This window comes from Salmo trutta, chromosome 25 (assembly GCF_901001165.1).
Source record: "Salmo trutta chromosome 25, fSalTru1.1, whole genome shotgun sequence".
NCBI lineage: Eukaryota > Metazoa > Chordata > Actinopteri > Salmoniformes > Salmonidae > Salmo > Salmo trutta.
The window spans coordinates 32355329-32427417 of record NC_042981.1 but is presented as its reverse complement, the minus strand read 5'-3'; the positions used below and the strand labels follow the sequence as shown (position 1 = coordinate 32427417).

Genomic DNA, 72089 nt, shown 5'->3' with positions numbered 1-72089 from the left:
ATCTCTCCCCGTAACTGGGAGGGGGCCAGAGACAATTACTCGATGCCGACACATCTTTCTAGCTGATTTACACGCTGAAGCTATGTTGCGCTTGGTGACCTCTGACTGTTTCATCCTAACATCGTTGGTGCCGACGTGGATAACAATATCCCTATACTCTCTACACTCGCCAGTTTTAGCCTCAGCCAGCACCATCTTCAGATTAGCCTTAACGTCGGTAGCCCTGCCCCCTGGTAAACAGTATATGATCGCTGGATGATTCGTTTTAAGTTTAATACTACGGGAATTAATTAAGAGATCAGGGAAAATGTAATGTGTATTATTGTTGACTAACAAACATTTCACAAGATGAATTCAAACGATTTCATAGCTTATTTCTTGCAGGACTAATGTGATGTCCTTTTAACCTTAGCCTAGTACTTTGATGCATTTCAGGAAAAAACACATATACACTACCGGTCAAAAGTTTTAGAACACTTACTCATGTTGCTTACAGTATCAGGCTACCTACCTTGCAACTGCACTTGAAGAAACTATCAAAGTTCTTGAAATGTTCTGTATAGACTGACCTTCATGTCTTAAAGTAATGATGGACTGTCATTTCTCTTTGCTTATCTGAGCTGTTCTTGCCATAATATGGACTTGGTCTTTTACCAAATAGGGCTATTTTCTGCACAACCCCCCTACCTTGTCACAAAACAACTGATTGGCTCAAATGCATTAAGAAGGAAAGAAATTCCACAAATTAACTTTTAAGAAGGCACACCTGTTAATTGAAATGCATTTGAGGTGACTACCTCATGAAGCTGGTTGAGAGAATGCCAAGAGTGTGCAAAGCTGTCATCAAGGCAAAGGGTGGCTATTTGAAGAATCTCAAATACAAAATATATTTTGATTTGTTTAACACTTTTTTGGTTACTACATGATTCCATATGTTATTTCATAGGTTTGATGTCTTCACTATTATTCTACAATGTAGAAAATATTAAAAATAATGAGTAGGTTTTCTAAAACTTTTGACCGGTAGTGTATCTTATTGTTTTTGTTAATAAATCGTTTCTGTATTCTGATTTGGTTGGTTGATGTGTGTTTCTGTGGGGTTTTAAAGACAGGAATCAGAAGTCCTCTCCACAGCATTTGACTTATACACAACACGCTAAACCTGAGGTGACATATATTACATCAAACTGTAGTAAGTAGCATAATGCTTGTTGTCACTTGTCAAATGTATTTTGATCTCTTCTCTGACTCTGAAGTAAGCCTCTACGCTCCAGTCCTGCTCAAACCAAACTCAGCTAAACATTTCTACACAATACAAATCCACTGTGAGCAGCTAGTCAGCATGTTTGCCCACATGTATTGCCTTGCAGGCTGGATATTGTAGTCCTTTACAATTGAGTCACGCCCTCTTGCGCTCTTACATCACAACAAGGAAAACCACATATCCCAGCATGACTTTCTTCAGCCGTTTATCTAGCTTTACCCAATGGATGCTTGGTGCGCTTAATCCATGACCAATCGGAGGGTAATCTTTTAATTCTAAGAGTTAACTACCATGAAAACCGTTTTACAAGCGCAATTTTCATAAATTCGTTTTGTAACATAGCGTGAAATGCGATTGTGTGATCTGTAAAGTCTTCAGTTTGGGCAATAAGTGGTTGGCACGAACAGAGACTGACTGCAGGTTTTTGTCAGCACACAGGTAACATGTTGTTTTGTATTCATTCTACTTCTGAAAGATAACGCGTTGTGTTTCAGTCAATATGAACTGTATAAAGTTTATGTTTTAAAATAGGCTAAACAACAATGTTACATAACTTACCTATACCCTATCACAGTCAACTAACCTCTTCATTGTTGTACGTATGTGTAACTGAAAAACAGCTTCTATTATCTCAAGGCCGACTGTTAAATAGCCATCACTAGCTGGCCTCCATCCAGTACCCTGCCCTGAACTTAGTCGCTGTTACGAGCAGGATACCACCCGGTTACACCCCTGCACCTTCGAGGCTGCTGCCATATGTACATAGACATGGAAAACTCGTCACTTTAATAATGTTTACATACGGTTTTACATACTTCATATGTATATACTGTATTCTAGTCAAGGCCATCCTATTGAACTATTGCTGTACATATACTATTCTATCCACGTATTATTCAGATATACTACATATTCTATCCACACACGGCCCATAGTGTCTATACAACCCATCACACACACACACACACACACACACACACACACACACACACACACACACACACACACACACACACACACACACACACACACACATATATATATATATATATATATATATATATTTATATGCTACTCGCTGTATATTATATCTGTACAAATAACCTCAACTAACCTGTACTCCCGCACACTGACTCGGTACCGGTTCCCCCTGTATATAGTCTCGTTAATTTTTATTTTAGTCTACTTGGTAAATATTTTCTTAACTCTTCTTAAACTGCACTGTTGGGTTAAGGGCGTGTAAGTAAGCAATTCGCGGTAAAGTCTACACTTGTTCTATTCGTCGCATGTGACAAATACAGTTTGATTTTATATATATAGTATATATATACTCTGGACTCCTACATTGCTCGTCCTAATATTTCTATATTTCTTAATTCCATTCTTTTACTTTTAGATTCGTGTGTATTGTTGTGTATTGTTAGATATTACTGCACTGTTGGAGCTAGGAACAGAAGCCTTTCGCTACAACCGCAATAACATCTGCTAACGTTACATATGCGTATTCGACCAATAAAATTTGATTTGATTTTTCCATTGCACTGTTCAAATTGTAATTTTTGAATTAATCCATAGAATGAACCGTGCCTATGGCCTAAATGGTGTCATTCCTACTGAGTGAGATTGATTTGCCGGATGAAATAGATAACATAGCCTATTGTCTTTGATCCAACTTTTTCCACAGGGGCAACAGCTCCACATGCTACCGGGTATGCGGTGCTGTATGTCCTCCGCGGCAGCTGTATTCGGATCGTTGTGCCATGGCTGTCGCAGCCGGGCGCGTAGTTTGTCATTCCAGGGCTTTAGTTGGTCGCTCCGACAGAACAGCTGGTGGAACAGTCAGGATTCAAATGACCTACCTACTGCGGAGAACCCACGAATTCTCATCACAGGTTAACTATTTTTTATTATCTCAAGTAGCAAATAACACTTTATGGCCCATAGTCTATAGATAGGCCCCATAGGATGTATATGTGTTTATGAAATTGAGTAAAATCTGTTTATATAAGCATAGGCATGTTGTCATTCTAGTTTTTGTCATTTCGAGTTGTTTTCACTGTTCAGTAAGTGGCAATCCTCTTTTAGTACAATCCTCCCTTAGTACAATAGGCTGTGAGTAGACTGGGGACAAAAAGGCCCCAGCAAGTGACCACCGGCAGAATAATAGCCTGAGGCCAGTTTTTGTCTGTACATAAAGCTTTGGTGAAAACAAAAAAGGTCGCAGCCTGGTTGAAGTGGAATATGACAAAACATCCAGCCCTACTTTTTTCTGAAATTGTACATAAGAAACACATTTTCACCATATATTCTCTGAGACCTTTTAGCAAATACAAATGAACAATTGAGATGGTGTTGTTTCATCAATGCTTATGAATTCTGCATTGTATTATTTTTCTCTTCATGGTTAAGGTGGCCTTGGCCAGTTAGGTGTGGGGCTTGCAGAAATCCTGAGGTAAGAAAAAAACTAAAGAGCAATCTTTTCTTCAATGCTGATTTATTCGATGGTGATAGCCTGAATATTCCCCAGATTGTAGAATTCTCACTTAACATCTAGTTTACTTTCTGGGGTTGGGCTCCTATCCAATTCAATTCTGTAAATTCCAGGAATTAACTGAAATGTCATATATTAATTGAATATCAATGTGTAGGAAACAGTACGGAACAGAAAACGTTATCCTATCGGATATTAAAAAGGCTCCACCAGAAGTGTACAGAAGTGGTAAGTTTTCTTAGTTGGACCGATCAGCAATTCTCTCTTGATCTCAATGTCCATGCACATCTCCATACTGCGCTTCTCAAATCCTCTTCTTTTCTGCAGAAAATAACATGTCCCCTGCCTTGAAGGGGCAATCTGTAGTTTGTCAATCTCTTCTCCTCTCCCTCAGGCCCATTTGTGTATGCTGACGTGTTGGACTATAAGAACCTCAGAGAGTTGGTGGTGAATAACCGCATCACCTGGCTGGTGCATTACAGCGCTCTACTCAGTGCTGTGGGAGAGGCCAATGTGGCCCTGGCACGCAAGATCAATATCACAGGTCAGCTCCAAATTCACACACACACGCTACCACAGTATCCAGGGCAGTATCACAGTATCCCTTTTTGCAAGGTTTGTATGTTTTTGTCTAAAGCTTCACTCCTTGCTGTTCTTTCTAAGGCCTTCATAATGTGCTGGACCTGGCTCTGGAGAGCTGCTTACGTCTCTTTGTCCCCAGCACCATCGGAGCTTTTGGCCCTTCTTCTCCCCGTGACCCCGCACCTGACCTGTGTGTCCAGAGGCCTCGCACCATTTATGGGGTGTCCAAAGTGCACGGCGAACTGATGGGGGAGGTGTGACCTGTTATGTTCACACATACAAACACACACACATCAACACACAAACAGTCCTAGATGCAGTCACAATGCGACCACATTGCTGTCAAATGCACACTCTTGCGCACACACAACCTGCCGGTCCTCTCTTAAAGCGAGAGAGTTTTCACATGTATATTTTTCAGAGAGAGTAAGTCAATGAATTAACATAGTGCAGATTAAGTGAAATATGCTTTTTCTGGTTATTTGCTTTGATTGTGTTAAATCTCTCTCTGTTAGTATCTTCATCACAGGTATGGACTGGACTTCCGCTGCCTACGCTATCCTGGCATCATTTCAGCTAACACACAGCCTGGGGGGGGAACAACAGGTAACCCATATTTACCCATACCCATAAGTATTAATGCCATAGGGATATATTCCAATACATTCTGTGTACTTTTTTGCTCTCCTTTCCCATAGACTATGCTGTCCAGATTTTTCACGATGCACTCAGCACAGGTCACCACGAGTGCTATTTACGAGCTGACACACGTCTGCCCATGATGCACATTGGTGACTGCCACCGTGCGACTGTGGAGTTCATGCAGGCCCCGGAATGCCAACTGTCGCTGCGCACGTACAACATCGCTGCCATGAGCTTCACCCCTGAGGAAGTTGCCACGGAAATCCGCAAGCAACTGCCCCACCTCAAGGTCACCTATAACCCTGACTCTGTCCGCCAGACCATTGGTGTGTTCATTGTTCACCTTATTGTTGTGTGTTGTGACTGTCTGTGGAGTGTTTCTAATTGTTATTGAACCTCAAGATGTGTGATTTGAATTAAGCCATAGCAGAAGTATATGGAACATTTTCTCCTTCATAGTGTATAGGCTAGAGTAGATATACATTGTATTTTTGTAGTAGTATTAAATATTGTAAGCCTTACATGTCAGCCTTTCTCTCATCCTTGACCTCCTACATCATTGCTATTTCAAATCGAATCAAATCAAATTTTTGTTTATTTTATTTGCTCTGGGTTTGCTTCACACGGTCCCCAGTCATGAATGATGTCATCATTGGGTCTTATGAAAGTTGTGATGTGTAAAATAACTCTTGACCATGATTGTTCCCTGGTGTGTAGCAGACAGCTGGCCAGTGAGGTTTGATGACTCCAATGCACAGAGAGACTGGGGCTGGAAGTCGACCTATGGGCTTGAGGAGCTCGTCTCAGACATGCTAAGCTCCATCCGTGACAAGAAGACCAACGCCGGACTGCCAGTCAGCTAGCAGGCCCCACTCACAGAGACTGACCTACCAATCACTATTCCCTTAAGTCCACTTCATTCTGGGGCTGCCTATCACAACAGACCCTCTTTAACCTTAGCATCATTTCCAAACCAGGAACCTTTTGTATGTCAGGAATATTCTACCAATAAACCAGGGACTATTTTCAAACCAGGAATATTCAGCCAGAACCACTCAACTTGCCACGACAGTGGACACTGAAACCACACACACACACACACACACACACACACACACACACACACACACACACACACACACACACACACACACACACACACACACACACACACACACACACACACACACACACACACAGTAGGCAACAAGCACACGCTCTCATAATAGGAGCCTTACTCATTTCAGGGAACCATACTGTCAATCATTCTCTTCTGATGCGACTTTCTTCAGTTTCTGTTTAATTGTGATAGAGATCATTTAAGTATCATAGCAGGTTTAACATAAGCCTCAAACCTCTGGGGGAATTAGGCTTCAGGCAAATTATTTTACATATAGTTAAGTCAAATCAAATCAAATTATATTTGTCACATGCGCCGAATACAACAACCGTACAGTGAAATGCTTACTTACAGGCCCTTAACCAACAATGCAGTTTTAAGAAAAATAAGTGTTAAGTAAAAAATAGATCAGTACATTTTTTTTTAAAATAAAAGTTACAAATAATTAAACAGCAGCAGTAAAATAACAATAGCGAGCCTATATACAGGGGGTACCGGTACAGAGTCAATGTGTGGGGGCACCAGTTAGTCAAGGTAATTGAGGTAATATGTACATGTAGGTAGAGTACCCCTACCATCAGTTTACAGTATCTCAAGGGGTTGGCTTTCATTTCCCTCTTGGCATTAGGGTAGTATAGAGGGCACAGTGAAATGACACAGGAGCAGTGAGAGATATAGGGAAACCTATCAGGCATAATGGATGCAGAAGAAACAGAAAATCCACAATGTTTATAAAAAGGCCTTTACAACACAACTTCAGAAAATGTTCAAATATCTTCATATTTCTTTACAGGCACAGTGTTATTTTGGGTACAAATGGGTACCAAATAAATTCTGAATTGAAGCCTTATTTTTAATTAAAGACTTATTAGAAATATATTTGTGGGTAATGAACAAAATTGCAGTGTACTTTTGATCAGAAATTGAATAAATCTCTTAATTTCCTCATTCTGTTTTGTTATTTGCTGTTGGGGGACTGATTTATTATGGTAGTATTCTAGGCTACTAATCGGTAGGCCTACTGTGTGTTGATGAACAGACCTTGGCCTACAAGCATTTCGCTACATCTGCAATAACATCTGCTGAATATGTGTATTTGATTTGATCATTCAATAATTTTCAATTTCATCATAGGGTTTCATAACTCCAGCAATATTTTGAGCTACAATCCAAAGAGAACGTTGGTGGAAAATATATCACATTTCATTAGGTTTGATTGATACATAACATACAGTTGATTGTTAGAATGTAACATTGAGATAGAATGTTGCTTACAGTATCAGGCTACCTACAACACATACAGTACCAGTCAAAAGTGTGGACACACCTATTCATTCAAGGGTTTTTTCTTTATTTTTTACTATTTTCTACATTGTAGAATAATAGTGAAGACATCAAAACTATGAAATAACACATATGGAATTATGTAGTAACCAAAAAAGTGCTAAACAAATCAAAATATCTATATTATATTTGAGATTCTTCAAAGCAGCCAGCCTTTGCCTTGATGACAGCTTTGCACACTCTTGGCATTCTTTCAACCAGCATTGGGGAAGGTATTAGTATGTGTTAATTGTAGGGATGCCCATGGGGCTGGGGATCAGAAATGTCCTGTGCGAGAGAGGCAGTTTGAGGTTTCCAGGGTAAGAGTAGTGCACAAGTTGTCATATGCTGAGGCAGTGAAGAAAGTAGAGGAAGATGGGTTAAGGGGGAGGGATCCTGAGAGGATTGGTGTGAGTTGGTCTGTACCAGTACAGAGGGATAGGCCAACAAGCGATATGTTTCAGTAAGATTAGATTTTTTGCATTTATAGCAATGGTTATCAACTGTACTGCAAGGATGGAACGTAAGTCGCAGAAAATTGAGGTTGTGGTGGCAGCTGCAGAGAGGTATTTGGGTGTGCGAGATTTGGCGTCAGAAGAGTTGCAGGGTGTGTTAAGTGGTGGTGTTCCATCCTTTCAGGCTGTTGGCCTGAAGTAGGACTAAATAGATTCAAATAGTGGAGTAGGGTAGTGTTTATTTTTTTTATTTTATTATTATTATATATTTTTTTTGTGAGTGTAGTTAGATGGTAGGGAATTTGTTTATTTATTTATTTTTCAAGCAATGTATAAGGGAGTTATACTCCAGTCTAGTAGGTGGCGGTAATGCAACATTTATTGGATGTCAATAGCCGTTAAACCTCGTCAAAGAAGAATAACCTGTTTTTATTATTCTTATTATAATTAACAACTAATCAATACACAAAGTACATGGAACACAAGTATATATAAAGAATATACAAAGGACAATTGGGCTAGGGGGTACAATATTACATTGCACAAGGACTTTAAGGGACATATACAAACATTTATAATTCTAACAGCTTTTCTGTTGTAAGAGTATTTAATTGTCTTAAAATATAGTTCCATTTTTTTTGTAAGGTAATAAATCGTGGTGTTTTGTTTGTAAATTTACATTTGTGAATATGAAATTTGGCCAAAAGAAGAATGAAATTAATTACATAAAATTGTTTCAACTTATTTCTATTATAGGTAAAGAATACAAACAGTGCATCTCTCCATAATAGTGTAAAATCTTCATAAACGTGTTCAATTATAAATCTACTGATGTCTTGCCACAGTTTCTTTACATGAATACAATGCCCAAAAATATTCAACACTGTTTCTGGGTGGTCATTACAAAAGGTACAGTGTGAATTGATGTTTTTCTTAAACTTCTTCATATAGTGGTTGACAGGATAATATTTATGAATAATTTTAAAATAAATGTCCTTAATTTTGTTAATAAGTAGGTATGTGTGTGGCAACATCCAAACTTTTTTTCAACAGATATTATCAATAAAAACCTTCCAGTAAGGCATGACATAAGGTATAGATACAACATCCTGTTGAAACAAGGCTCATAGCTCTATTGTTGTTGAATGGACCAACAAAAAAAATATCTTTGCTACTGATGAGTCAACAGGGTTAATCGTAGGCAGGTCCTGAGGGTCAGGTCTTGACACGTTCCTGAATAATAAAGAAATACCTGAGGGAATGGCATCTAAAACAATTGCAAAATCTTTAGATGTTACAGGGATCTCGTAAAGTGATAAGTATTTCTTATAATTCAGTAAAAGACCCTCTGCATTTACCAGTTGGCTCACCAATAGGATATTATTTCGGAACCAATATTCTAAAAGCAAAGAAGTATTTTTATACAATATATCCCGATTATTCCATATATCAAATCAAATAAAATTTATTTGTCACATACACATGGTTAGCTGGTGTTAATGCAAGTGTAGCGAAATGCTTATGCTTCTAGTTCCGACAATGCAGTAATATCTAACAAGTAATCTACCAATTCCACAACAACTACCTTATACACACAAGTGTAAAGGAATGAATACGAATATGTACATAAAAATATATAAATGAGTGATGGCTGAACGGCATAGGCAAGATGTAAGAGATGGTATGGAGTACAGTATATACATATGAGATGAGTAATGTAGGGTATGAAAACATATAAAGCAGCATTGTTTAAGGTGGCTTGTGATACATTACATCAGGATGGCAAGATGCAGTAGATGGTATAGAGTACAGTATATACATATGAGATGAGTAATGTAGATTATGATAACATTATATAAAGTGGCATTGTTTAAAGTGGCTAGTGATACATCTAATTACATCAAGATGGCAAGATGCAGTAGATGGTATGGCGTACAGTATATACATATGAGATGAATAATGTAGGTTATGTAAACATTATCTAATATAAATAATATAAAGTGGCAAGTGATAAATTGATTACATCAATTTCCCCATTATTAAAGTGGCTTGAGTTGAGTCAGTATGTTGGCAGCAGCCACTCAATGTTAGTGATGGCTGTTTAACAGTCTGATGGCCTTGAGATAGAAGCTGTTTTTCAGTCTCTCGGTCCCAGCTTTGATGCACCTGTACTGACCTCGCCTTCTGGATGTTAGGGGGGTGAACAGGCAGTGGCTCGTGGGGTTGCTGTCCTTGATTATCTTTTTGGCCTTCCTGTGACATCGGGTGGTGTAGGTGTCCTGGAGGGCAGGTAGTTAGCACCCGGTGATGCGTTGTGCAGACCTCACTACCCTCTGGAGAGCCTTCCGGTTATGGGCGGAGCAGCTGCCATACCAGGCGGTGATACAGCCCGACAGGATGCTCTCGATTGTGCATCTGTAAAAGTTTGTGAGTGTTTTTGGTGACAAGCCACATTTCTTCAGCCTCCTGAGGTTGAAGAGGCGCTGCTGCGCCTTCTTCACCACGCTGTCTGTGTGGGTGGACCATTTCAGTTTGTCCGTGATGTGTATGCCGAGGAACTTAAAACTCTCCAACCTCTCCACTACTGTCCTGTCAATGTAGATAGGGGACTGCTCCCTCTGCTGTTTCCTGAAGTCCACGATCATCTCTTTTGTTTTGTTGACAGAGAAGATTATGGAGAAAGATTATGCTTAGAAATGAAGGACCATGACAAGAAAACCTTCCGATGAAAAACAGAGTTTCACTGGAACTTTGTCAATATCATAACTGCAAATCAACATGAAGTAAAGGCCACCAAAAGTAGAGAAGACATGATGAGGATTAAAGTGTCTACTTACGAATTGTTTTATCCAATTGATCTTAAAGGTATTATATAATGTAGTAAAGTCCAGAAAATTCACCATACCATACTCTACCTACCATACTCATAAGTGTTCATTACAACACTTTTCCTAATGTAATGTGTACGGTTTCTCCACAGAAAGTTGAAAAGCATCTGGTCTATCTCTTTGCTTATTTTACCGTCAAGATATAAAGATAGAGCGGCATATGCTAGCCTACAGATACCCTCAGCCTTGGTTATTAGGACTCTTCCTTTTAAAGATAAGTCCCTCTGTAGCCATTGATTAATTAAGCTTCTTCTGGGGTTTTTTAATAAGAGGCTTAACATTTTGTAAGCCTCTAGACTTCTGGTCCCTAATAATGGTTATGCCTAAATATGTAAGTTCTTCTTTCACTGTAATACCATAATATTTATTTATTTCACCTTTATTTAACAAGGCAAGTCAGTTCAGAACAAATTCTTATTTACAATGACGGCCTATCCCGGCCAAACCCTCCCCTAACCCGGACGACGTTGGGCAAATTGTGCGCCACCCTATGGGACTCCCGATCACGGCCGGTTGTGATATAGCCGGGGATCGAACCCAGGTCTGTAGTGACGCCTCTAGCACTGTGATGCAGACCAGATGCATTGGAAAGGGATTCTATCACATTAATCGTTATGAGAATCTGACTAGCGTCTTTCAGAAAAAGTGTAGAAGAACCTGTTGTTCTCGTCATCGCTGCTTCCGTTCTGTTGAGAAGGAGGAGTCCTGTCGCGCGCTGTATCTTGGGGTTTTGTTAGCAGGTCGTGGACAACACTGTGAGCACGTCTTTCTCCAGACTCCGACAACACCCACTTTTACATCTTTCTCAACTTATAACATGGACGCGGGGTTCTTCCGCGTAAGATATTTAAAGTTGTAATATTACTCGTTAAATGGTGTTCCAAATGTATTATATATTCGTTTGTATTTCAAAGTATGTGCCATTGTAGACGGACGAGCTCGTGCGCCATTCCGCTGCAATGAGGAGCTAATGTAAAGATGGCGGCTGCATTAGCTAGCAAGTTATCCAGCTAACTGTTGGCTAACTAGCTTAGCTATAGATATGTTGGATTGAAGCTAGCTGATAAATTGTGCGTATGTTGTGTTCCCATTTTCAAATGATTGTCATTACTGATGTAGTTAAGGGTGATAACTAGAATAATGTGTTACCTAGTATAAGACTTGGTTGCAAAATGGGTTTGTATAATTCTAGCCATACTACTGTAACGTTAGTCGGGCTGAGCATGTTACAGTACTCGTACTCGGGCCTTATGGCACATCGAGATTAACACTAACGTTAGCTAGCAACAAACTGACGTTTATTCTCCATAATAAGTGATCATATTAGGGACTTAATTTCAACATAATTTACATGTATATGTGTCACATTGTTTCTAAAGTCGGCTATCTAACGCTATGTTTAACTATGTTGTGACGTAGCTAACATTAGCTGACGTTCTCTTACATCGAGGCGGAATTGAGTGTTGCTGGTGGCGCGATTTAACGTTACTGCAAAAAACATCGAGTCACCATCGGTAGATAATTGTAAGAATGTCAATTCTGAAAACGCTTACCTGTAAATGTTTGTCTAGTGCAACTGCTGTCCTTCCGCGCGATGGTGAAAGTCATACTTTTAATAAAACGTTTCTAAAATACAATTACCGACTTTTCCCTAATTTAACACAAATTAGGAAAAAGTCCGTTGTATTAAATAAAAGTTTATATTAAAATTATGAATTTCAGAACCCCGCTTATGGACCACAGTTGTACAGGACAAACAGATACAGGAAAGCCTGTTGACGATGGTGACTCAATGAGTACGGTTACATGCACACAATAATGCGATTATTGTGGATAGTCAGATTAATGTAATATATATATTTTTTTACGTTACCATACTTTACAAGAAGAACGGATTCCCTAACAATCCTCTTTACATGGACACTTCTGAAATCAAGCTACCTGATGACACACTGTTAAATGCAGAAAATTCCCAATCAAAATAAATGTTATACCACAGCGACCAGGTTATTTTTGGGAAGTATATATGATTGAGTTTGGACATAGAAATAGTCTCCACATACAAACTTTATAAGAGTCATCCATTTTTCTGCTCCCTAAACTTGTGCAGCTGGTGCTGGGCACATGCACAGATCAAATACACCGCTGGAGCGCTGATTTTATGGTGTTTTACATGTCCTAATATTTTGAGTGTTCAGAAAACCAGTTTAAATTGGTGTATGCTTACTTCGATTTTGACCGTACGCCAATTTAAGATGAGCAAAGTATGTTTACGTGACTTGCATAATCTGCCTACTGCCATAATCAGTTTGATATAGAATTATTTCTGTGCATGTACATGTAGCGCAATGTTGTTGCTAGCAAAGCGCGCGACCAGTTATCAATACTCTACTCTGCCTCGATATAAGAAAACAGAGTTTAGCGTTCCTCAGCTAAGTGTCTGCGGAATGGACAAGAATAAACATTTATTGTAATGATTGATACAGATGTTTTGTGCTTGTTTCTTACAGGGCACAAGTGCAGAACAGGACAATCGCTTCAGCAACAAGCAGAAGAAACTTCTAAAGCAACTGAAATTTGCAGAATGTCTGGAAAAGAAGGTATAAACAACACTCATCAAAGCACATCTTTTAATTGAATTGAAATGCCCCCACAAGTAAAATGGTAATAGCCACAACTTCTATATTGCTTAATTTGGTTTAAAGGGATGCTGTTTACCTACTTCCCCAGATTCAGATGAACTGGTGGATGCCATTTTTAAGTCTGCGTGCAGTTTGAATGAAGTTGCTAAATAGCGCTGGCGCAATGACTGGAAGTCTATGGGTATCCATGCTAACAGATATCCATAGACTTCCAGTCATTGCACTATTGCTAGTTAGCATTGGCTCATGAAACTACCTCAAACTTACTTCGTACTAGACTCTGAGACACAAAAATGGTATCCACAAGTTCATCTGACTCCGGAGAAGTAGATAAAGGGCCTCATTGCCAAAATCTCTACATATCCCTTTAAGTGTGCAATGGGTTGATGTTTGGAATGTGTTTGAACTTCTTCCTGATTCTTCCTCCCCTAGGTGGATATGACCAAGGTGAACCTGGAGGTCGTCAAACCTTGGATCACTCAGCGAGTGACGGAGATCCTGGGGTTCGAGGATGACGTCGTCATAGAATTTATATTTAACCAGCTGGAAGAAAAGGTAATACTATTGACTCCAATTCCTCCCTGTTCTTGTATGTGCATCAGATGTAATTTATATTAACTTAATACAAGGCAAAGATAGGTTGATTTTAATAAAGTGTATTGATAAGACACAATATAAATGCAGATGGGGGAAAGAGCGACCACCGGTGTCCAATATACATCATTTGAATGACCCAAAGTTTTTGCTGTGATATGTGACAAAGTGCCTTTGTGCCACAGTTTTCTAATGATGATGTGATTTATGATTCAAAAGGCCTGAACCAATATGGATGTTATACCTTGCATCAGAAGTATAGCACCAACACCTTATTAGCTCTCTGCTGAGCCCAAAGTGTCACTGAGCCCAACTCTCCCTGATGCAGTGTGTGGTTTGAGGTGAGTTATGTTCAGGGATCAACATGCTAGTGATAGAAACACTTGGACAATGCCATGCCATTTTCTCCATATACTTTTGAATCGCACCGCTAGTTTTTCTTTATCTCCTCTAGCCTGTCTTTGGATGGTGATTTTTTTTTTTTTTTTACTGAGAATACAGTTGAACTGTTAAACTAATTGAGAATCAATAGCCTATATTAAAATTACATCCGTAGTATCTTCAATCTGGGCTGTGGCAAAACGGTGCTTTAAACATTATTACCTAGCCCACTAAGTGATTTTTGAATACTACGATGCACATGGACCCTGTTCTGCATAAATAAATCAGTGCACTAGATGTCCAAGTTTTCCTTCCAGTTTGTTACATTTCATTGCCCCTCCTTGAAATTGCCCTCAAGTTGGGAAATCTAATCGCATGGTTAAATTATACTTGTGCATTCTACCACCTTTTTCCCCCTGCTTAACTAGCATTTGGCCTATAAAACACGACTTCAAGGGGAAATTACATATAATTAACTGGATGAAACCCCAGACATAGAAAAAGGAAATGTTCAAGGGTATTGATAGCCTTCTAGTTAATCCACAACTGTTTTTTTTAATGAACAAATGACTCCCAACAACCCTAGGATGCTTTATATTCATACAAAGGTGTTGCTGGAATCCTGTAAGTTCTCTTACTCTCTGTTTTAGTGAACCTAGCCTAATACTGGGAGGGTAAATGCATTCAGCTACCTCTTACCGGTTTGATTTCGTTTCTGTGCTGTTATCTTTTGGGGGTGGGCTTTTTAAGCTAAATGCTTTAACAGCACAGTAATGATAAGAAAAGTCCTTAATCGTCATTGTTAGTGAGCTAAAGGGGTATCTAACTTTAATTCTTGACCTACATGTTGAAATAAAACCCCTTTCAAATGTCTTGTGCACTCATTATTGCTTGTTCGTCTCTTGCAATTTAGATAAATGATATAACAATAAACTCAAGGTGGTTGAGTCTCAAGCACTAGGGAGTCGGAAGCAAGCCAAGGGAGCGTCTCTTTCTGCAGGAGACTCGGGCGCTCCATACCTACTGATCCTGCGGGACACGCTGAGGACACCGGGACTGTACTCGCAGTGTTGGGTTTTGATGCACTCTGTTTTGTGGATATCTGTTCATCTCTCAGAGTAGACTGGGGAGACCGAGAACAACAGGGCAGGGAAACTAGTGGGAAGACTGGCAGGGAAAGATATCTGGTCTGTTATTTTCTATCATAATTGATGAAAATGTTAGTGATGGATGGGGGATTTATTTTTCAGAATATTTTAAGGGTAACTCTGCCTTAATGCATGCAGTGGGGGTGCTTATACATGGATGATCTAGTTTTGTCTCCCCTCAGCTATTCTCAGTTTCAGGTTTCAATTACCTAACTAATGGGGTGGCGATAAAGATTTGAATTGCACAATTTTATCACAGCCTCAAGTCAACAGAACAAAGTTTGTTGCAATGAAGCAGTCTGTGTTGGGGCACAGGGTTCATACTGTAGCTATTGTTTTGTTATGAAGATGGCTGCTATTATTTAGCAGGCAGGTGTAGCTTAGTGAGGAAACAAAGGGGGGGCAGTCGCCTGAACGAGCCCCCCCCCCCCCCTCCTTTCACTCTTGTGAGTTCTCCCTCCATGTTAAATTGGTGTGTTGTCTTTCTCTCCCCCTTGGTGTGTGTGTTGCAGCACCCGGACAGTAAGATGATGCAGATCAACCTGACGGGCTTCCTGAATGGGAAGAATGCCAGAGAGTTCATGAGGGACCTGTGGCCTCTGCTGCTCAGCGCTCAGGACAACATCGCCGGTATCCCCTCCGCCTTCCTAGAGCAGAAGAAAGAGGAGATCAAACAGAGACAGGTAGGCAACCAGACACAATCTCACAATCACAACCTTGTCAGGCACGTGTATTTGTACTAGGGCTGAACGATTTGGACACGTGATCATTTTTTGCAAGATATTGGCATTTTCTAACACTTGTGATACTTCATTCATGGTTAACATGGTTAAAACAAGTGTCGGGGTAGAGAACATTACTTCTAAAATGAGATCATATGAATGAATACATACTGTGCTAACTAAACACAAAACTAAATGAGACAAATATTTTCCAACATTGTACTTAGGTGTAATGATCCTATCTATTATCATAAGGAGTGGCGGTTCCTGATAATGTACACCTATGTAGATATTCCATTAAAAGTCTGCCGTTTCCAGCTACAATAGTCATTTAGAACATTAACAATGTCTACACTGTATTTCTGATCAATTTGATATTTTATTGGTCAAAAAATGTGCTTTTCTTTCAAAAACAAGAATTTCTAAGTGACCCCAAACTTTTGAACGGTAGTGTACATATTAACATTTTTAACATGAGCCTCAAAATAGTGTGCTATAAGCGCAACACTTATTAATTAATTAACATGAGTTCCTATTTTACCGTTAAATAAATAATGAACTTAAATAACCTAAGTTAATTATTTATACAGGCAGCCATAGGCTGCATATTGAATTGTAAGGAAGCTTATGATTGTGTAATTATGTATAAGTAGGATTAATCATTATTTTAATTGAAATTATAAGTCCAAGTGCCTTAACATATAGCCTACCGATTGCAATTGGCTGTGTCCAAAACATTGGAGTCTGGTTGTCATTCAATGCGATGGCCTTGACAATGTGTGTGCACCATTATCGTTGTGCACACTTGCTGCTCCTCATTCAGGCAGCTAAAGCTTCTCGCAACCCCAGAGCAATGTTTTGTCCTGTGTGATCTATGGGATGTAGCCTGATGTTTTCAAGCAAAGACCTTTTAAGTTGAAACTCCTCATCAATAAAGTGTACTGTCAAACAAATCTAGGGGGTCGGTTGTTCTACTACCAAAGGTCTGCTGTAGTCACATAATAATCATGTGTGCGCTCTGTTTCAACTTATTCATTTTGTTATACAGTGTTGGGATGGAGACTTGGGAGAAATATGTGCGAGATGGAATCTTGTATCTCCTGTCTAGCTTGTTAGTCATTTTGAAGCAGTCTTTGCTGACTGTAAATCGGAATCATGTCTTTGTCTGAGAGCCTCAGTGATTTCTATCACATATGTGGCTGCGGCATGGTTTCCGTTAACTTCTTGGGGCTATGTGGGACGTTAGGGTGCGCCACGGGTGGCACGCTATCAACAGCAGGTGCATTTCAAGAGCGGCAAATTTGAAACCAAATAAATGTCAAATTTCTCAAACATACAACTAACTTACAGCCTTTGAAAGATAAACATCTTCTTAATCTAACCACGTTTCCGATTTCAAAAAGGTTTTACGGGGAAAGCATAAAGTTAGGTTATTTACGGGGAAAGCATAAAGTTAGGTTATGTTAGGAGAGTACATTGACAATAGCTGTGTGTAGTGTATTGTCGATTCAAAGACAGGCGTCACCAAAACCATAAAATCAGCTAAAATTATGCACTAACCTTTTACAATCTCCATCAGATGACACTCCTAGGACATTATGTTAGACAATGCATGCATTTTTAGTTCTATCAAGTTCATATTTATATCTAAAAACAGCGTTTTACTATGGCGTTGATGTTCAGGAAATCGTTTCCCTCCAATACCGGCAGTCAAGTCATGACAACAAAATAATTAATTAATATTAGAAAACATTGGTAAAATATTATATTGTCATTCAAAGAATTATAGATTTACATCTCTTGAACGCAATGGACTTGCCAGATTTAAAATTAACCTTACTGGGAAATCACACTTTGCAATAATCTGAGCACTGCACCAGAAAAATACGCATTGCGATACAGACTAACCGCCATGTTGGAGAGATCTAAAATCGAAAATACTATGTAAATAATCCATTACCTTTGATTCTCTTAATCAGATGTCACTTCCAAAGAATCCCAGGTCCATAACGAATGTAGTTTTGTTCAAAAAAGCTCATCATTTATGTCCAAAAACCTCCGTGTTGTAGCACATGATCTAAGCCAGCCGGACTTCACTTCACTTCAAGAACGGAAAAAATATATTTTCGTTCGTTCAAACATGTCAAACGTTGTATCGCATAAATCATTAGGGCCTTTTTTAACCAGAACATGAATAAAATTCAAGGCGGACCATTGGGTTCTCTTTTAAAACGTTTCGGAATGAGAGTACCCACCATCAAATTGCGCGCCAGGTGTCTAATGGGCCATCGCCGTTCCAACGCTCTTCTTCAGTCAGATCTCACTGTAGAACACTCAAAACACTTTGTAAAGGCTGGGGACATCTTGTGGAAGCAATAGGAAGTGCCAAAATATTCCTCCTTCCCTTTGTTTTTCAATGGTATAGGCTTAAAGTCAATTCAACACATCAGGTATCCACTTCCTGTCAGAATCTGTCTCAGGGTTTTGCCTGCCAAATGAGTTCTGTTATACTCAAAGACCCCATTCAAACAGTTTTTGAAACTTTAGGGTGTTTTCTATCCAAACCTGAACAATAATATGCATATTCTAGCTTCTGAGTTGGTGTAATAGGCAGTTAAAAATGGGCACATATTTTTTCAAAAATTCTCAATACTGCCCCCTATACCCTAACAGGTTAACTGGTTAAGGCCAGCCTATGGCCTATTTAAAATAATAAATAAATAAAAAATTGTTTCTGGCCAAATTGTCTGGGAGAAAGAAAAAATCCATTGCAAAATAAGGCTTTTTATTGATGGAAATGCCAGTCGATGTGCTCCAACTTCAAAGGCAGATATACTTGAGGCTAATAAATCCTCAAGCTGCTTGGAAATTTGTGTGTTTCTATTATTACTCACGCAAAAGACGCAAGGTTTTCATGAGGGACTTCAGCTAAGTGTACCCTGAAAAATTGGCAAAGATTGTGTTGATTATCTCTGTTTCCGGTGTGCCCGCCTAGAGGGGATTCTTTCTCCAAAACAGTACAGACGTCCTCAAGAAGTAAGTGTTTGTCAGGCCTGGTCCGAGAAGTTCTGCTGCTGCCCTAGGCAAAATCAACACATGCTGCCTTTGTCGTGTATAGTATGAAGATTTGTAATGGATTGACAGAGTAATGATGTGTATCATGTATCATTCAGTTGCACTTGGAAATGAAACATGGTTGCCAACTATTCACATCGGAGTTGCAATCACTAGGCAGCCAACTGCCTATAGTCGGAAACAGAGTTGTCAATAAGCCACGTATATCACACACAACACGAGCCATGACCCCCACGATAGTTCAAATTACAATAAACATAACATTTGTTAACGTCATCCAGTAGAACTAAGAGAGAAAATTTCAGCTTTCGAAATGAGTACTTTTATAAATGCATGGCGTGGGCCTTGTTTCAGCCTTATGTAAATTAACATTTGTTATGGAATTTGCTTGTCCAACATCAGTTTTCTAGTTTCTTCAGTTTGTGGCTGCCTCGAGTGTCCTCTTTCCACTGCTGTGGAGCTGAATCGCAGCAGTAGTGAGGCGGGCCGGCCCGGTCATGGCTAGACGAGATCCATCTTTGTCAAAATAATGGCAAAAGGTAGATTTCTTTTGCATTTTAGCTAAACCCAACCGTAACCTAATTCTCCTAACCTGCTACATTCAGCTAACCTGCTACGAAAAGTCAAGTCTGAAGTTAATTAGACAAATGTTGGATCTCTTCTAGCCATGACCGGCCGGCCCTGATATTCGTAGACAGCCATGTTTTTATTTTATTAGGCCAATTTAAACATTCATACCTAGGCTGAATTAAATTAAGAGGCCTAGATTGTATTTGAAAACAGCTGTTTTATTTAATAACATTTTCATACAAATAGCCTATAGGACAGGTCACTCGCAAATTATATTATATAAATATATTTTGAGTTTGTGTTTACTGTAGGTGACTTGTTCTTCTAGGCTAAATTATTTTTTATATTCATTAATGATAGCTGTTGCGTCTTCATCCCTGCTATGTTTTGCTTTTCAATTAAAACCTGTTATGGTGACATCGTTCTACTTTATTTTATTACCACTTTACAGGATAATTTCTATTCGGTTAACATGAATTACAATAATCTAAATATGCTTTTAAGCACCGTGGGTGGATGCCCTAATGCTTTAGACACGCAATGCACATGGCTGTCCGGTAAGTTAAAATCTTGCCGGTCGCCAAATTTTCCTAACAAAAACCCTGGTCTACGGGGATGTTTTCTTTTCGTTAGCACTAGCAGCACTCATGTTTCCAACACACTTTGGAGAGAAGCCCTTTCTCCTCACCAGCATCTAACTGCGCGCTTTAATCTCTCTGGGGTAGGTGGGACGATTTCGTCCCACCTACGTAACAGCCACTTCAATCCAGTGGCGCGATTTTTGAATCGTTAGAAATGCTATAACTTCAATTTCTCAAACATATGACTATTTCACAGCTATTTAAAGACAAGAATCTCGTTAATCTAACCCCACTGTCCGATTTCAAAAAGGCTTTACAACAAAAGCAAAACATTAGATTATGTCAGCAGAGTACCCAGCCAGAAAAAATCTGACACCCATTTTTCAAGCTAGCATATCATGTCACATAAACCCAAACCACAGCTAAATGCAGCACTAACCTTTTATAATCTTCATCAGATGACACACCTAGGACATTGTGTTATACAATACATGCATGTCTGTTCAATCAAGTTCATATTTATATCAAAAACCAGCTTTTTACATTAGCATGTGACGTTCAGAAAAAGCATAACCACCGCAAACTTCCGGTGAATTTACTAACAGTTTGCTAAATTACTCACGATAAACGTTCACAAAAAGCATAACAATTATTTTAAGAATTATAGATACATTACCCCTCTATGCACTCGATATGTCCGATTTTAAAATAGCTTTTCGGATGAAGCACATTTTGCAATAATCTAAGTACATAGCCCGGCATTACAGGGCTAGCTATTTAGATACCCACCCAGTTCAGCCTCCACCAAAATCACATTTCCTATAAGAAAAATGTTCTTACCTTGCTTGTTCTTCATCAGAATACACTGCCAGGACTTCTACTTCAATAACAAATGTTGGTTTGGTCCCAAATAATCCATCGTTATATCCAAACAGCGACGTTTTGTTCGTGAGTTCTAGACACTATCAGAATGCTTCCTCACGGTCCCGCGCATGGCGCGTTGGCTTGTCAAAAATGTCTAAATATTCCATTACCGTACTTCGAAGCATGTCAACCGCTGTTTAAAACCAATTTTTATGCCATTTATGTCGTAGAGAAGTGATAATATTCCGACCGGGAGTATGCATTGAGCCTAAACAGCCGAATAAAATTTATCCTCAGAAGCGACTCATGCACGCGCATCATTGAAAGGTCCTCCGAGCATCCACTTACAAAAGGCGATAATATGTTTCAACCTGAGGTTCCCTCGTAAACCTTCAGTTATTTCGCGGGCTCTGAGAGCCTATTGGAGCCCTGGGAATTGTCACGTTACAGCTAAGATCCTTACTTTTCAATAAAAAGAGGTAAGACGCACGACTCCTTGTCAGACAGGGTACTTCCTGCTTGAAGCCTTGTCAGGTTTTTGCCTGCCATAGGAGTTCTGTTATACTCACAGACACCATTCAAACAGTTTTAGAAAATTCAGAGTGTTTTCTATCCAAACCTGAACAATAATATGCATATTCTAGCTTCTGAGTTGGTGTAGGAGGCAGTTAAAAATGGGAACATATTTTTTCCAAAATTCTCAATACTGCCCCCTATACCAAACAGGTTAAGGGGACGCTTGTGATTGGTCAGCATCCTCTCCGTGTAAATCGTAAACGGAGTCTAGTGCATCTCATTGGAGGAGGCACCATAGTCTAGTTTTTGTTGTATCAAAGAATCTCAGCTTCATGCGAGATAATGTTGCACATGTCAATATTGCAATTTTGAATCGAATACTATTTAATCGTGCAGCCCTAATTTGTACAGTGTTTTACTGCTTTGGCCTCGCATGCTGTTGTCTGTTGCAGATTGAGCAAGAGAAGCTCGCCTCTCTGAAGAAGATTGATGATGAGAAGAAGGAAAAGGAAAACAAAGAAAACAGAGAAAGGGAGAGCCCCAGAAGGTGAGAATCGCATTAAATAAAAGCACTTGAAAGTCAACCTCAATCAAAATGTAAAAGATAGTTCATATGGCATTGGCTCTTCTGTTGTTGTGGTACAGGAGGAAGTCAAGGTCACAGTCTCCACGGCGACGATCTCCAGTGAAGAGGGAGAGGAAGCGCAGTCACTCCCGCTCCCCGAGGCGTAAGCCTAGTCCCAGCAGCTCCCCTCCACCACCAGCCCCAGCTGTCACCCTGGTCAGTGTTACCCTGCCCCAGAGCACTGAGGAGCCCCAGCCTGAGCCAGACACCTCAGAGAGCACCATACCTGAGCCAGTCATTCAGGAGGCCTCCTCCACCAGGTAAGGGAAAGGTTTGGGCACCGACTGTATCTGGAAATATGCAGGGATGGGATTTGTCCGGATTGTTGATTCCATTCTTGACATCAAAATGTAATCTAATTTGTAGTATGTTCTAATTTTCCAGTGATGTGGTGAAGCCGGACACTGTGGTTGTGGTACCTGACTCAGTCACAGAGGTCAAAGAACCCTCCCCAGATAAGGCTCCTAAAAAGGAGAGGCCCAAGCCCAGGGAAAGGGAGAAGGACAGCAGGAGAGAAAGGCCCCACCACCGCTCTCGCTCCCATTCCCGCTCCCGCAGACGACCCAGATCACGCTCCAGATCTTACTCCCCCCGGCGGAGGCCGAGCCCCAGGAGACGGTTGTCCCCTCGTCGTAGGAGCCCCCCCAGACGTGGCCCCCCAGGCCCCAGACACAGGCGCAGTCGCTCCCCTGTCCGCAGGCGAGTGGAGGGCCGCAGAAGTGCTTGTCACTGAAGCTGTCATTAACAGCCTTTCGAAATTACCTTACCAAACAGCAGTTGTGGTTGATTTGTTCTGTTTGTCTCCCATAGACGGCGCTCTCGCTCCCCATCATCCTCTGGGAGCAGCTCCACGTCTCATTCACCTCATAAGAAGGCAATGAAGAGAACGTCAACCACACCACCCAGGAAACAGCCCCGCGGCCATGCAGCTGACCCCTCCCTCAGCCCCTCCAGGAGAAGAGCCCCCAATGGCAGTCCCTCTGGGAAGACACAACGCTCTGCCTCCCCGCGGGCCAGAAAGGGCCGGGCCTCAGCCTCCCCATCCAGATCAGCTGGTATGTTAGCTCTACTTACTTTTCTCCATTCCATAATGAACTAAATTATAATTGCAACATATGAAGTTGTTGGTCCCATGTTTCATGGGCTGGAATAAAAGATACCAGAATTTTTCCATATGCACAAAAAGCTTATTGAAAATGTTGTGTACAAATTAGTTTACATCCCTGTTAGTGAGCATTTCTCCTTTGCCAAGATAATCCATCCACCTGACAGCTGTGGCATATCAGGAAGATGATTAAACAGCATGGTCATTACACAATAAAAGGCCACACTTCAATGTGCAGGTTTGTCACATTACACAATGCCACAGATGTCTCAAGTTTAGAGGGAGCCTGCAATTGGCATGCTGACTGACACAATCTCCACCAGAGTTGTTGCTATAGAATTTAATGTTAATTTCTCTACCATAAGCCACCTCCAATGTTGTTTTAGAGAATTTAGCAGTACGTCCTCACAACTGCAGCCCACGTAACCACGCCAGCCTAGGACCTCCACATTCGCTTTCTTCACATGCTGGATTGTCTGAGACCAGCTGATGAAACTATGGCTTTGCACAACCAAAGAATTTCTGCACAAACTGTCAAAACGTCTCACGGAAGCTCATCTGCATAATTGTCGTCCTCACCAGGGTCTTGAACTGACTACAGTTCAGCGTCGTAACTGACTTCAGTGGGCAAATGCTCACCTTCGATGGCCACTGGCACGCTGGAGAAGTGTGCTCTTCATGGATGAATCCTGGTTTCACCTGTACAAGGACAAATGGCAGACAGCGTGTATGGCTTTGCCGAGGCTAGTGGTTTGCTAATGTCAACATTGTCAACAGAGTGCCCCATGGTGGGGTTATGGTATGGGCAGGCATAAGCTACGGGTAAAGAACAGTTGCTCTTTATCGATGGCAATTTGAATGCACAGAGATACCCGTGACGAGATCCTGAGGCCCATTATCGTGCTATTCATCCACCGCCATCACCTCATGTTTCAGCAAAATAATGCACGGCCTCATGTCGCAAGTGTCTGTACACAATTCCTGGAACCACCCATACGTAAAACGTATGCATGCATGACTGTAAGGTGTTATGGATAAAAGCGTCTGCTAAATGGCATTATTATATTCATCTCCCAGTTCTTTCATGGCCTGTATACTCACCAGACATGTCACCCATTGAGCATGTTTGGGATGCTCTGGATTGACGTGTACGACAGCATGTTCCAGTTCCGCCAATATCCAGCAACTTGGCACAGCCATTGAAGAGCAGTGGGACAGCATTTAACTGGACACAATTAACAGCATGATCTACTCTATGCGAAGGAGATGTTGCACTGCATAAAGCAAATGGTGGTCTTTTTAAGGTATGCATATCTGAATTCTCAGTCATGTGAAATCCATAGATTAGGGCCTAATTAATTTAAACCCAGCAAAAAAAGAAAGGTCTTCTCACTGTCAAATGTGTTTATTTTCAGCAAACTTAACATGTGTAAATATTTGTATGACCATAACAAGATTCAACAACTGAGACATAAACTGAACAAGTTCCACAGACATGTGACTAACAGAAATGGAATAATGTGTCCCTGAACAAAGGAGGGTCAAAATCAAAAGTAACAGTCAGTATCTGGTGTGGCCACCAGCTGCATTAAGTACTGCAGTGCATCTCCTCCTCATGGACTGCACCAGCTTTGGCAGTTATTGCTGTGAGATGTTACCCCACTCTTCCACCAAGGCACCTGCTAGTTCCCGGACATTTCTGGGGGGGAATGGCCCTAGCCTCACCCTCCGATCCAACAGGTCCCAGATGTGCTCAATGGGATTGAGATCTGGGCTCTTCGCTGGACATGGCAGAACACTGACATTCCTGTCTTGTAGGAAATCACGAACAAAACGAGCAGTATGGCTGGAGGCATTGTCATGCTGGAGGGTCATATCAGGATGAGCCTGCGGGAAGGAAGGGTACCACATAAGGGAGGAGGATGTCTTCCCTGTAACGCACAGCGTTGAGATTCCCTGCAATGACAACAAGCTCAGTCCGATGATGCTGTGACACACCACGACAGACCCTCCACCTGCAAAACGGTCCCACTCCAGAGTACAGGCCTCTGTGTAACGCTCATTCCTTTGACCATAAACACAAATCTGACCATCACCCCTGGTGAGACAAAACCGCGACTAGTCAGTGAAGAGCTCTTTTTGCCAGTCCCATCTGGTCCAGCGACGGTGGGTTTGTTACCATAGGCGACGTTGTTGCCGGTGATGTCTGGTGAGGACCTGCAAGTCCTCAGTCCAGCCTCTCTCAGCCTATTGCGGACAGTCTGAGCACTGATGGAGGGATTGTGCGTTCCTGGTGTAACTCAGGCAGTTGTTGCCATCCTGTACCGCAGGTGTGATGTTCGGATGTACCGATCCTGTGCAAGTGTTACACATGGTCTGCCACTGCGAGGACGATCAGCTGTCCGTCCTGTCTCCCTGTAGCACTTTCTTAGGCGTCTCACAGTACAGACATTGCAATTTATTGCCCTGGCCACATCTGCAGTTCTCATGCCTCCTTGCAGCATGCCTAAGGCATATTCACACAGCTGAGCACAGACGCTGGGCGTCTTTCTTTTGGTGTTTTTCAGTGTTAGTAGAAAGGCCTCTTTAGTGTCCTACGTTTTCATAACTGTCCCCTTATTTGCCTACCGTCTGTAAGCTGTTAGCGTCTTAACGACCGTTCCACAAATTAATGTTCATTAATTGCTAATGGTTCATTGAACAAGCATGGGAAATGGTGTTTAACCCCTTTACAATGAAGATCTGTGAAGTTATTTGGATTTTTACGAATTATCTTTGAAAGACTGTCCTGAAAAAGGGACATGTCTTTTTTTGCTGAGTTTATTTAGACAGATTTACTTATGAACTAACTTCAAGTCTTTGAAATTGTTGCGTGTTCTGTTTTTTTTTTTTTCAGTGTAAATGTAGCTACAGTGCCTGCAGAAAGTATTCATACCCCATGACTTATTCCACATTTTGTTATAGCCTGAATTCTAAATAGATTTAAATGTTTTTCACCCGTCTACACACAATAACCCATAGTGACTAAGTGAAAACATGTTTTTAGCAAATTATTAAATTATAATACAGATATCACACCCCTGAGTCCATACTTTGTATAAACACATTTGGCAGCGATTAAAGCAGAGTCTTTTTGGCTAAGTCTCAGAACTTTGCACACCTGGATTGTACAATATTTTCTAATTCATTTTGTAAATTTTTCAAGCTCTGTCAAGTTGATTATCTTTGCTAGACAGCCGTTTTCAAGTCTTTGCCATAGATTTTCAAGCTGATTTTTTTTTTTTTTTTTTTTTTTTTTTTTTAAGTCCGAACTATAACTTTGCCGCTCAGGAACTTTCAATGTCTTGATAATCAACTCCAGTGTCGATTTGGGCATGTGGTTTAGGTTATTGTTCTGCTGAAAGGTGAATTTGTCTCGCAGTGTCTGTTAGAAAGCAGACAAACTGTTTCTATTCTAGGATTTTGCCTCTGCGTATAGCTGTGTTCTGTTTTTGAAACCCTTAAAAATAGTTATTGCTGATTTAATAAGCATACCCTGACATAATGCAGCCACCACCATGCTTGAAAATATGAAGTGGTACTCAGTGATGTGTTAGATTTGCCCCAAACATAACGCCACATTTTTTTGCAGTATTACTTAACCTCTGGGCTACGTAACAGCCAGTTGAATCCTGTGGCGCGATTTTCAAAACCTTTGAGAAATTGAAGTAATAGCATTTCAAACATATGACTATTTTACAGCTATTTAAAGACAAGAATCTCGTTAATCTAACCACACTGTCCGATTTCAAAAAGGCTTTACAACGAAAGCAAAACATTAGATTATGTCAGCAGAGTACCCAGCCAGAAATAATCAGACACCCATTTTTCAAGCTAACATATGTCACAAAAACCCAAACCACAGCTACATGCAGCACTAACCTTTGATGATCTTCATCAGATGACACACCTAGGACATTATGTTATACAATACATGCATGTCTGTTCAATCAAGTTCATATTTATATCAAAAAACAGCTTTTTACATTAGCATGTGACGTTCAGAAAAAGCATACCCCCCGCAAACTTCCGGGGAATTTACTAACAATTTACTAAATTACTCACGATAAACGTTCACAAAAAGCATAACAATTATTTTAAGAATTATAGATACAGAACTCCTCTATGCACTCGATATGTCCGATTTTAAAATAGCTTTTCGGATGAAGCACATTTTGCAATATTCTAAGTACATAGCCCAGCCATCACGGGCTAGCTATTTAGACACCCGGCAAGTTTAGCCTTCATCAAAATCATATTTCCTATAAGAAAAATGGTCTTACCTTTCCTGTTCTTCGTCAGAATGCACTCCCAGGACTTCTACTTCAATAACAAATGTAGGTTTGGTCCCAAATAATCCGTCGTCATGTTCCATCAGCGACGTTTTGTTAGTGCGTTCTAGACACTATCCGAATGGTAAATCATGGTCGTGCGCATGGCGCATAACGTGACAAAAAAATTCTAAATATTCCATTACCGTACTTCGAAGCATGTCAACCGCTGTTTAAAATAAATTTTTATGCAATTTATCTCGTAGAAAAGCGATAATATTCCGACCGGGAATCTGCCTGTCTGTAAATAGAGGGAAAAACAGAAAGGTGGGGGCGGGCAGGTCACGCGCTTAAGTCTTTTGTCTGCTGATAGACCACTTAGCAAAAGCTCTCGTGTGTTTCAGCCAGGGCTTTGAATTACGTCATTCAGGTTTTTCCCGGGCTCTGAGAGCCCATTGGAGACGTGGGAAGTGTCACGTAACAGCAGAGATCCTCCGTTTTTGGAAGAGATGTCAAATAAAGCAAATAAATGGTCAGACAGGCCACTTCCTGTAAAGGAATCTCTCAGGTTTTTGCCTGCCAAATGAGTTCTGTTATACACAGACACCATTCAAACAGTTTTAGAAACTTTAGGGTGTTTTCTATCCGTATATAATAAGTATATGCATATTCTAGTTACTGTGTGGGATTAGTAACCAGATTAAATCGGGTACGTTTTTTATCCGGCCGTGTAAATACTGCCCCCTAGCCCCAACAGGTTAAGTGCCTTGTTGCAAACAGGATGCATGTTTTGGAATATTTCTATTATGTACAGGCTTTCTCCTTTTCACTTTGTCATTTTAGGTTAGTATTGTGGAGTAACTACAATGTTGTTCATCCATCTTCAGATCACAGCCATTAAACTGTAACTGTTTAAAAATGGTGAAATCCCTGAGCAGTTTCCTTCCTCTCCGGCAACTGAGTTAGGAAGGACAGCTGTATATATTTGTAATGACTAGGTGTGTTGCTACACCACCCAAAGCCTAATTAATAACTTCACCATGCTCAACGGGATATTCTGCTTTTTTATTTTTACACATCTACCACTCGGTGCCCTTTGCAAGGCATTGAAAAACCTCCCAGGTCTTTGTTTGAGTCTGTGCTTGAAATTCACTACTTGATTGAGGGATGTGTAGGATACAGAGATTGGGTAGTCATTCAAAAATAATGTTAACCGGTTATTGAACATGTAATGAGTCCATGTAACTTATTATGCGTTTTGTTAAGCACATTTTTACTCATGAACATTAGGCTTGCCATAACAAAGGGATTGAATACTTGACATAATGGGTTGTTCATAGATCAGTGTCTACATTTTAATCAATTTTAAATTGTCTGCAGCACAGCATTTGGAAAAAGTAAAGTTTTTTTTTTAATACCTTAAGAAAGGCACCGTATGCCTCCGTCTCTTTGATCATGGCCCTAATGTGTATTAAATCTGCAATATGTGACTTTTGGTGACCAGACCAAATTCACATAGAAATGTGAGTTATAGCCAGTGGGGGAAAAAGTACCTATTTGTCATACTTGAGTAAAGATATAGATACCTTAATAGAAAATGATTCAAGTAAAAGTAACCCAGTAAAATACTACTTGAGTAAATCTAAAAGTTTTTGGTTTTAAATATACTTAAGTATCAAAAGTATAAATAATTGTCTCGTTTTTAAAATGTACAGATTGCCAGGGGCACACTCACACACGACATTATTTACAAAAGATGCATTTGTGTTTGTGTCCACCAGATCAGAGGCAGTAGGGATGACCACGTGTTCTCTTGATAAGTGTGTGTGAATTGGACCATTTTCCTGTCTTGCTAAGCATTCAATATGTAATGAGTACTTTTGGGTGTCAGGGAAATGTATGTAGTAAAACGTACATTTCTTTTGGAATGTGGTGAAGTTAGTTGTGAAAAATGTAAAGTACAGATACCCCCAAAAATGACTTAAGTAAATTACTCCACTGGTTATAGCTATGTCATTCTCATTGAAAGCAAGTCTAAATGGCGCACATGTTCTATGTGCGCCATTTCTCTGTAAAGTTTGAGTCTTTACTTTCAGTTTTGTACACCAGCTGAAAATGCTTTTTTTTGTTTATGGAAAATATATTTTACAGCAGTTTAGATGGTTCAATAATTCTCTACACTATACGTGCTTGTTTTGTCACACAAACTGAAATTTGGCGAACTATTCAAATTTTAGCAACCAGGAAATGACGGTGCGATTTCTGCATAGTGCAGCTTTAAACAGAATAGCCACCCAGAAACTGTCTTAGTCTTTATTTCATTAGTCCACTGTTGATACAGTCCCAGTGTTGTGCATGTCAGCAGTCAAGTTTTCAAGATATTGACATTGCATTAACATGATGATGTGGCCGGTGACACTTTTTTTAAATATAATTTTTTTTAAGTCTATCTTGACTGCAGACATGCAAAAAACATTTTGGGACTGTATCAACGATGGTCTGTAATGAACTCAGCCCTATACAACTTCCTCACCTTTCAAACATGGGACTCCCTCACCTCATATTGACTGTCTTGTCACATGATCAGTTAGTGGGAGTGTGATACACATAACCATTCCTGGATGCTCTTTTAGCGGAAGGATTTATGTCTATACAATCAGTGACCTGGAAACTGTTTACATTACTTCATCTCAAATCCCTGGATAACTTTATTTCTAGGCAGGCCTGGTTATAGAAGTGGGACAGTTTGAGGCCTTACTGGCAGGCCTTGACTAATGGAAACTGCTGAATCATAAACCTCTTTTCAGGCTGCAGCAAGCATCCTCTTCAAGCATGATGCGTCACTCCTACTACTAGTGTTATACAAGCGTTTGTATTTGTGAATGAGTGTTCTTGCTGGAAAGATTCTGGCAACTAAAACAGTTTTGATTTTCAGGTTCAAAGAAGAAACCAGGAACGAGGAACGATTCACCGTCTCCTGTTCCGAAACCCAGGCAGTCTGAGGCATCAGAGTCAGGTGTGTTTGCCTTCTAGTGCCTGTGTCTCGGTTTGGTGTGATGCACCGTGGGTGGATGTTTGTGTTTTTAGCGGTTTTCTGTAGCTCTGAATGGAGACTCACTGCTTTGCGTTTCAGAGGGGGCTACAGCCGATTCTGTGCAGCAGCGACGTCAGTATCGCAGGCAGAATCGGGAAACGTCTTCAGGTTACAAGCGTTTTTATTTTGTGTTCCCCTTTTTTCTTTTTTTTTTCCACTGTGTCCGTCTCGTCTTGCACCCTCGTCTTGTGGGTCTTGAAGCTGTTCCCTTTTTCCCCCCCTTTGAAACATCCACATGTTGCTACTGGGAAATGACGTGTGCTGTTTTCTTTCGGATTGGTAACAGAGGCTGGATCATCATCATCATCAGAGGGTGAGGGGTCCAAGAGGCCGGGCGGGGGGCCAGTGGCGAGGAACGGGGATGTCAGGAGGCGGCGTAGTCACTCGCCCTCCTCCCCCAGGAGACGACACCGGGACGGCTCCCCCAGGTCAGCTACGGACAGTTCTCTCATGCAGTCATGATTATAGATTTTGGACGTTTTTCCTATACCAACAAGACACACACACTGTCTGTCCCACATGCATTCCTCGTGTAAGTCTTTGTTTTCCCTCTACAGAAAAAGGCGCTCTCCTTCCCCCGGAGGACGCAGATCTCCCCCAAGACGTCGCAGATCTCCCTCTCCTCCTCCTAGGCGCAGGTAAAAGACTTAACGCCTTCTTGTTTTAGGTTCCCTCATTACTGAGAATTCTCCAGAATTCAGTGCACCACACCTGAGATTCAAAGAATAACTTGTCTCATGTCCTCTGTTTCCCCAGGTCTCCCTCTCCACCACCTCGCAGACGCTCGCCCTCCCCAAGAAGGTACTCTCCCCCCATCCAGCGCCGATACAGCCCCACTCCCCTGGGCCCACAGAAAAGAAGGCTATCAGGGTCTCCCTCTCCCAAACGCCTATCCCCGGTGCCCAAGCGCCGTCCCTCAAGGTCCCCTAAGCGCAGGAGTCCCCCTCCCCAAAAGAGACGCACACCTCCCTCATCCACCTCTCCCCCCAGACACAGGAGAAGCCCCATGCTCCCATCCAACCGACCAGGCCGGGACACTCGCTCCCCCCCTCCTGCTCACAGTAACCGCCTGTCCCCTTCCCCTGCCAACCGTGGCCGAGCCAGTCCTCAGGGGCGCTTTGACACCTCTCCACCTGGCCAGAGGCGCCAGGTGTCCCCCTCACACGGCAACAGGGCAATCCGCAGGGTGTCCCGGACACCAGAGCCCCGCAAGAACCAGAGGTAAGCAGCCTCTAATTGGTCTTATTAACGCAATAGCTTCTGCTGCACAACAACTCCCACCACTATTTTTAGATGTACGCTGAGTGTACAAAACATTATGAACACCTTTCTGGTATTGAGCTGCACCCCCTTTTGTCCTCAACAGCCTCAATTCATTGGGGCATGGACTCTACAAGGTGTCGAAAGCGTTCCACAGGGATGCTGGCCCATGTTGACTCCAATGCTTTTCCATAGTTGTCAAGTTGGCTGGATGTCCTTTGGTTCATGGACCATTCTTGATACACACGTGAAACTGTTGAGCATGAAAAACCCAGCAGCGTTGAAGTTCTTGACACACTCAAAACTGGTGCACCTCACACCCACCATACCCCGTTCAAAGGCACTTAGGTAGTTTGTCTTGCTCAGTTACCATCAATGGCACACACATACAATTCATGTCTCAAATGTCTTGAGGCTTAAAAATGCTTTAACTTGTCTCCTCCCCTTCATCTACACTGATTTATTTTAAGTGGATTTAACAAGTGACATCAAAAAGGGATCATAGCTTTCACCTGGTCAGTTTGTCATGGAAAGCGCAGTTGTTCCTAATGTTTTGTACATTCAGTGTACGCTCCAGAAATCACACATTTTCTCTCCGGTTTCTCCTTATCAGAGCCTCTCAGAGCCCCCAGCCGATGAGGAGAGTGTCATCAATGTCACCGTCTGGTTCCCCTAAACCAGGAGCCCTGAAGCGGCCAGCTTCAGGCTCCCCCTCTCCAGGCCGCTCAGCGAGTGGATCCCCACCTGCACCCCCGGCTAAAAAGGCCAGCAGCGGCTCTGGCAGCCCTTCTCCAAACAAGGTGAGTTTTTAAAGCTGCTGTCTGTTAATAGTACGACGTGAGATTAAACATTTTGTTTGACTCAAATAATTGCCTAGATAGAGGGGAGTTCTCCTGTGTGTGAAAGCTGGTGTGTGTGTTTCTGGGCACCAATACCATAACTTGTTGGAAGACTGTGAAGAGGTTTAAACAATGAAGGTCATCATGCACTGTGCTTGGCCCAGCTCACTAAATGCCAATGAAATACTTAGTCACTCGTGGTATTGCTTTGTAATCCCCATCTCAGAATTCTGACACCGAGCCTGGAGGAAAGAAAAACAAGAAGAAGAAGAAGGAAAAGAAACACAAGAAGGAGAAGAAGCACAAGAAACACAAGAAACACAAGAAGGAGAAGTGTGATGTGCCGGTTGCTGCTGGGGATGACCAGGAGAACCAGGGGATGGAGGGGGATGCAGACTCCAACCCAAAAAAGGTGAAGTCTACTCTTCTGATTTACTGAGGGGTTTTAGCATGCTTCACATATCATCTGCGCCTTGCACCTAAGCATTGCATCTAAGCATTTCATTCAAGATTAACAAAGTCAGACAAGGTTGTAGAAATTGACTTGTTGACTCAGCTAATGTATTCCTTTATTCTATTACTATGATGAAGCATGCTGCAGCATCATACCACCTACCTTGCAACGTAACCGAAATATGATATAATTAATGCTACCTTTCCTTAAGGAATCAGACAGTGAAGTAGAAGAGTGTCTGGACGACCTGGAGAAGCACCTGAGAGAGAAGGCACTGCGTTCCATGAGGAAAGCTGGAAAGCTGTCCCCTCCACTGTCCTGAGAAGCCCGGTCACTCCCCTCCCTCTTTCTCCTCCCTTTTTCTCCTTTCCTAATTTTCCATTCCCTTTGTTTAGAATTTTTCGTTAACCTTGTTCAGCTTTAGAATGTACAAATTGTTTATTCTTTAGTTTTTGTTTTCTTTTTACGGGTTTGGTAATCTATTGAAATATATTTTTTATCAAGAGCTTGATATGTCACGCGAGATCTCCCAATTAATATTATTTTCTAATATTTTACCCAAAGTGTGTTATTGCTTATATCCAAACTGTAAAACTATCTTTGTTGGACCCCTTAATTTTCAAGATAAGATCAGGGATGGGAACGGTTTAATTATGAAGCTTGCATTGTACAAGTTTCTCATACTACGACATGCAAAAGATTTGACTTTGGGAATTTAGGGTTGCATGTGCAGCTAGCGTGTCTCTGCTCTGATGTGCATGAAATGGACTGTAAACAAAAGCAAATACACAGATCAAAGCTGTCACTTTGCCCTTTTGTCAGCAGGCATTGTATGGTATTGCTATGCTGTTTGCTCTCTAAAATGGGGAATGAATCCAAACAGTCCTTTTCCCTCTTTTGTCATGTAATAGAGGTGTTTGGCCTTCCAGAAAATTCTGGCTTTGAAAAAGTCTACACAAGTTTAAAAAGAACTAGATTTTTCATGAGGATTCTGACCTCACCAGAGCGAGCCGGGGTTTGATTTCCCACATGGGTTGATATGCAGTCATACTTTGAGTTCACACTGGTCCACTCTTTTGCTTTGAGCTATTCATTTTTGTGGGACTGCTATTTGACTTGTATTTAAACTCCTGCTCTTGTCATCCTTTCAGAATTAAAAGATTTTATATTAAAACTCTAAAGTGATTATGTTGTATATTCTAAATTCACGGTTAAAGGCCTGTCCCAGAAAACAGGGTTGGCCACTTAAAAGAAATCTCTTAGATATAAAGCCCCCTTTTTTTAGAGGACCTGCGTGGGTCTGGTACAAGTTCCCACTGACATCTTCGCTTATAAATTGATCTGTGGACACCGTAGATCAAAATGGCTTGCATTGAGTGATAGACCTGGTTCCCACTGACACGCTAGTCTTTTTTTTTTTTTTTGCGTAAGATGCGAAATCTGAAACCAGCTAGGATGTCCACAGATCGATGGAATGTCCCTACCTATCATTTTCATTCGCTCTTCCGACTGTCCAACTCCTGGCTGAACTCTACGTCACAGCCACTGACAAAGCACATGCCTGCAATCCTTACATTGTAGCGCAGCAGGAGAGCATTTCATCACTATAGCGCATTCAGAGATTGATTAATAGCCATTCATCTAAATCTTTTTTTTTTAGCAGAAACACTTTCATAGATGGACAAGATTTGTATGAGATTGAAGGTGAGTTCCTAATGAGTTCAGGAAGCCAAGCTAGAGCTCAGATGTTAACAGCTGTGCGGGCAGATGTTTTGATCAAGAGAGCCCTTTAGAAAATATACACATTTTCTCTAAAACTAAACATACATGTATTTTACAGTTATAAGGAACGTAAACTCTTATAGTTAGTGGTTTTATAATTTGATTATGCTATATTTAAAAAGCGCATGTCATTTTAAGCCTTATAGTTTTGTTGAATATGAAATGCGTCTTTTTTTTATACAGTTGAAGTCGGAAGTTTACATCCACTTACGTTGGAGTCATTAAAACTCGTTTTTCAACCACTCCACAAACTTCTTGTTAACAAACTATAGTTTTGGCAAGTTGGTTAGGACATCGACTTTGTGCATGACACAAGTAATAAAAAATAAAAACATTTGTTTACAGACAGATTATTTCACTTAGAATTCACTATCACAATTCCAGTGGGTCAGAAGTTTACATACACTAAGTTGACTGCCTTTAGACAGGTTGTAAAATTCCAGAAAATTATGTCATGGCTTTAGAAGCTTCTGATAGGCTAATTGACATCATTTGAGTCAATTGGAGGTGTACCTGTGGATGTATTTCAAGGCCTACCTTCAAATTCAGTGCCTCTTTGACATCATGGGAAAATCAAAAGAAATCAGCCAAGACCTCAGGAAAAAAAAATTGTAGACTTCCACAAGTCTGGTTCATCCTTGGGATGAATTTACAAATGCCTGAAGGTACCACGTTCATCTGTACAAACAATAGTACGCAAGTATAAACACTATGGGACCACGCAGCCGTCATACCGCTCAGGAAGGAGAAGCGTTCTGTCTCCTAGAGATGAACGTACTTTGGTGCAAATCAATAACAGAACAACAACAGCAAAGGACCTTGTGAAGATGCTGGAGGAAACAGGTACAGAAGTATCTAAATCCATAGTAAAACAAGTCCTATATCGACATAACCTGAAAGGCCGCTCAGCAAGGAAGAAGCCACTGCTCCAAAACCGCCATTAAAAAAAGCCAGATTACCGTTTGCAACTGCACATGGGGACAAAGATCGTACTTTTTGGAGAAATGTCCTCTCGTCTGATGAAACAAAAATAGAACTGTTTGGCCATAATGACCATCGTTATGTTTGGAGGAAAAAGGGGGATGCTTGCATGCCGAAGAACACCATCCTTTCCGTGAAGCACGGGGGTGGCAGCATCATGTTGTGGGGGTGCTTTGCTGCAGGAGGGACTGGTGCACTTCACAAAGTAGATGGCATCATGAGGGAGGAAAATTATGTGGATATATTGAAGCAACATCTCAAGACATCAGTCAGGAAGTTAAAGCTTGGTCGCAAATGGGTCTTCCAAATGGACAATGACCCCAAGCATACTTCCAAAGTTGTGGCAAAATGGCTTAAAGACAACAAAGTCAAGGTATTGGAGTGGCCATCACAAAGCCCTGACCTCAATCCTATAGAAAATGTGTGGGCAGAACTGAAAACACGTGTGCGAGCAAGGAGGCCTACAAACCTGACTCAGTTACACCAGCTCTGTAAGGAGAAATGGGCCAAAATTCACCCAACTTATTGTGGGAAGCTTATGGAAGGCTACCGAAAACGTTTGACCCAAGTTAAACAATTTAAAGGCAATACTACCAAATACTAATTGAGTGTATGTAAACTTCTGACCCACTGGGAATGTAATTAAAGAAATAAAAGCTGAAATAAATAATTCTCTGCTGTTATTCTGACATTTCACATTCTTAAAATAAAGTGGTGATCCTAAGACAGGGAATGTTTACTCTGATTAAATGTCAGCAATTGTGAAAAACTGAGTTTAAATGTATTTGGCTAAGGTGTATGTAAACTTCCGACTTCAACTGTATGTACTGTGTACTTGAGCTCGTGTCCTCAAGTGACTACACATCAGCATTTTAGAACTATTTTTACCAGAAAGGTGAGATTTTAACCTTTCTTGGAGTATGCCACATTACTAGTTAATGTTTATGGTACCCTCGTGATAATTACTTTCGGGGATTGCATAGATTACATTTTAGATTAAGAGGATAAAATTATGTATTTTATATGTAAATTTGAATTGTGCAGCATGAAATTATAGTGGGGGTACTGAGTGGTGTACATGACTAATAATCCTCCACCACACTAAGGCCATAGTGTGTATTGGTAAAGACCGCCAGGGCCGTGACTGCTGTTCCCTTGGCTTGTTCATTTTTGTCACGTTGGGATGCTTGATGGGTCTGTGAGCAGCTGCTCTAGATTATTGGGGAGTTCTAGTTAGAAAGCACCTTCAAGCATGCTGGGGGCAGATACATTGAATGGCTACATATCAGTGCTGATTGTAAAACCAAACGGGATAGGCACACCATGTCACAGTAGACCTATTAGGCATCTTGGCCAAACTGCTTGTCCTGTCCAGTACATTTTTATAAATGGTACAGTACTTCTATTACAGTTTTACAATGCCATGCTGTACTAGTTCAACTCGAGATTAAAAGCTATCCACTGTAGAGCGCCTGATTACCTGATAGTGCCATTTTCTCTCATCTCTCAGGGCTATGACTCATATGACCTTAATACAAATGTAAAAAAATATACAGTAAGTGGACAAAAGTCTATTCTGATGTTGTTGATATAATGTACTAGATGTGAGTCTTGTAAGGGTTTTACAGTAACTAAACACACTTCTCTGTTGTGGTTAACGCTTTTGTTGTAACACCTGCTCCAGAGGCGGCCGACACAGGCAGTGTGAGGACATTGAGCAAGCTGCTGCTACACCAGCATTGCTGCCAGGGGGAGTTGAGCCAGCTACCCAGTCTCTTATAGGTTATCAATAAAATGTCACGTCACTGGCCATTTCTGAGAGGATTCTAACTGGAGATATATCTCAGGTCCTTCTATACTGCCACCTACTGGTTGGATGAGTTTAGACGTCTCAGGCCCATCATCTCTCAGGCAGGCTCCTCCAATGCCAGGGCCGTCACTTCCAGGCTAACCTAATGTACCAGGCCTAACAAAACGCCAGAGCGGCGTGTCCTTATTTCTGATCATGAAAAGAGAACCTCCGGCCAGTTTATCTTCTGCACTGTTCAACCAATCCAGTACATGTGGAGGAGTTAAGATCGACTGTCGCCTCTCTTCCACTTCCCCTGAAAAACGGTTTCGTTCAACCCCGCAGAGGGCGCGTCCGGCCTAACACAAGGAGCAGATAATTTTTTATTCTTCTGTTTACCACAGAGAGGATAGCGTCCAAACGGACAACTCACGATATGACCCGTACATAGTGTCGCTTGGCGAGCACTGTTTTCCCACGGTCCTGTTAAAGTTACGGCGAAGGAAGTGGCTAGCTAGGACCCTAGCTCTGCGGTTCTGTTCGTGTTACATCTGCTATCCAACACAACAGATTACATATACATGTCAAGCTAAAACGTTGCACATGAATTATACTACAATGATAGTTTAAATGAAAAATAAATACTTTGATTTCCCTTTTGACCCACATTTTAATCGCATAGACAATCAGGGGAAATCCAGAATATTAAAGTGTCAGTTAAACACAAGCATGACGATCCCTGCAAAAGTGTAATACCACAGATAGAACGAGATTTAAAAAATATTTTAAAAAATCTTTGGTAATACTATGCTACACATTCATTCAACGCTGACAACTCGTCCCACCAGTAGGTGGTAGTATAATCAAATCATTGAGGGGTCCTGGTATTGGAGATGGGCCTGCCTGAGAGATGATCGGCATGAGAGATTCTCTGCAGTTAGACTGTACTATGTCTGCAATAGCACTATGTCTATTGCGATGACCTCCAGCCTAATCTCAAGACCTGGAGGTTATTAGGTAATGTGTTCTGTTTGAAGGGAAAGTGTGCATATATCCAACCAATTCTCAGACCATGCGTACACAGTACGCACAACTTCGAGTTGATCAACTGTATTTCAAAAAATAGTGGGGACATGGAGGTGTTTGATGAACTGGAATTATAATAATAGTAGGCTAATAAAACACCGTAGGCCTAATGATTAAACAGATGCCTTTGCCATTGGTAAGGAGATCACATAGCGGCATATCGCCTATATATATTTTTTATTTTACTATACAATGTGTACAAAATATGAGTAACACCTTTCTAATATTGAGTTGCACCTCCCCTTTTTGCACTCAAAACAGCCACAATTTGTCGGAGCATGGACTCCACAAGGTGTTGAAAGCGTTCCACTGGAATGCTGGCCCATGTTGACTCTAATGCTTCCTTCCCACAGTTTTCATTTGTTTTATTGATGTAGTTCTGTCCTTGAGCTGTTCTTGTCTATTAATGTTCTGTAGTATGTCATGTTTTGTGTGGACCCCAGGAAGAGTAGCTGCTGCTTTAACAGCTAATGGGGACCCTAATAAAATACCCCAAAAATACCAATACCAAAAAAATACCAATACCAAAATGTGCGGCCAGTGTTTGGAACTGGCTATATGCATGCACTTTTTTTTAAGTCACTGAAAAGGTTTTATACATTCTGCCCACACCTCTACAGAAAAGTAAAACATTTTGCTATTGTGCTTTCTTTTAGAAACGATCATGGCCCAGTTCCAACATCTACAAATCCTACAGGAAATGAGGGCGTTTTTGTTACCATAAAAGGTGACTGGAGGGCGTTTTCCAGGCGGGGTTGTAACGGTCATTCACGAGGGCAGAAATATAGTGCGCCTCTGATTTAGCAATGATTATGTTGCGTGCAACAGTTTGATAAACGACAATCATTTGTTGTGCACGGAAATCCCGTGGAGATACCGAAGAGTCAAAGGGAGCTGTTCTGCAACATCTAGTTTTGTGGACGGGCTGCACCAATAGCACACTGCTCTTGCCATCTTTGTGCTTGATTTTCTCCTCCCACTACTCTTGTGTGACAATTGCATCGAGGCACCAGCCTAGGAAAATCGGTTATCCGAATACTCCGTGGAAAGGGGGTGGCAAAGAAGAGCGATTAGGCTGAAGATACCCATTTGGTGGGGAAAGACTATTTCGTTTGGAAAAGTTTATAAAGTTTAGTTCATAATGTCTTTGTCGGTACCCCAGAATGGAATCAAGGCGGATAACGAGCCCATTATCGAGCTCTTTGTGAAGGTACGTTCCAGAATAGATTCTCCAGCAGGCTGTCTGTCGCATTGGGAAAAGTTTGTTCTTGACTGTATTTGTCTAAATAATAATTTAACGTAGATATTAGGCCTAAATTAACAAATGCATGTAGGTGGGCATGTTTTTTGAGAGGTACCGGTATAAAGTAAACATATAAGCTACTTTTCTTTCTTGGAGTGCATAGGACAGTGAATACGTGTGCTGTCGTTATTGCTGTATTATATTGTTGCCATTTGCTTTCAAAAACTGTTTCTTGAAGTACTGCGCATACAGAAGTCAACTCGTCTTTCAAATTGCGTAGGTGATCAGTTTTCCCAAACGTTTAACGATTTTAACAATTCGAGTATAGGTTAGTTTTTGAGACCCTCCCAAAGTGTGGCCATGTGGGTTTATGTCAGACGTGTAGGGCGGATACCGCGGCTCTGTGCTCTTCCCATCATCTTGAGGAGAAAGAGCATCCATCCTCCTTTTTTAAGTGTGACTCGATTTTTATGTAAAGAAACTAAGCGTGAATTATCCATGTAAAGATTAACAATAGCTTATTAGCCAGGGCAACATTGTGGCATTCACTCTATCGAAACGGTACAGGGTAGCACCGCCACTGGGTGGTCGCACGCTGGTCGAAACAATGTAGCCGCCCGATTGAAATACAATATTTCCAGCCTGTCAAAAAGGGGATATCTGTAAGGTTTGGAAGGAGATGGAAGAAACACTTTTGATATTTGTCAATTGGAGAGAGTTGGAATATATTTACAATTACTGGCCTTTTTGTCCTGTTTAGGCTGATAATGGTAGGGGTGTGGTGCAAATAACTGCAATGAAACCTCAAGTTTATAAGAAATCGGTGACTCAATAGCTTGGCAATTTCACAGAAAAGACTCAGAAGTATTTGGCTTCCAGACTTAAATGTTTCCTTTTTCTCCCTCTCCAAGTCTGCCAAAATGAGCATCCCTCCCCTTTATTTGGCATGTATTGGGGATGAGGTAATACAGCTTTGTTGTAGTGATGGTGTCTGTAAGGAAGCTATAGCTAGCTCTTTGACCTTGCATTTCAATATTGTAAAGTTACTCAATTGAAAAAGGTATATTATGCACCAGAAAGTTTGCGATATCACAGGCTGATATCTGACCTGGAATGGGACTTTAATGTTTTATAGGGTGTTTCTCAATGTGCATACTACTGTGCTCCATACTCTCATGCTCCAAGTGCATTCTCCAAGGATGTTCTCTTGAGTACGTTTTTTAAAAATATATTTTTATTTGACCTTTATTTAACCAGGTAGGCAAGTTGAGAACAAGTTCTCATTTACAATTGCGACCTGGCCAAGATGAAGCAAAGCAGTTCGACAACATACAACAACACATAGTTACACATGGAGTAAAACAAATATACAGTCAATAATACAGTAGAAAAATAAGTCTATGTACGATGTGAGCAAATGAGGTGAGATAAGGGAGGTAAAGGCAAAAAAGGCCATGGTGGCAAAGTAAATAAAATATAGCAAGTAAAACACTGGAATGGTAGATTTGTAGTAGAAGAAAGTGCAAAGTAGAAATAGAGATAATGGGGTGCAAAGGAACAAAATAAATAAATACAGTTGGGGAAGAGGTAGTAGTTTGGGCTAAATTATAGATGGGCTATGTACAGGTGTTGTGAGCTGCTCTGACAGCTGGTGCTTAAAGCTAGTGAGGGAGATAAGTGTTTCCAGTTTCAGAGATTTTTGTACTTTGTTCCAGTCATTGGCAGCAGAGAACTGGAAAGAGAGACGGCCAAAGGAGTAATTGGCTTTGGGGGTGACCAGAGAGAGATACCTGCTGGAGCGCGTGCTACAGGTGGGTGCTGCCATGGTGACCAGTGAGCGGAGATAAGGGGGGACTTTACCTAGCAGGGTCTTGTAGATAACCTGGAGCCAGTGGGTTTGGCGCCGATTATGAAGCGAAGGCCAGCCAACGAGAGCGTACAGGTCGCAGTGGTGGGTAGTATATGGGGCTTTGGTGACAAAACGGATGGCACTGTGATAGACTGCATCCAGTTTGTTGAGTAGGGTATTGGAGGCTATTTTGTAAATGACATCGCCGAAGTCGAGGATCGGTAGGATGGTCAGTTTTACTAGGGTATATTTGGCAGCATGAGTGAAGGATGCTTTGTTGCGAAATAGGAAGCCAATTCTTGATTTGAGATTTGATGTGAGTCTGGAAGGAGAGTTTACAGTCTAACCAGACACCTAGGTATTTGTAGTTGTCCACATATTCTAAGTCAGAACCGCCCAGAGTAGTGATGCAGGACAGGCGGGCAGGTGCAGGCAGCGATCGGTTGAAGAGCATGCATTTAGTTTTACTTGTATTTAGGAGCAGTTGGAGGCCACGGAAGGAGAGATGTATGGCATTGAAGCTCGTCTGGAGGGTTGTTAAGTGTCCAAAGAAGGGCCAGAAGTATACAGAATGGTGTCGTCTGCGTAGAGGTGGATCAGAGACTCACCAGCAGCAAGAGCGACATCATTGATGTATACAGAGAAAAGAGTTGGCCCAAGAATTGAACCCTGTGGCACCCCCATAGAGACTGCCAGAGGTCCGGACAACAGGCCCTCCGATTTGACACACTGAACTCTATCAGAGAAGTAGTTGGTGAACCAGACGATGCAATCATTAGAGAAACCAAGGCTATTGAGTCTGCTGATGAGGATGTGGTGATTGACAGTCGAAAGCTTTGGCCAGGTCAATGAAAACGGCAGCACAGTATTGTTTCTTATCGATGGCGGTTACGATATTGTTTAGGACCTTGAGCGTGGCTGAGGTGCACCCATGACCAGCTCTGAAACCAGATTGCATAGCGGAGAAGGTGCGGTGGTATTCGAAATGGTCGGTAATCTGTTTGTTGACTTGGCATTTGAAGACCTTAGAAAGGCAGGGTAGGATGGATATAGGTCTATAGCAATTTGGGTCAAGAGTGTCCCCTCCTTTGAAGAAGGGGGTGACAGCAGCTGCTTTCCAATCTATGGGAATCTCAGACGACACGAAAGAGAGGTTGAACAGGCTAGTAATAGGGGTTGCAATAATTTCGGCAGATAATTTTAGAAAGAAAGGGTCCAGATTTTGTAGGGGTCCAGATTTTGCCACTCTTTCAGAACATCAGCTGAATGGATTTGGGAGAAGGAGAAATGGGGAAGGCTTGGGCGAGTAGCTGTGGGGGGTGCAGTGCTGTTGACTGCAGTAGGGGTAGCCAGGTGGAAAGCATGGCCAGCCGTAGAAAAATGCTTATTGAAATTCTCAATTATAGTGGGTTTATCGGTGGTGACAGTTTCCTATCCTCAGTGCAGTGGGCAGTTGGGAGGAGGTGTTCTTATTCTCCATGGACTTTACGATGTCCCAGAACTTTTTTGAATTTGTGTTGCAGGAAGCAAATTTCTGCTTGAAAAAGCTAGCCTTAGCTTTTCTAACTGCCTGTGTATATTGGTTTCTAACTTCCCTGAAAAGTTGCATATCACGGGTTGGCAGAGTGTGGGTTGGCATAATCCGGGTTGGCAGAGTGTGCTAAAGCAGTGAATAAAACAAACTTAGGGAGGAGGCTTCTAATGTTAACATGCATGAAACCAAGGCTATTACGGTTACAGAAGTCATCAAAAGAGAGCGCCTGGGGAGTAGGAGTGGAGCTAGGCACTGCAGGGCCTGGATTCACCTCTACATCACCAGAGGAACAGAAGTATGAGGCTAAGGGTACGGCTAAAAGCTATAAGAATTGGTCGTCTGTGACGTCCGGAATAGAGAGAAAAAGGAGCAGGTTTCTGGGGGCAATAAAATAGCTTCATGGTATAATGTGCAGACAAAGGTATGGTAGGATATGAGTACAGTGGAGGTAAACCTAGGCATTTAGTGATGATGAGAGAGGTATTGTCTCTAGAAACATAATTGAAACCAGAAGATGTCATAGCATGTGTGGGTGGAGGAACTGGGAGGTTGGATAAGGTATAATGAGCAGGGCTAGAGGCTCTACAGTGAAATAAGCCAATAAACACTAACCAGAACAGCAATGGACAAGGCATATTGACATTAAGGAGAGGCATGCTTAGCCGAGTGATCAAAGGGTCCAGTGAGAGTTAGATAGGTAGCAAGCTGGTAGAAGATGGAGGGAGGTCTGTTTTTAGCCGCCACGTGCGATTCCGTCTGTAGATTAGTGGGGTTCCCTGTGGTAGGGGGGACCAGTCCAATTGGCAAAATAGTTATAGTGGCCCAAGAAAATTGTCCGATAGACCTATTCAGATAGCTGTCTCATCGGCTGCTAACGATTAGCGGGCCGCAGATGGGCATTCGGGTTACGTCGCGACGGAGGGGCCAGTTGGATAACTCCCTCGGGCAGATAACGTCGCTGGTCCAGTCGTGAAGGCCCGATGGTGCTCCATTTCGCATACTTTGATTTGGACTCTCCCGTGCTCCAATTTGGGTGCTTGGAGCACAGTAGTATGCATTTTGAGCCACCTATTGACTCCCATCAATGCTGTTTGTGATCCAGAAATCTTTTTATTTTCTTCTGCCTGTTGCTTGGCAGAGTAGGAGAGGGAAAACAGGGTGAGGTGGTGGAACCCCAGTGGGGTGAGGAGGGTTGGGGGCCTGAATTAAATTAGGAAAAAAACTTACATGATGCCTTGATCCTGAAACCAAGCTTTATTGGTGATGTAAACTCACTGCCCCCCTCTGAGCAGTATTTCACTGGTGATTATGATCATCACTGGTTATGATGCTGACAGTGTGATCTAGACACATGTGGCTCTGTTCTGCCATAGGCCCATTTGAAGTCCCTGTCCCGTGACTGTCGAATTTGTTTAATCTGTTATCTGTATTTTCAACTTATTTTGCAGCTTTTCTCTTATTGAATTAAACTTTGACATTGTCCTTTTTGCCAGTGGATCTTTTTGTGTCAGTGGATAGACATGAACTTTATCTGCCCATTCCCAAAAGCATTTGGCGATTGACCCTAAGCCAGCCCGCTTCGAGGACATAACCATGGGGTACTGCGTGTTATGAGTCAACCTGCGCATCACTAACAGGGAGGTGTTAGTGCTAGCTAGCTACCTCAGTCAGCCATCCCTCGCTGCATACAGGAGCAGTTACATCATCCCAGGTGACTTTATGTTGCTACAACCGCTTCCCAGCCCAACCCTCTCTTGTGCTATGTGTGCTCTCTCTGTAGTGCTAGTGTACACAAGATCGTCCCCCATTGTCCATGTTTGTTTCTGTCAGCGTGTGCACACAGCAAGGGAGACTTTAATAGGTGGCACATTCTCTCCCTACATCCTATCCATTGCTTTGTGTAGAGGCAGACATGTAACTCACCCATTATTGATGCTCCAGGATGTCCATCATTGTTCCCGCTCTGCTGCTTTAAACACGGGCAGACGTCTTAGGCAATGAGGCAGGCGTGCACGTTGCCATAGGCACCACACAAACGGTGGCCACTGGGAACAGCTGATAAGGCTCACTGTGTGCTCTCTGCATGGACTGGCCTAGTGGCTCCTGATCCCCGTTCATCGTCCTGCTAGCGTCTGAGGGGAGAGACTTTAGTGCCTTTTGAAACTAGCTGACCCACCTAGATTGTGGTGATGATATGAGGTTATTGCCTGCTTTAAATCTACCTGCTGCAGTGTGTACTGTTGTCTTACAAGGTTTCTATGGAAACAGTTTTGGTTGTAGAGGTGAGTTCAGGCCTTGAGGTTTTATTAAAGTGGAATTGCAGAATTAACCTGATGTAAAATCAACCCTTGAGCCCCTGCAATTGGTGCCTGGCTGGTGCCTGGCTGGTGCCTGGCTGGTGCCTGGCTGGTGCCTGGCTGGTGCCTGGCTGGTGCCTGGCTGGTGCCTGGCTGGTGCCTGGCTGGTGCCAGTCTACAATTTGAAAATCCAACAGTTTTATTGGAAGTGGGCGGTGCTCGGGTACTGTGTATGGCTGTCCATGTGGGTGTTTGAGAGACCGAGGCGAACCAATCAGTAAAGAGGATAATTTTTGTCTGCTCACAGGAGCAATACAGTTTTATTATTTTTATTTATCAGGGGGTGCTGCAATTCGATCCATTTTGCCGTGGGGTGGAAATACTTATTTGCAGTTTTAAAACTAGTTTCCCACAATTTTACACCATTTGCCATGCCTTATGCATTGTTAATATATCTGAGTGAGAGTGACTAACAAAATCAAAACCCTGCGTGCCCGGCCGGTATTCGGCCATGGTAACTGGCTAGATTGTTAAGTTAATCAAAATTGTTAGCTGACATGGCTAATTGATTGACTGTCAGTAGCTAGGTTTCCTTCCAATTGGTGACAGTTTTCAACTCTACCAATAGTTTTGTCAGATATTGTGTGGGTAGTCTACATGATGAGAATTTTTTTTTTAATTTGTCAAACGGCAGTCAAACATCGCTCATCATGTCACCAGAATAAGACCGTCGATATTTATTGGAAAGGAGCATCAAGCTCATCACCTTGCACTTTCACCACCCTGTGAAGTTCAGCATTTATTCAATCTGTAGCCCAATAAATTGCATGGTTTTCGGAGTCGCAGTGGGAGGACCACACAACATACAGTAATATCGTGTGACTCTTAAGTTTACTTCAATATGATGGTTATATCAATATTTGCGCTTAATTGTGTTTCCGCCGCCATTTCTCGCATACTTATTTTCACCGATACAAAAATCCCATGTCAAACAAACAAATGATCTGTCGGCATTTTATAAAATGGGGGCATGGGCCACAAGTTGCCCATCCCTGCTCTGTGGGTGTATATCAACATTCCAATGTGGCATCTCTGCTAGTTTTCAAGTTGTGAGAAATTGGCATAGTAGGCAATTTAACCATTCACAGCCTTTTTACTTGCATTATTGCGCATATTGCAAATTATCAGCAGTGATAATTTTGAATCCATTTTCACATTCACTCTGTTGGAAATGCTTACAAATTGGAACATAACTCAAACTAGCAGAGATCCCACTCTAGAACTTATGATATGCCAAAATCATGGTCTTGTTTTGTGAGGAATCACCCACTAGCTTATTTAATTAAACTGACTAAACGTTCCAGGTGACGGCATTGTAGACTGTAAAGGTTTTCTTTGAACGCTGTGACAGATGGTGCTAGAGTAATGACTAAGTGATTATTATGAAGTTCCTTTTAGGAGAGCACTGTTCATCATATGCACTAATCACTTTGGTTTGACCCTCCAGCACTGGACAGGAAGTGTGGTAATCTTTCCTTGATGACCCATATTACCATAAGACTTAGGGTATTGCTCATCGATAGGCACACAAATGCACAATGACCCAGCACCCCAATATCATGCTAAATTACTGTATGGAACAGGAAGCAATACAGAACTCCAAAAGGACATGCTTTCATCTTTAGTTTGTATGCTGTCTCTCTGCCAGCAAGTGTGCCAAGGCTGGGATAAAGGCACACCTCCAGCTCCTACCAATGAGGAAGGCATAGAATCCATGGATTCTATTTCCATGGATGAAAGCTGTGCCAATAAACATGGAAAGTAATCCATTCTTATGTCCCGTGGCTGGGAGGGGGTCCGTCTGTATTTTTGTGTTACTCGGAGAGAATCACATGGAAACTATGGCGACAGAGCCCAATTATGTACCAGTCACTGGTTTTTAAAGAACCCCTCGCAGGGATGTTCACCCAGGACAAAATCCTAAAGGTCAACACACTTCTCCCTCAGTCTCAGGCCAGAGAGACATCACGAAAAGAGCTGCTCACGTCCTACACTTCCCTCCCTGTACTGTCTGGCTGTGTGACTCCATGTCATGTGAGATATGCCATCATAGGATAATAATAGTATGGTATGAGAATTATTAGGAACAGCTTGTACATGGGCAAAAACAGGATATGTTTAGTTTACTTTTTCTTGATGTCTTGGCAACTCTGTCCTCTTGCCTCTGCTTAGTCATGCCTTTCTGTTGTAATTGTCTAAAAATGCAAGATCCACAGATTACACGCTCTGGGTTAACCATCAATACGTTGTTTGTGTCCCTGCAGTAACTTTAACTTGTGTCACAAGTATAAACCCGTATCAACTTGACTTCAGCTGGTAGCATTTTACATGTCAATCTCAATTTGCCACTTGTTTGCATAATTACTTTAAGCATAACACATTCTTTCTCCCCTGAGTGGCACAAAGGCAATTGAGTAGCCCATTTTTATTTTTTATAGTAAAATCAATATAGCAGTTTATTCTCTCCAAGCACTATTATGCTGCAGTCAGCATCATGAGTTGGGGGACAAAGATTAATGGTCTGTAACTGGTCTGTTGTGCAGTACTGTAGCTGTGAGAATGCTTCATCATTAAAAACTGTTAGGACTGGTCCTCGGCCAAATGGACACAGCAATGTAACACAAGATGAGGGGGGTATTATAATTGGGGCTGTCCCCAACAACAAAAAAACTATCTTTGTCAACCGAAAGTAGTCTGTTCTTTTGAAAAATGTGAACATGTATTTTTTTTTCCGTATAGACACTCCCCATGTTTTTAAAATAAAATAAAATATATGCATTGAGCTTATGGTTTGATGAAATAATAAAAATGCCTCGAGGGCGCTAGAAATCTACATAACCTGAAGAGGGAAAAACCTTAACCTGAGCCAACTATTCTCCTCCTGCTGGCTTTGGCAGATTCTGCCATCACTCTCCTGAAGTTGCAGGTAATAGTTTACACAAGGAGTCGGCACCCTTTCATGTGGAATGACCATTTATCTTACCATTTCTACCGATCTGCGTGTCAGGTAAGGTTTTCATATGCACATTTCTAAGAATGTCTTCATATCTCAATCATTGTCATGTAGTTACTTTTTAGGCATCTATTTTTATTCACTTCTATTGCCAACTATGTAAAAATAGCCTACATAAATAAAAACATTGCAGCCTGCAAGTAGAAAATATCCTGATTTTTAAATAAATGTTTTATATCCTATAAGTCACATTGGCTGCACATGGCCTGTCTGCAAGGAATTTGAAACATTTTATCCACTTAACTTCTTGGTCCAGCCCAACCTTGCCTAGCGAACTTGCAACATTGTATAACAAATTCTGGGCTTACAGTTTCCCATGCCAGTGAGCTTGGGACAAGACACAGCTGTAAGCTATTTGCACAAGGGATACGAAGCAGCGCTTGACTTGGGCAGGAGCTCACCGGAGCAGAGTACCAGCACCTCATTTTCTAGTGCTTGAACTCCTGTTCCGCTTGTAGAATATTAGCTCAAAATTATTGTCCTGCACCTAAAATATATAACAGTAACAGCACCCAAAATGAGTACCGGAACCTATTTCGGTCCAAGTCAAGCATGACATTTTCCCCTTTCACGCTGAGTGGTTATCGAAAGGGAGAGCGCTTGAACATTTTTCAAATGCATTGAGATTATTGTAATTCTCAATGGATGTAAAAACTGTCTTTGCTTGCTGTTTGAAGTGAAGATAACGTTTACTTTGAGAAGCTCCACAGGTCATTAGTGGTGGTGCGTTAAGCCAATCAGAAATACTATCAGATCCCCAAATGGGCACATAGCTACACTACCAGTCAAAAGTTTTAGAACACCTTCGAGGGTTTTTCTTTATTTTTACTATTGTCGACATTGTAGAATAATGGTGAAGACATCAAAACTATGAAATAACACATGGAATCATGTAGTAACCAAAGTGTTAAACAAAAATATATTTTATATTCAAATAGCCACCCTTTGCCTTGATGACAGCTTTGCACACTCTTGGTATTCTCTCAACCAGCTTCATGAGGTAGTCACCTGGAATGCATTTCAATTAACAGGTGTGCCTTCTTAAAAGTTAATTTGTGGAATTTCTTTCCTTTTTAATGTGTTTGAGTCAATCAGTTGTGTTGTGACAAGGTGGGGGTGGTATACAGAAGATAGACCAAGTTCATATTATGGCATGAACAGCTCAAATAAGCAAAGAGAAATGACAGTCCGTTACTTTAACCTCTCTGGGGTATGTGGGATGCTACCGTCCCACTCGCCAACAGCCAGTGAAATAGCAGAGCGCCAAATTCAAAACAACAAAAATCTCATTCAAATTTCTCACACATACAAGTATACACCATTTTAAAGAAACTTCTCGTTAATCCAACCACAGTGTCCGATTTCAAAAAGGCTTTACGGGAAAGCATAGCATTAGATTATGTTAGGACAGCACCTAGACAAAAACCACACAGCCATTTTCCAAGCAAGGAGAGGTGTCACAAAAACCAGAAATACAGCAAAAATTCCTCACTAACCTTTGATCTTCATCAGATGGCACTCATAGGACTTCATGTTACACAATACATGTATGTTTTGCTCGATAAAGTTAATATTTATATCCAAAAACCCCCTTTTTTTTTTTTTACATTGGCGTGAAATGTTTTGCCTCCAAAACCGCCGGTGAATGAGCACATCAATTTACAGAAATACTCATCATAAACGTTGATAAAATATACAACTGTTATGCATAGAATTAAAGATACACTTCTCCTTAATGCAACCGCTGTGTCAGATTTCAAAAAAGTTAAGGGCGAAAGCACACTTTGCAATAATCTGAATACAGCGTTCAGCAACAACAACCAATATAGAAACCCGCCATGTTGCGGAGCCAACAAAAGACAGAAATGGCATTATAAATATTCACTTTTGATCTTCATCGTAATGCACTCCCAGGAATCCCAGTTCCACAATAAATGTTTGTTTTGTTTCGATAAAGTCCATATTTATGTCCAAATACCTCCTTTTTGTTTGCGCGTTCAGTCGAGTAATCCAAATGCACTATGCTCGCGCAGTAAGTTCAAAGTTCTATTACAGTTTGTAGAAACATGTCAAACGATGTACAGAATCAATCTTTACGATGTTATCATAAATCTTAAATAATATTCCAACCGGACAATTCCATTGTCTTCAGAAATGAAAGGAACACACCTAACTCTCACAGGCGCGCGCCTGATTGAGCTCATGTCATTTTCTCAGACACCTGATACAATCAGCTCTTATTCTCTCCCCATTCACAGTAGAAGCATGAAATAACGTTCTAAAGACTGACATCTAGTGGAAGCCATAGGAAGTGCAAAATGACCCCATTTACACTATTAGATAGGCAATCACTTGAAAAACTACAAACCTCAGATTTCCCACTTCCTGGTTGGATTTTTTTCTCAGGTTTTTGCCTGCCATATGAGTTCTGTTATACTCAGACATCATTCAAACAGTTTTAGAAACTTCTGTGTTTTCTATCCACATCTACTAATAATATGCACATCCTACCTTCTGGGCCTGAGTACCAGGCAGTTTACTACGGGCACGCTTTTCATCCGGACGTCAAAATACTGCCCCCTACCCCAAAGAAGTTAAGACATGGTCAGTCAATGTGGAAAATGTCAAGAACTTCAAAAGTTTCTTCAAGTGCAGTCGCAAAAACCATCAAGCGCTATGATGACACTGGCTCTCATGAGGACCGCCACGGGAAAGGAAGACAGAGTTACCTCTGCTGTAGAGGATAAGTTCATTAGTTACCAGCCTCAGAAATTGCAGCCCAAATAAATGCTTCACGGAGATCAAGTAACAGACATTCCATCAACTGTTCAGAGGAGACTGTGAAATCAAGCTTTCCTGGTCGAATTGCTGCAAAGAAAACACTACTAAAGGACACCAATAATAAGAAGAAACTTGTTTGGGCCAAGAACATGAGCAATGGACATTAGACTGGTGGAAATCTGTCCTTTTGGTCTGATGAGTCCGACTGCGTTTTTGTTGGTTTCAACCGCTGTGTCTTTGAGAAGCAGAGTAGGTTAACGGATGATCTCTGCATGTGTGGAGATATTTTTTTGTAACTTTTCAATAGTAAATTTTCTTTGTCATTATTGTGTGTAGATCCATGAGGAGGAAAAAAACATTTAATCCATTTTAGAATAAGGCTGTAATGTAACTGTGGAAAAGCCAAGGGGTCTGAATACTTCCCGAATGCACTGTGTGTGCATATATTTATTTCATTTTGTTATTGCTCGACTAAAAAATATTGGTCGACCCAACCCACTAATTGGGGTCAGCCCTCTGATTCAGAGGGGTTGGGTTAAATAGTGCGCAAGACACATTTCAGTTGAAGGCATTCAGTTGTACAACTGACTAGGTATCCCCATTTCCCCTAGTTCTAATAAGTGGCAATTTTTTATAAACATGTACATCTTGTTGAGGTAAAAAAAAGTGGGATGCATGCCAGCAAAGCCACAACTCCCAACAACAGTCCCAACACCTTACCACTGCTACAGTTCATTCAGCCTCATTTACTGCCTTAAAAAAAAAACATAGCTGATATGGCTGACTTGCTTAAACAAATGTGGTTTCTACTGACAATTGAGATGTACAAACTATGGCATAAGGGAAAGATGAGTGGATAAGAGGCAATCCGGAATTTCTATTAAGACATTAATGAGCGAGCTAGGATGGACGTAGTCTATATAAATATTTGTTCGGCACTTTTGAAATGTACATCGGCAGAATTCAGAACATGGGTCGTTCTTAGTGTTGTCCCTGTACACCAAGTCAAAACCCTAGGGGGCATATAAGCAGACAATATGAAAGCTCTTACAAAATTCAATGATTACATTTTTCTAAAACAACCAAGTCAGAACAGTAGGTGAAATGAGGGGTAAATAGACCAAATTATTAGGGTGAGGCACATGGGCTACTAACAACTTACTACACAACATACACTTAGTTTTACTTTCTTAGCTACAGTATACATCTCTCCCTGGCATAATACATCATTTATGCAGCAGCATACATGACATTTTTGGACTCCCCTTGTTGTGCTTTGCTCACTTGAACAGGAAGGTGGCGCGGTGGTTCTTCGTGGGCAAATTTTGACATCAGTCTCTCATTCTCTGGATTTATGGTGCTTTCAAGACAACTGGAAACTCGGAAAAAAACAAGGTCCAATCATGATGACGTCATTGATCTTCAGGTCGTAGCTCTAGAAAGAGTCCCGAGTTCCCGACTTACAATTCTGAGTTGAATGACCATTCAAAATATATTCACAGTTGTCTTAAACTCACTGAAGTCTGATTTCCCAATGCCAAGTTTCCAGTTGTTTTGAGCACGGCACAAATCATGCTTAATTGACAGCATGAATGTTTAGCATTTTTAAACTAGGAAAAGAGACACTTAATCCCAGATTTGGGACCACACAGCCACTCCACTGAATAGCAGGCTAGTGATTGCTTTGCAATGCTTTCAGTTAGCCACTGTCACTGATTCCACCCAAACCACTCATTGTTGAATTTCCAATTTCCAACTTGTCGTGTAATGTTTGGCCGATGAGCACCGATACGTTTTATCTATAATTTATCTTCATTATTTCTCTTGACATGACAAGGATTAAAAAGGATTTGCCAGTAGATTGTCGACTTGATTCATGATGACTGCTAGCTAAGATTTTGAAAGTATGCTATTGACAGTCCAATCAAAGCTAATGTGGATATAAACGTCATTTTATCTGTTGCCAATGACCTTGAGCCTTCTTGGATAGGCACTTCTAATGTAACTCTATGGCAGCACACAAAGGGCTTGGATTTTCAAGGTTTACCCTTTAGACTTGGCGGTGACGTACTGTCCCCACAAGGGACAGAACACAGAGATAATCATGGTGCAACCAGAGAACATTACCAACACCTACACTACGTGTTTTCCGCTGGCTGCCCCACCACCACAGAAAGCATTGATCTAGGCTGAAACACCTGAATGACAGGTTGCCACATGTTATAATGCACTATATTAGTGATGTTTCAAGAGACCTGACCATATACACTAAGTGTACAAAACATTAGCAACACCTTCCTAATATTGAGTTGCACCCCCTTTTCCCCTTCGAACAGACTCAATTCGTCGGTGCATGGACTCTACAAGGTGTCAAGCCTTCCACAGGGATGCTTCCCCATGTTGACTCCAATGCTTCCCACAGTTGTGTCAAGTTCGTTGGATGTCCTCTGGGTGGTGGTGGACCATTCTTGAAACTGTTGCATGTGGAAAAACCCAGTAGCGTTGCAGTTCTTGACTCAAACAGGTGCGCCTGGCACCTACTACCATTCCCGGTTCAAAGGCACTTTTGTCTTGCCCCTTCACCCTCTGAATGATACACAATTCATGTCTCAAGGCTTAAAAATCCTTCTTTAAACTGTGTCCTCCCCTTCATCTACACTGATTTTTAGTTGATTTTAATAAGGGATAATGGCTTTCACCTTGATTCACCTGGTCAGTCCATGTCATGGAAAGAACAAGTGTTCTTAATATGTTATACACTCGGTGTCTTACCGGATAAATATTTTATTTATATTGTTGAGTTTCAACAGTCACATTTGTTTAAATGTTCTGGACACTTAACTCTATTGGTGAATGGTAAGCATGCTGTGTGCTCATGCCATTCTGTTCAGAGGAAAGGCTTGGTGCCTGTTAGGAAGTTGATGTATTAATCCTTCTGCTCCCAAGGAAGCCCTCTGTTAATGAGGCATTTCTCCTGTAGATCAATGACAGGAAGTGAGACTGACTTGAACGACAAGGAATGAGATGGATGGATGGGCAGCGAGAATATGGAGGAGAAAGGAGGAACATGGAGAGGTTCAGGATGTGTTGGGATAGGGCAGGCAACAATTTGGACAGAAATACAACTTTTATAGATCAGTTTTAATCAAGTTTACAGATGGGCATTGCTTCTGACATATTTAGATCTCTGGTACATCAACTTGGCTAACAGGGTGCTCGAGTGCTGGACCTCAGAAATGTAGGAAATCTACCCTGAGGGCAGGCAGTGTAACCCAATTCGATCCCATCTGCTTACGTTTCGCATCCTGCTTTACACTGGTAAAATGGGGGATAGCGAGCCATGCCTAGTGTAGTTCAAATGTCAAATGAGGCTGGTGTTGGTATATGGCGACAGTGCAGGCTTTGCTGTCATGTGAACTCACTTACACCTATAGCACAACACTGGAGCCAAGGGGTTGTTCAGAATGGTCTGGACTTCAGTAGTCTTTTGGGGAATCACTGCATTTAGTGTTAAAGTTGCCTCTATCAGATTGTAGAAGGCTAAATGGGGTATTTTACAGGTGTGTACAGAGTGAGGGGAAGGTGAGGACTGCAGTGTGTGTCTGAGTCACCTGTTTGGGGTCTGTTTGCGTCGAGGTGGAGTGTCACAGTACACCCAGACCTCGGTGTGACCCGGCCAGGGCCGAGTTTGTGTTGGAACACACTCTTTAAACAACCGTCACACAGATCAGCAGGAATTGTTTCATCTTTACTTCTCCTGCACATCTGCCTGTCTTTCTCCCTTCCCTGGTTTCTGTCTTATTTGCTTCCAACTTTACCCGAAATCATGTTTCACTCATTCATACCTGACTTTATATTTGTATTATTCTTACCCTGGAGAGAGTAATGGGTCACATTGTTGATGACTCGGAGTGAGCTAAATCTTATCCCTCTCCACCCCTTGGTCAGTGTCCCAAAGAAACGTTCATGTTTAAAGTCCTCTACCTCTGTAGGCCTGTCTGTCTGGGAGACGTTTCCACTCCATGTCGTTCACATGAGTCAGAGCCACAGCAGGGTGTGAGGCATTTCCTTTCCTGTTGGGCCGGACTCCTCCACACTCATCCTTCTGACCACAAACCTAGCCCTAGCCAAGTCGGCATCAGTCCCTTCCCTTCAAAGTAACAGCCTTACATCAGCCAGCCCAACTCCAGCCATCCCAGCCCAGTCAGTCCCAGCGGCCCCAGCCATCCCAGCCCAGCCAGTCCCAGCGGCCCCAGCCATCCCAGCCCAGCCAGTCCCAGCGGCCCCAGCCATCCCAGCCCAGCCAGTCCCAGCGGCCCCAGCCATCCCAGCCCAGCCAGTCCCAGCGGCCCCAGCCATCCCAGCCCAGTCAGTCCCAGCGGCCCCAGCCATCCCAGCCCAGCCAGTCCCAGCGGCCCCAGCCATCCCAGCCCAGCCAGTCCCAGCGGCCCCAGCCATCCCAGCCCAGCCAGTCCCAGCGGCCCCAGCCCAGCCAGTCCCAGCTGCCCCAGCGGCCCCAGCCCAGCCAGTCCCAGCGGCCCCAGCCATCCCAGCCCAGTCAGTCCCAGCGGCCCCAGCCATCCCAGCCCAGTCAGTCCCAGCGGCCCCAGCCATCCCAGCCCAGTCAGTCCCAGCGGCCCCAGCCATCCCAGCCCAGTCAGTCCCAGCGGCCCCAGCCATCCCAGCCCAGTCAGTCCCAGCGGCCCCAGCCATCCCAGCCCAGTCAGTCCCAGCTGCCCCAGCCATCCCAGCCCAGCCACACCCAGTTTGCATGCTTGTCCAGCCTAGGGGAGGCGTGACATAACATAACGTGACCCTTCCCAGAGGACATTCCGCCTGTGTCACGGGGCGAGAGGAGAGCAGCGGAACACTTGTTGGCCGACCCCCACCAAGCTCCTTATTCGGTAAAAGTGTGGCCTGAACTCGAGCCCACCCAATTTAGAATGTTAACTGTGAGGGGAGGGGAGGACATGACCATCATGTTACTAAAATTAGGCCTGGATCAGACGGGGCAGAACTCTCCAAAGGGAAAACAATAGACGTGTTACCAGTCCTGGTCTGAAGCGTTGATCAGCCACTTTTAAAAAGGTTAGATATATGATCTTTATTACAAAGGCACTGATGACAACTGGTCATTTATACATTCCCTAAAGCGTGTTCGTGAGGGAGGCAGTGGGACAGCTCATGATTCTATTGCTGGGATGTTCCTAGCCATAAAATGTGATGGGACATGAGGAAGAATAGCCATTTTGTTAATGCCAGTTAAAATACTGAGTAGCCTGTCTTACAACATCCTGATGCTTAAAACCTAGTGTCATCAGACTTGACATGCCTCAAGATGGTCAGTATAGAAGTAGCTCCATAAGCGTGAAAGTGACATCATGAGCTGAGGTCACCGCAACACGGGTAACGTGGCGGTGCGTGTCTCCTGTAGATGGGTGAGGGAGGGGGATGACTGAGGTCCCATTGTGCGCCGATGGGCCTCCCTGGACCTTCAGTGACTTCGGCATGAGTCATCCTCTCCACTGGACGGACAACTCTGTCACTTTGTTGAATCAGGTAGCCTAGTGGTTAGAGCATTGGGCCAGTAATCGAAAGGTTGCTGGATCGAATCCCCAAGGTAAAAATCTGTAGTTCTGCCCCTGAACAAGGCAGTTAACCTACTGTTCCCCAGTAGGCCGTCATTGTAAATAAGAATTTGTTCTTAACTGACTTGCCTAGTTAAATAAAGGTTCAATAAAAAATAAAAATTGTTTTTCTCAGTGCTTCTACATCAGAAGCCTAATGTTCTAGTAGCATGTATTGCTTGCTGTAAGTAAAATAGGAACATTGCATCATATTCCAAATTGTGTCAATCATCATCTCCTGACTAATTTTAACCAGGAAATGAATAAGATAAATGGATAGTGCTAGGCTAAATCATGTAGTGAATGATGGCTGACTTGTTAAGTAATATTTTTCAGTAAGTACTGTAGGATTGCAGTTTTCTTACCACATATAAAATGTGAAATTATGATCACTGCTGAATCACTGAAAATGAAACTAAATGTACATCAGTGTGATCTCATGACCATATTAGGTGCTGGCCCAAAATAATTTCTTACCTCATGAAATTTGATTGGTCTTTTCTTTTTTTTCTTTTTTTATCCAGTAACATGCACAGAACCGTCCACAAACAGTTTCTGCTGGGTATTCCCCAAAAGGAGCTCTGTATTCACAATGCTGAATGCAACGGTTCCGGGACACTGCTCAAAGCAATGGATACTGAGAGAGAACCGTGTTGGAGGGCCTGTTACACCACTCAGAGGGACGGAACTAAGCCATGATTTAGTTATGACAGTTAACAGACACGGCTAGTGTCACAGCTACTGTGTCTGTCAAATACCCTAACATCGGATGGCTTGAACTTTTAAACAGTTTGTAGCTCATAAATATATATTTTTAAATAATAAGTAATCTTATTGATTTGAATGTCTTCAACCTTTTTTTCTGTGGCTTTGTGAATATCTACACGACTTCACTGTAAACCAGCTTCTTCGTATGTGTCTTAAGATGGTTTCTTTGCGTGTTGAAGATACAGCTGTGTCAGAGGGGACGTACAGCAGAAATGCACCGCTACACGCATCCTCATTTCTGGACTAGTTTCTACCCCCTGTCTCTAGTGAGGGGCCTGGGATGGGGGGGTGATATGAGGAGAGCACCAAGCAGCCCACTAATAATGCTTAGTTGGCTTGTGCTCTGCTTGTTTTTCCCCTGGACCCTTTTCACCCACTCAATCTATTATTTTTGTCTCCCTTTCTCCTTAACTAGATTTATGCTAATTCCACCAGTCTATTTCTGTCTTCCCTCATTCTCTACCATTTCTCTCTCCCTCCCACCCTCCATCTCAGAGAAGGCAGGGCTGCAGGAAGTCTGTGGCAGTAGCAGACTAGTTCTTGGCTCTCTGCAGCTCTGACGTGTACCTGGAAGATCAGACCGAGGCCTGTTTTTGATGTCTGCTTTAGCAGCCTCCAGTGGACAAGATCCCTGCCATGTTCTGACTGACCGTTTCTCATCTGTTTTACTGTGGCTGGCCATCTCTGTGCACTGGCTTTGCTTGAGCTCACCCCTAACGCTGCTGCTCACTCCATTTGGAAAGTATTCTGACCCCTTGACTTTTTCCACATTTTGTTGCGTCACAGCCTTATTCTAAAATAGATTAAATAAAAACATTTCCTCAGCAATCCACACACAATACCCCATAATTACAAAGCGAAAACGGGTTTTTAGACATGTATTAAAATGTTTAAACAGATACTTTATTTACATAAGTATTCAGACCCTTTGCTATTAGACTGGAAATTGAGCTCAGGTGCATTGTGTTTCCGTTGATCACCCTTGATGTTTCTACAACTTGATTGGAGTCCACCTGTGGTAAATATAATTGATTGGACATGATTTGGAAAGGCACACCTGTCTATATTAGGTCCCACAGTTGACAGTGCATGTCAGAGGAAAAACCAAGCCATGAGGTCGAAGAAATTGTAAAGCCCCTGAGACAGGATTGCGTCGAGGCACAGATCTGGGGAAGGGTACCAAAAAATGTCTGCAGCATTGAAGGTCTCCAAGAACACCATGGCCTCCATCATTCTTAAATGTAAGAAGTTTAGAACCACCAAGACTCTTCCTAGAGCTGGCTGCCCGGCCAAACTGAGCAATCGGGGAGGAAGGGCCTTGGTCAGGGAGGTGACCAAGAACCCGATGGTCACTGACAGTGCTCTAGAGTTCCTCTGTGGAGATGGGAGAACCTTCCAGAAGGACAACCAGATCTATAGCACTCCACCAATCAGGCCTTTTATGGTAGAGTGGCCAGACGGAAGCCACTCCTCAGTAAAAGGCACATGACAGCCCAAAAGGCAACTAAAGACTCTAAAACCATAAGAAACAAGATTCTCTGGTCTGATGAAAACAAGATTGAACTCTTTGACCTGAATGCCAAGTGTCACGTCTGGAGGAAACCTGGCGCCATCCCTACGGTGAAGCATGGTGGTGGCAGCATCATGCTGTGGGGATGTTTTTCAGTGGCAGGGACTGGGAGACTAGTCAGGATCAAGGGAAAGATGATCGGAGCAAAGTAGAGATTCTTGATGAAAACCTGCTCCAGAGGGCTCAGGACCTCTGACTGGGGTGAAGGTTCACCTTCCAACAAGACAACGACCCCAAAGTACATAGCCAAGACAAGGCAGGAGTGGGTTCGGGACAAGTCTCTGAATGTCTTTGAGTGGCTCAGCCAGAGCCCGAACTTGAACCCGATCGAACATCTCTGTAGAGACCTGAAAATAGCTGTGCAGCAACGCTCCCCATCCAACCTGACAGAGCTTGAGAGGATCTGCAGAGAAGAATGGGAGAAACTCCCCAAATACAGGTGGGCTGAGCTTGTAGTGTCCTACCCAATCAAACTTGATGCTGTAATCACTGCCAAAGGTGCTTCAATTAAGTACTGAGTAAAGGGTCTGAATACTTATGTGAATGTAATATTTTGGTTTTATTTTTAATAAATTAGCAAAAATTTCTAAACCTGTTTTCTTTGTCATTATGTGGTATTGTGTGTAGATTGAGAGGAGGGGAGGCACTGTATACTAAACATGGCTGAAATCCATGTCTTATGTCTACTTAGCATTTTATTCTCTGAAGCCGTTCACATGGAAACTTCTGAAATGATAATCATCTCTTTTTATTATGGGCTGCTTGTCATGGGAACAGTCACCATGTCATACTGTCATTCCTACCCCTGACACATTAACCAACAAGAACTAATCTCTCTGGACTCTTGGTAGCTAACAATTATCTGGGGTTTCAAACAGAGCAATATCACAATTTGATAGCAAACCTTTCATACACAGGATAGTAATGGAATCAAAAGGAGGGGACATTGAACAAAGGCTGTGATCGAATACAACCTTTTTGAGATATTGAACAGCAGCTCCAGCCTCTAGCAGCAGGCAGATCAAACTGAGAGAACACACCGGACCTTCACACCACAGAGAGAGCAAATCAGCAGGGTGCTGCTAGCTGGACACACTGCCTGCAACAGTCTGGAAAGTCCCCTATTCATTCATAGGATGACTTTAGTCTAAAAAAACCTTGAAAAGAAAAGAAAAAATATATTTTAGATTTTTGGCTACGTGTTTTTCTTTTTTCTTTTTTGGGGGGTGGGACATATTTCTAGTGGTAGAGGGGAACGTTAGATCCATGTGAAGTAATACGATTTTATTCATGTTCCAGAAAGCCCTATCTTGGCACAGGTCCATCAGTCCATAACTCAAGTCTTTGGTATGCTATTTTAATTAGTGTATGCATGTCTTTGATGTTGGAGCTGAATCTGAGAGGAGTTTTCCTCAAGATACCCTCTGCGCTGGTCAGAGGGAGAGCGGGCACAAGAGAGAAATATGAAGAGGATGGATAGGCGAGAGGATATCAACCAATACAAAGTGACTGATGAGAAGTACACAGATCCAAGAGTGAATGTGCAACCATTCAGTTTAGTAAAGACTTGTTACAGTGGGAGAGGGAAGAAATTCCTTTAGTCAATGCTCTGATGGCCTTCAGTCCCTGCCCTTCTGAATGGATGAATACTGGGCATTCTTCAGAATGAACTGGCTCTGAGAATGGCCTTCCTCTATGAGCTCACGGTCTCTATGGAGCACTCCATAACCAGTTGTGTAAATCTGTGAAGGGGGACGATTTGGACCATGTGGAAGGGGCTGCGACTGCTTGAGTTGATCCGCTTAAGAGGAAAAAACATATTGAAGTTGGACTGATGTCAGAAAATACAGTTGTAGAGCGATCAACAGTGAGAGTAGCAAGATGATGTGAGTAGTATGGTATCGCTGTCAATGCCAGAAATCAAAGCACAAACTCAGAATGAGCTGGCTTTAACTGAAAGTACTCTATTTACTGGAGTGAAATCAAAGGCTACTGGCTTTTCTAGCTATACTATGTTTGCTTACACAAGATCTTTACTCATATTTTAATTTCACTTTCCGGTTACTTGGATAGACAATCTGATGATAAGCAACTGCTTGCTAAGGTTACGGTTTAGAATAAGGGTTAGGCGAAGTGTTACGTTTGGGGTTAGGATTAAGGTTAGGGTTAGTTAAAATGTTACTGATAGTCCATCTGTAGATGTTCTACAAACTATCCAAATAAAGTCTTACCCACTTTCCTAATTTAGTAATTACTGTACACGTAACATATTAATATTACATGAGAAGTTAGTTGCATTAAACTCCTTCTTTGGGATCCCGTCTCTTCCTCACTCCCACATCTATTACCTCACTCACTCACTGTAAGCTGGATACTGGCACTTGCCTGTACTGAAGAGCCCTATTGATATGGACCCACTTGAGGAGGGGGGAGTGGGTGAGGGGGAGTGTTTGCTAGCAGTGGTAGTTGGAGATATCTCTGTTTTATAGGACACTGTCTGCCAGTGGAGTGTTTAGTATATTCTGCTCACTGCCTCCTTTTTACTGCTTGGACTGGAGGTCTGTGTGTACATTATTCCAATGCACAGTAGTAGTTTGTCATACAGTGGAGGTAAAAGTAACAGATCTATTTGAGGAAGGGGAAAATCCCCTGGGTGGTGGTGGGATCTCTACTAGTGGGTACTTCCTACTTCCATGTCCAGAGATGGTCTGATAACAGTTCTTCTAAGAACGAAATGTTTTACAACTCAACATATGTGAAGGACAAGCAGGCTGATTAAAGCACTGTCAGACATCCTCCTTCCCCTCTCACTCAAACACACAGCCTAATGAAACGCAAGACCGCCGTCCTGCTCCGTCTTAGTCACATCTGGGGTTTGTGTTCCACTTGGCTGACTGCCAGGGTGGAAGAATGGAGGCTGCTGTGGAAGTGTGCTAAAGTGTTTGAGACAAAGGTCAGCCTGCTCTCTGGGTGTCAGGGAGCTAGTCTCTCAACTGTGTGGAAGAATAATTTTCTGCTCAAAATAGGCCTGTGCTGGGTCAGTGTAGTGAAACACCACTGGTCATTGGAAAGTGTACAGTCGGTCTGATAATATCAGTGTTCCAAGACCCTTCTGCATTTAAGGCTCAACCTTGACTTTATTGGGATCAGCTTACAAGACTCATTTAGATCTGTCAGCCATGTTTGTCTGCCTCTATTCCAGTGGTTATCAAACTGAGGGTCCTGAGTGTGAAACAGTATTTTAATAGGCTATATACACTGTGTACGAAACATTAGGAACACATTATTATTATTTATTATTATTATTATTATTATTATTATTATTATTATTATTATTATTATTATTGAGTTGCACCCTGTATTTGCCCTCAGAACAGACTCAATTGGGGCATGAACTCTGGAAACTGTTAGTGAAAATTCAAGCAGCGTGGCAATTTTTTGACGCACTCAAACCGGTACGCCTGGCACATACTACCATACCCCGTACAAAGGTACTTAAATCTTTTGTCTTGCCCATTCACCCTCTGAATGACACACATACACACTCCATGTCTCAAGGCTTACAAATCCTTATTAAACCTGTCTCCTCCACTTAATCTACACTGATTTGAAGTGGATTTAACAGGTGATCAATAAGGGATCACAGCTTTCACCTGGATTCACCTGGTCAGTCTGTCATAGATAGAGAAGGTGTTCATAATGTTTTGTACACTAGGTGTATATTTGTATTTTATATTCATACCTTTGCCTATTCGATCTGGCTAATAATATTGAACTACGGTACTGCACCAAATTCATGTAAAAACCATCCTGTGGTTCAGAACCGCATCTTGACTGTTGACCAGTCATCAGCATTGGTGGGCGCATATCCAGATTAGTGACCAGAAAACGCTCGTTTCAGTCTGCTACCGATGCATCTTTACCAGAACAATGGGGTAACTACTGCTTTTTCATTGATCATTTTCATAATTCACATATGTCTAACACCACACTGCCTTCAATAATTATGGGATGAAGATGTAACATTCTGGTGACGGTATTATTTGTGAGGAAGAAAAAGGTGACAGACAGACCATGCTTTCTGTCTGATCCTGCTCTGGACTCCAGAGAAATGACAAGATATCCCCAGTAGATATTGGCTGCAAACATGAATTTCAATCAGCTCAAAATGCAGGTGTAAAACGGTCTTTCCTTTCTTGCTTTTTGAAAATGCCTCACCGTTAGCTATAATGACAGGTTTTGTTTGCGCAGAGATTGTTTGCGTGTGCGGTGATTGAGGTTTGAACCACTTTTTTGGGGGGGGGGTTGTGGGTGAAGTTTGAGAACCACTTCTCTAATCCATGCAGCCTGGTGCATTTTTATTTGGTTTTACAGGCGCCTATCATACAAACACAATATCATGCGAGTGTCATCCATTATCTGTAAATAATGCTGACGTAATCTGACCTTCTTCCCTATCTCTCTCAGGCGGGAAGTGATGGCGAGAGCATTGGGAACTGTCCGTTCTCACAGAGACTCTTCATGATCCTGTGGCTAAAGGGAGTGGTCTTCAACGTCACCACAGTGGACCTGAAGAGGTGAGGGAGAATACACACCACCACGTCCCGCTAGCCTTCTCGCTCACTCCACCACCACGTCCCGCTAGCCTTCTCGCTCACTCCACCACCACGTCCCGCTAGCCTTCTCGCTCACTCCACCACCACGTCCCGCTAGCCTTCTCGCTCACTCCACCACCACGTCCCGCTAGCCTTCTCGCTCACTCCACCACCACGTCCCGCTAGCCTTCTCGCTCACTCCACCACCACGTCCCGCTAGCCTTCTCGCTCACTCCACCACCACGTCCCGCTAGCCTTCTCGCTCACTCCACCACCACGTCCCGCTAGCCTTCTCGCTCACTCCACCACCACGTCCCGCTAGCCTTCTACACTTCCTCTGCTCCTGGAGAGCCAGGGGAATGTTCTCTCTCGCTGTCTCTGTCTCTCAGAGCTTTTCTGGGCTCTCCACTAACATTCTGATCCAACCCCACCTCAAGCATTTTCACCACCCTTACTGCTTATTTGTTTTTCCCATGACCTTTCCCAACCCAGAGAAATCTGGAAAATAAACAAGCTGCATTCTGGAGAGGCTATTTGAGGTTGTCCTCACTCCCTCCCTAGATTTGGGGGTAAATTGTATTTTTCTTACTCTAAAATCAAAGCAGAATCTAAAAGGATCAGCTTCCCCTCCCAAAGTCATTTGAAGTCTATTTAGTCTTGGCTGAAACTGCAGTAAACGTTCTTGTCCATGTTCTGTAGAAGGCTGCCTGGCAGCTCCTTGCCCAACCATTATTCCTCAATGCATCATCTAATCACTTCCTGATTGTTTTTCCTCTTCCCAGGCCAGGGCTATTACCATACAGTATGTGTGATTTATTTTCAGATATAGTAATGAACTTGATTTCCATGGGCCTTAAATCATTGCTGTCTGACTGACAGTATAGTATACAGGAGGCTCTGATGAAGTGTTGTAGAGGGTATAGCTCAGCCATGCGGATACTTATGCATCGCTTAGCATCTCTTCTCCTGAGAAAGCTCAAACACTGCTACCTCTGCCAGGGTTGGTCCTGTGGGTAATCCAGAGTTGGAAACAAGACGGGGTAGTACACAGAGCAACCTTCTCTTTTACGTTTTGAAGCACAGGGAAGTCGTCTTTGGCTATCTGTGAATGTATTTGCATATGTATCTATAACTGTGTGAGGGTGTGTAAGACGAAACGAGCTTCCAGAGGTCTTGTAAAAGGCAGTGGAGGATGTCCGCCCGCTTAAGTGTCTGTTTCCCCCTCTTTTGTCAAACATGTCTTTGTTCAGTTCTGACCACATACTGCTTTGGCCTTTTTAAAAAAAAAATGACTGATAGTCTTCACTTTTTCCACACCGTAGTGTGGTCACTCTCCAGTCAACAGAATGAGGCAAAGTATTGCACAAATTTGTCCTATTTAATCTTGTTTTATTGCTGTATGGAACTCAAGGACAGTACATTTTCTAACCTTAATGTTATGACCTTGCTTTGGAAAACTATTCAAAAAGCCTTTTTGGCTCAATTTGAATAACATATAAATGCGTTTTTATTTATCTTTTTGAGAGTACACTTACCCCCTCCACTGTTCCTTAATGTTGCCATGGGGCGAGGGTGCTTCCTGTGCTCATACCAAAGGATTGAGATCACTTCCTGTTTTGGTGCCCCCGTGACTAGTTGGTCTTACGAGTCTTTCACAGCTGTCCTTGTAGGGAGACCGTAACCGCTGTACTTTGCACATACCATTGCATGGTGACATGGCCTGCATGTGAAGCGGTCTCTATGGCTCGATCAGTGGTAGGCTGTTCTCTGCATCAAAGCTCATTTGAGCCTCATTCTTTTTTATTTTTATTTTTTCCAATTTTGCTCAGACATGACAACCCTGATAATTAGCAGACACAATGACTTTTATCTGCTAGTTACTTTGTAAATTTGTTTTTGTGGGTGATTATAGAACATGACTCAGGACTATGTGCTGTTGATTGGTCATTCACCACTCACTCATTATGTTCTGTGTGTTCATCATATCTCGCCTCCCAGAGACATCTGGAACTAAACAAAACAAGCACTGTGGACAGAAGAATGCACATGGACATGCGCATACATGACCCTGTTGAAAATAAAGTCCAGCCCAGGGTGTGTGAGTGGGGAGGACTGTAGAGGGCCAGAGTGGTGTGGAACAGTCTAGCATGAGACAGACAGGACACACATCCCTGTCCCTATTGGCCACAGCCCCTTCCACTGATCTGCAATAGAACTGGGCCCTGGGAGACACAGAATAACGCTTTGATGATTTTAAAGAATAGATAGACCAGATGGATTATAGGGATATAAAATGATAGATTAGTGAGTAATCTGTGATGGCTCAGTTTTGGAGTAGAAAACTTTATTATCCATAGGGGAAACTTGGTTTTGCAGTGAAGTCATCCATACAAACAAGACAGACCTTTCAACAACATCAAGGAGAGGGAAAGGGGGATACCTTGTCAGTTGTACAACTGTATGCATTCAACTGAAATGTGTCTTCCACATTTAACCTCTGAATCAGAGAGGTGTGGGGGGCTGCCTTAATCGACTTCCACGTCATTGGCCCCTGGGGAACAGTGAGTTAACTGCCTTGCTCAGGGGCAGAATGACAGATTTTTACCTCGTCACCTCTGGCCAGGCTCTCCCTTAACACAGTATAAGATAATCGTTTGTCTGTTACCAGTGCGTTGTGACATGGTCACTAAATCCCCTCTCTTCTCTGCTCCCTAGGAAGCCTGCAGACCTCCAGAACCTGGCCCCAGGCACACACCCTCCTTTCATCACCTTCAATGGGGAGGTCAAGACCGACGTCAACAGGATCGAGGAGTTCCTAGAGGATGTCCTCAGCCCACCCAAGTGAGTCGTCTGGTTGGCGACAGCGTTTCACACCCAGTAGGCACACACTGCCTCCACGAGTAGATGCCTACGATACAGTAAACACTCTGCTTGTCAGATCTAACCAGGTGTATCTTCGGTGTTGTGTGTGTGTGTGTGTGTGTGTGTAGGTTCACCAAGCTTGGCACCAGACACCCTGAGTCCAACACAGTTGGGATGGACATCTTTGCCAAGTTCTCAGCCTTCATCAAGAACTCCAAACCAGATGCCAACGAGGGTGAGCTTTCCATCCCTACTATATATATATATATATATATATATAAATATAATCTATCCACACACACATTTTAGTTCCAGGTTACTACTCAGAAGTCAGTGGACAAGCAATACTTAGAAATGGAGTTACACTGGTGGTGCAGGAAGAGTTCTGTGGTTGCTAAGCGACAGTGGTAGCCTGAGGTGATTGGTGGCTGGGTGAGAGTGGGGGTCTGACACGGGAACACAGGGCTTTTGTTCTCTGGGGTGGCCTCACTCTGTCCCCAGGCCCATTCCTGTCCCCCATGTCACCTGGCTGAGCTCTCCAAACAGCCTGGCAAAAACAACCGAGAGAGATGGCCTGGACATGAGCTCAAAGCACCTCTCTTCCCTATCATATTGTGTTATGACCATGGGAAGACATGATTTGTACAAGACAATAGGTGATGGTATACTGTAGCTTTGCCTCGGTCAAATTGGCTAATGTTTCTCTGTCTGTATGCTATGTTAATCTGGGGTCAGCTGTTTTATGACATACCAAAGGACATGAACTGATACTGTATCTTGGATGGTATGGTTTCTATTCTCCACCCTGCTGTAATATTGACCCATCGTGATGTTTGGCTTTGAATTCCTTCTGGTCTATGTCAACACTACTGCTGACAGTCCTATCTGAATGATAAGCGTGCCCTGTTTTATAAGACTTTAAAATGTAAAACACATGCCTCGTCACACCCTCTCCAACTGGCTACATACTACAATCAAATGAAATCCGTAGGATTTGCTCAATAAACCACAATGAGTCCAACCCCTGCTATCTATGTTGGCTGCATGGACCATGCCTTATTTGGGGTCTCAAGAAAATGCTTAAAACTGTCAGCGAGGGATGTCTGTGAAAGTACTTATGCAGGCAGCTCTAGTTCTGCCATCTTGCTATGAAATGCTGCCCTCTGCTGTGTGTTTCCTGTAGTGTCTGTTTTGGGAAGGGGTCCAGAATATTCAACACAATGCAGGCAGGCTGGTTTGTGAATGCTATAATGCAGTTGTCGGTTGTTGTGATGGTGTAATGAGAGATGAACGTTCCTTTTTGTGCTGTAGGTCTGGAGCGTGGGCTGTTGAAGACCCTGCAGAAGCTGGACGAGTACCTGCGCTCCCCGCTGCCTGACGAGATCGACCACAACAGCATCGAGGACATCAAAATCTCCACTCGCAAGTTCCTGGACGGTGACGAGATGACACTGGCTGACTGCAACCTCCTGCCCAAGCTGCACATCGTCAAGGTGAGACTGAGGGTATTAAACAGGATATTCCACACACACATTAGCAGACTCCATATATGAGCCAGACCCCCAAATTTATGCCTTTGGGCTCACTTGGGGTTACAATGTCTGTGAGTTCTTTGGTCTATGGTCCTAGAGTTGGAAAATATCTGGTAGTTGTGCGGGAAGTGGAGCTTTCTCCGGTTATCACTTTCTTCCCTCCTTCCCATTCATTTTTCCCTATTACGGTCAATGTCAGTATACAAGAAGTTGTTGCTCACGTGTACCCTTTTTAACCATGTGTAATTGGAAAGTTTTGATTCACAGCTATCCATCAGACCAATTTTTCTGAATGTTCAGGTCAACAGAACTTTGACCTTTGACCTCTAGGGTACATATCAGAATTACCAGTATACATTGCTTTAAAAAGGAACCCCTGATACAGTGATTCTGAAAATATAACCAATGTCTGTTATAAAGCCCTTTTGCCTATGCCCACCCATGACTGCACCCCTGCCCAGTCATCTGAGATCCATAGATTAGGGCCTAATGAATTTATTTCAATTGACTTATTTCCTTATTTGTATTTATTATGGATCCCCATTAGCTGCTGCTTTGGCAGCAGCTACTCTTCCTTGGGTCTGGCAAAATTAAGGCAGTTTAAAAACATTACAATACATTCATTACAGAATTCACAACACACTGTGTCCTCAGGCCCATACTCCACGACCACATATCGTATGTGTGCATTTCACAAACTCGGTCCTGCACTGCTATCATATATTTTCCAACTCTAAAAAAAAAATTACTGCCACATCGTCACCCCAAATCTATTTTTATTTGTCACATGTGCCGAATACAACCGGTGTAGACCTTACCGTGAAATGCTTACTTACAGAATAGTTTAGGAGCCCGTAAAACAGCAGCCATCTCCTCCAGCGCCATTATTCCCCAAGTGAGCCTGACCGACTATTATAGTGGTCACTTATCAAAGCTACTTTTGCTGATAAGGTAGCACAATGCTGGAATGCGGGTGTTTGCAAAACATCTTATGTATGGGTATCTTGGTAGCATATGACATTCTGCTACCAAGTCATGTTGTACCACTCTTGGCCTGTAGAGGGACGCGTTCTCTAGAAGTTTGTTCTGAGACTAACTGACTTCATCAATGTCCACCTCCATCCACAGGTGGTGACCAAGAAGTACAGAGGCTTTGACATTCCCAAGGACATGATGGGCATCTGGCAGTACCTGCAGAACGTCTATACACGCGAGGAGTTCACCAACACCTGCCCCAGCGACAAAGAGATTGAGATCGCCTACCAAGACGTGGCCAAGAGGCTGGTCAAATAGGGCTATTCCGCCTCCACCCCCCCCCCCCCCCACCCCCCCCCCCCCCCCAGCACTGGTCTGTTCAGACATAAGAAAGAACTATGGACTACCTTTCCTCCACTCATTTAAAGCAAACCTAATGCATAAATCTCTGTTCCTACCTTTCCCTTTTTATTTTTGGAAGATTTATTGAGTACATGAAGTTCAAAGGTCCATTGGACACAGGCTAGTGTGTATCCGAGCTTATCAGTTTTGGAAGGCCATCGACACACACTATAAAGTGGCCTTCCGGCTGACCCTCTGTTTCCACACGGGAATATGGTCGCAAGTGTTTTTTCTGTTGTCTGTTCAATATTGATTTGCATTTCATGCTTGTTATGAAAGTAACCATTACAAGATTGATTTTTGTGTTGGTTTAAACAGTGTTGAAAGCTTCAGTGTTTTTGGCTCTAGAGAGTAAATGAGGGCAGGTTTCACTGCATGTACTGCATTAGACACTAGGCCAAACCACAGTTGACATATCAGCGCGATATGCTTCATTTTACTGTTGCGTTGCTTGAGTCAATTGGTATAACTATAATACAGGTAAGGCTGCCTGTTTGTCCATGCTCTGATACCATTTACTCCATAACCTTCTATGTGGACACATGGTGCAAACATCCATGACAATTATGCAACCTGAGCTCAGTCTACAGTAGGCTTAGATGTAGCTGTGCCAGGTCCTTAGATTAGATGTTTTCAGAACAAGGGAACCTAAGATGCATGAAATATTAGGTACTATGTAACAAACAAAATCAACCATTTAGACTTGTATGGGAATACAAACTGTCCTTCATCACTGCATTGCCTCATATCACTGCTCCATATAGACACTGACACTCTTGGCAGTAATGCTCAATTTGCCCAAAATTAACATCTTTTTTTTTTCTCTCCTGTACAGTACGAAGGGAAATCTTTAGCTTGAGTTGTGATGGCAGCAGTGGTAGTTTTTTATATTACACTTCAGCCACCGAAAAGGGGCCATTTTATTCAGGTCTCACTGTGGATTGAATGACTCCTGTTTAGATAAACTAGTGAAGTAACAAAAACCCCACCCACTCACCATCTTTCTCCTATAGCATACAGACGAACCCCAATCAGCCTTCAGAAAAGGTGACACTAAAGATATTTATGAGACTAGGCATCGGGGAGAGGAGACTGGTTATGTTATGACTATCATTTAGGATTTCATTTTCTCATTATTTAGAATACTTTCAAAGGATAGTGAGTGTATTCTGTCATAGTTTGAAAATGCTTTAGTGTGAATAAAGCAAAAATATGTATCGTTTTGTTTTGCCATCCTTTCAGATGTTTGTTGTAATACAAATTTGATAAAAGGATTTGTAAATATTTGTTTTGATTATTCAGAGTTCAATGTGTAAATTGTATACATTCATTGGTTGGTTTGAATTGGGGGGGGGGGCTTTTTTACCTGCTTGGGTTTTAGTACTAGAAGACGTCTCCTCTGGCCTTATTTGTTTTCTCAAGCTCAGACGGTTTTCAAAAATCACTGCAATTACGACATGTGTATGTCCATTTCAGAAGAAAAGATCCAGGCTTATGTCATGGCTTTTAAAAAAAACAAAACAATATTGACATTATTGAAATAAACCTATTATTGGCACTCTGGTTTGTGGGTGTGATTTGCCTGGGGGTTGTTCCAGAAAAGAGGATCAATGAGTTAGCCAGCTAACTGTCCTAAAAATGCAAAAATAACCATATTTTTGAGGAACATAGATTTGGAATTTGCATGCTATAATTTACTCATTAATCAACAACCCATATTCAAGACAAGTTAAGCTTCCTAAATGAATCAGACAATCAAGAGGTATTTAACTGCTTATCATAGTTAGCTGGCTAACTT

At 42.2% G+C, this 72089-nt stretch overlaps 3 protein-coding genes and 1 long non-coding RNA gene across 5 annotated transcripts; all 4 read left to right on the top strand.

The window, feature by feature from the left end:
• The first annotated feature begins 1561 nt into the window (after positions 1-1561).
• LOC115162732 (L-threonine 3-dehydrogenase, mitochondrial-like) lies at positions 1562-6127 on the top strand. Its single transcript, XM_029714192.1, has 9 exons — positions 1562-1702; positions 2949-3156; positions 3674-3716; positions 3913-3983; positions 4150-4299; positions 4419-4591; positions 4853-4943; positions 5036-5305; positions 5697-6127. The coding sequence occupies exons 2-9, from the start codon at positions 2964-2966 to the stop codon at positions 5840-5842; spliced, it is 1137 nt and encodes a 378-aa protein (XP_029570052.1). The 5' UTR covers positions 1562-1702; positions 2949-2963; the 3' UTR covers positions 5843-6127.
• Positions 6128-11470: 5343 nt separating this feature from the next.
• Positions 11471-34726, top strand: LOC115162433 (serine/arginine repetitive matrix protein 1). 2 transcript variants are annotated; one of them, XM_029713734.1, is made up of 17 exons: positions 11471-11603; positions 13276-13365; positions 13840-13962; positions 16043-16213; positions 22311-22405; positions 22504-22743; positions 22868-23182; positions 23294-23538; positions 30834-30914; positions 31032-31100; positions 31279-31420; positions 31550-31630; positions 31749-31793; positions 31983-32213; positions 32866-33052; positions 33318-33503; positions 33757-34726. In XM_029713734.1, the coding sequence occupies exons 1-17, from the start codon at positions 11583-11585 to the stop codon at positions 33865-33867; spliced, it is 2433 nt and encodes an 810-aa protein (XP_029569594.1). In that variant the 5' UTR covers positions 11471-11582; the 3' UTR covers positions 33868-34726. The 2 variants fall into 2 exon arrangements, with proteins under 2 accessions (XP_029569594.1, XP_029569592.1); XM_029713732.1 differs by having other exon boundaries at positions 31749-32213.
• Positions 16671-19585, top strand: LOC115162434 (uncharacterized). Its single transcript, XR_003869551.1, has 2 exons — positions 16671-17467; positions 18926-19585. It is a non-coding gene; the product is annotated as an uncharacterized LOC115162434 (long non-coding RNA).
• Positions 34727-39965: 5239 nt separating the features above from the next.
• On the top strand, positions 39966-71849 carry LOC115162432 (chloride intracellular channel protein 4). The gene is made up of 6 exons (XM_029713731.1): positions 39966-40393; positions 64393-64502; positions 67236-67361; positions 67511-67617; positions 68694-68875; positions 70043-71849. The coding sequence occupies exons 1-6, from the start codon at positions 40325-40327 to the stop codon at positions 70205-70207; spliced, it is 759 nt and encodes a 252-aa protein (XP_029569591.1). The 5' UTR covers positions 39966-40324; the 3' UTR covers positions 70208-71849.
• Positions 71850-72089: the final 240 nt, after the last annotated feature.

What these genes read in the sequence shown, in the direction of transcription:
- LOC115162732 (XM_029714192.1), top strand. Translation starts at nt 2,964, where the DNA reads ATGCTACCGGGTATGCGGTGCTGTATGTCCTCCGCGGCAGCTGTATTC. An exon ending in GGGCTTGCAGAAATCCTGAG is followed by an intron (nt 3,717 to 3,912) that starts GTAAGAAAAAAA and finishes ATCAATGTGTAG; the next exon opens with GAAACAGTACGGAACAGAAA. An exon ending in ACGGCGAACTGATGGGGGAG is followed by an intron (nt 4,592 to 4,852) that starts GTGTGACCTGTT and finishes TCTCTCTGTTAG; the next exon opens with TATCTTCATCACAGGTATGG.
- LOC115162432 (XM_029713731.1), top strand. Translation starts at nt 40,325, where the DNA reads ATGTCTTTGTCGGTACCCCAGAATGGAATCAAGGCGGATAACGAGCCC. An exon ending in ACCACAGTGGACCTGAAGAG is followed by an intron (nt 64,503 to 67,235) that starts GTGAGGGAGAAT and finishes TCTGCTCCCTAG; the next exon opens with GAAGCCTGCAGACCTCCAGA. An exon ending in CCAAGCTGCACATCGTCAAG is followed by an intron (nt 68,876 to 70,042) that starts GTGAGACTGAGG and finishes CTCCATCCACAG; the next exon opens with GTGGTGACCAAGAAGTACAG.
- LOC115162433 (XM_029713732.1), top strand. Translation starts at nt 11,583, where the DNA reads ATGGACGCGGGGTTCTTCCGC. An exon ending in CAGAATGTCTGGAAAAGAAG is followed by an intron (nt 13,366 to 13,839) that starts GTATAAACAACA and finishes TTCCTCCCCTAG; the next exon opens with GTGGATATGACCAAGGTGAA. An exon ending in TCTCCTCCTCCTAGGCGCAG is followed by an intron (nt 31,631 to 31,748) that starts GTAAAAGACTTA and finishes CTGTTTCCCCAG; the next exon opens with GTCTCCCTCTCCACCACCTC.